The 72,089-nt window shown below is 43.5% G+C and overlaps 3 protein-coding genes and 1 long non-coding RNA gene across 8 annotated transcripts in view; 1 reads left to right on the forward strand and 3 right to left on the reverse strand.

Annotated features, from left to right (window-relative positions):
* Positions 1-2,353: 2,353 nt before the first annotated feature.
* Positions 2,354-5,391, reverse strand: LOC120528917 (zona pellucida sperm-binding protein 4-like). Its single transcript, XM_039752993.1, has 13 exons — positions 5,191-5,391; positions 4,989-5,110; positions 4,835-4,907; positions 4,604-4,762; positions 4,347-4,534; positions 3,969-4,066; positions 3,854-3,894; positions 3,767-3,799; positions 3,412-3,601; positions 3,189-3,336; positions 2,945-3,020; positions 2,598-2,720; positions 2,354-2,494 (listed from the first exon to the last, which is right to left on the reverse strand). The coding sequence occupies exons 1-13, from the start codon at positions 5,345-5,347 to the stop codon at positions 2,373-2,375; spliced, it is 1,530 nt and encodes a 509-aa protein (XP_039608927.1). The 5' UTR covers positions 5,348-5,391; the 3' UTR covers positions 2,354-2,372.
* Positions 5,392-7,386: 1,995 nt separating this feature from the next.
* On the reverse strand, positions 7,387-9,010 carry LOC120528314. Its single transcript, XR_005633482.1, has 4 exons — positions 8,465-9,010; positions 8,294-8,363; positions 8,015-8,183; positions 7,387-7,695 (listed from the first exon to the last, which is right to left on the reverse strand). It is a non-coding gene; the product is annotated as an uncharacterized LOC120528314 (long non-coding RNA).
* A 10,603-nt stretch (positions 9,011-19,613) lies between these two features.
* Positions 19,614-38,503, reverse strand: LOC120528297 (zinc finger protein 473-like). Of its 5 annotated transcripts, none has more exons than XM_039752444.1 (3): positions 38,424-38,503; positions 32,503-32,973; positions 19,614-21,257 (listed from the first exon to the last, which is right to left on the reverse strand). In XM_039752444.1, the coding sequence occupies exons 2-3, from the start codon at positions 32,858-32,860 to the stop codon at positions 20,650-20,652; spliced, it is 966 nt and encodes a 321-aa protein (XP_039608378.1). In that variant the 5' UTR covers positions 32,861-32,973; positions 38,424-38,503; the 3' UTR covers positions 19,614-20,649. The 5 variants fall into 5 exon arrangements, with proteins under 5 accessions (XP_039608378.1, XP_039608376.1, XP_039608379.1 ...); XM_039752442.1 differs by lacking the exon at positions 38,424-38,503 and adding an exon at positions 38,281-38,392; XM_039752445.1 differs by lacking the exon at positions 38,424-38,503 and adding an exon at positions 37,100-37,245.
* Positions 38,504-40,125: 1,622 nt separating this feature from the next.
* LOC120528918 (zinc finger protein 184-like) overlaps positions 40,126-72,089 on the forward strand; it is a 45,027-nt gene continuing 13,063 nt past the window's right edge. Inside the window, exons 1-3 of the mRNA XM_039752994.1 lie at positions 40,126-40,245; positions 51,224-51,767; positions 59,923-61,147. Of these exons, the coding sequence (XP_039608928.1) occupies positions 51,359-51,767; positions 59,923-61,147 (1,634 nt within the window). The 5' untranslated portion in view covers positions 40,126-40,245; positions 51,224-51,358. The remainder of the gene's footprint in view (positions 40,246-51,223; positions 51,768-59,922; positions 61,148-72,089) is intronic.

Raw genomic sequence — 72,089 nt, forward strand, 5'->3', positions numbered from 1 at the left:
CCGCAGGAGAAATACTAGCACAGGCTTCCAGTATCCATAGTTTCAGGTGCTGCACATCTCGTATCTTCACAGCATAGACAATTGCCTTCAGATGACCCCAAAGATAAGTCTAAGGGGTCAGTCGGAGACCTTGGGGCCATTCAACTGGCCCACGACCAATCCACTTTCCAGGAAACTGTTCATCTAGGAATGCTCGGACCTGACACCCATAATGTGGAGGAGCACCATCTTGCTGGACAAACTCAGGGAACGTGCCAGCTTCAGTGCATAAAGAGGATAACACATCATCATGTAGCAATTTCGCATATCCAGTGGCCTTGAGGTTTCCATTGATGAAGAATGGCCCCACTATCTTTGTACCCCATATACCACACCATCAATTTTGTTGTTCCAACAGTCTTGGAGGGATCTATCCAATGTGGGTTAGTGTCAGACCAATAGCGGTGGTTTTGTTTGTTAACTTCACCATTCACATAAAAGTTTGCCTCATCACTGAACAAAATCTTCTGCGTAAACTGAGGGTCCTGTTCCACTTTTGTTTTGCCCATTCTGCAAATTCAGTGCGCCGATCTGAGTCATCACGTTGAGATGCTGCAGTAGCTGGAGTTTGTAAAGGGTGCCATTTGTGAGTAGCTAATATCCGCCGAAGGGATGTTCGACTAATGCCACTCTCCAGTGACGTGCGGCGAGTGCTACGCTGTGGGCTCTTGCTGAATGAAGCTAGGACAGCCACGGAGGTTTCTTCATTAGTGACAGTTTTCATGCGTCCCCATTTTGGCAAATGCAACACTGAACCAGTTTCACGAAACTTAGCAAGCAGTTTGCTAACTGTAGCATGGGAGATGGGTTGTCTCGTAGGGTGTCTTGCATTGAAATCTGCTGCAATGACCCGGTTACTGCGTTCACCAGACATAACACAATTTCTATCCGCTCCTCACGTGTTAACATCTGCGACATGTCAATGGCTGTGCACAAAGAGAAAAACTTGTAAATAACGAAAGAATAAAGTTACGTTAAAACCAAGCACACCATTGTTTTTCTTGTGAAATTCCCAATAAGTTTGGTGTCACATGACCCTCTTCCTATTGAGGAAACAAAAGTTGGATCCAAAATGGCCGACTTCAAAATGGCCACTACCCATCTTGAAGTTTCCCCCCTCACATATACTAATGTGCCACAAACAGGAAGTTAATATCACCAACCATTCCCATTTTATTAGTGTGTATCCATATAAATAGCCCACCCTGTATAAACATTGTAACACTGGTTTAGCAGGAGCGTCCGCTGAAAGATGAAGTATATACCTGGCCTTACAATTCTTCAAAGAGTGTAAGCCGGTTTTTGCGACTCTGTCTATTAGCCATTGACAATCAAGAATTTAATAAGGTATTCAATGCTGATAGAAACCAAACATAAGAGGTGTGACACCAACCAACTGAGGAGGGCACAACACTAAATGCCAATTTCATTTGCACTCAGCAGCAGAGAGTTGCAGTATTCCAGATGTGACAAGAGCACAGCTTGGACCAGATGTTGGGCTGCACAGTCAGCTACGATCTCACCTTACTGATATATGCTACAAAGTGAATCAAGAATAAGGAAATGTTTCAACATAGTCATGGAAGGACAGGTAGTCACTCCAACACCATCCCCAAGGATGAACTGGCAGATGTTGGCAACAAAGAGCAAAGATGGAGAGAGATGGTGTGCTTAAAAACCACACACCCAAAGTTCACTTGTTGGTTATATGCAATGAGCAGGAATGTACCACATGTAGCAGACGGCACGACTTTAAATCAATTACAGGTACTTTTGCACCATAGCACTAAGAAACCCACAGGATGGGATGGTAGTGCCTAGTGACATGAGGCACAACGGGCCGGACCCTGATCATTGAGCCAATCAAGCCACGCCAACCTTTAAAGCAGCCATACTGGTGCATTTGGTTAGCCAACATCACCAATATGAAAATGAAAGTTGCCCATTGTAGAAACAAAGGATCCCAGAAAAAGTAGATGAATGTCAGCTCAAAGCCTCCATGCGATACCATGAGCTGCTCAGGGTATAGAGGGTAGCTCAGACACATCCCAGAGTTTAATAGAAAGCAATCCTGTACAAACAGACAGTTCCCTGGTCGTCCAACAATCCATTAAAAGCACTCCTTGAGTAGACTTGGCAAAGATGGGATATGATAAGTAAAGGAGGCCAGCAATAAATGCAACAAGAGTTCAAGTGTGGGTTTACGGCTGAAATGTAGGTCACCAATTTCATAAATCAAAAATCGACAGCTAGAGCTTTAGACACAAGACCCACAGGTGTCACTCCATTTAAAAATTGCACAAGATTCCAACCATTCATGAAGAGCCTTTTATTTAAAATTTCAGATTCACTTTCTGCTTGTTCAACCTTCTCAAAGCAACTATAGCTAAAACCAGGATCACCATCAACATGGCAGCTGCAGCTCCCAGTACCAGGTATCCACTGGGAAGAGAGGCTGTGGGAGGAAGACAAAGGACATTTACTCTACAAGCCATACAGTAAAGGATGAAGACATCAAGCAGAAATCTGGACTGCTACAGGAGGATCAAGATGATTACCTTTCTGCTCCAGTCTGGAGGTTTGCATACCGTCAGCCACAAAGACCACAGGACCACTGTGAAGGAGCATATTCTTCCTGGAGGAAACAATTTGTGCCACCTTGTCTGCAGCTCTGCCAGATCCTGGGCAGGGGAAAAAAAAAAAAAAAATTGGGTTTAGCTTCACACCCCGAGCCCCCTTTACCAGGCAGTCAACCAGATTTCACACCCCATGTCTACAATGCAAGCAGTCTCCATGCCACTCTGTTTTGTAGAACATGGTGTCACTGTTACTCCAGTAACAGTGCCTTGTAATTACAGCTTTGAACAGACACCACAGCCAAAACCAACTGCCATGGGCTACTTACTTCTTACAGGGCAGCTCTGAGTACAAGGGTCTGTGGCAGAGGGATAGCAGGCAGCAGCAACACAGTAGATGAAGATCTACAGAGAAAAGTCAGGAACACAATCGTGAAACCACACAGCAGAAAAACTACGGACCACACTGGTGTGGATCCATACACCCATCTCCAAACAAACCAAACCAGAGTATTTCAACCAAGACCACAGAAACAACAAGGCAGAATTATCCTTTGCCACAAAAACACCCACCTTTTCAGCCAAGGCTTGCCGAGCTACAGGATCCACAAAAGCAAACATCTCAAACACAAATCTCTTGTAATGACTTGGGTAGGCCACTCCAGATGTGTTGTCCACAGTCACCAAGCTGGTCAAATAGTTGTCCCCCATGTATGGGCACCTGGGACAACAGACCCCCAGTTAGCACTGACCAGCCACCCTCTTCACCTCACCCTCCTACAAGGTGGTCACCTACCCATTCACCAGAAGGCTCCACTGGGGCTGGCTGGAAGCAGAAGGTCCTGGAGTGACCCAGCAGTCCCCAAGAGTCAGCACAAGGTTAGGGTCAGTCCTGTTCACGATGTGCACTTCCACAGCCACAGGATCCCTCAGAGTTCTGGTCACTGGGTAGTCAGCATCCACATAGTAAGAGCCATAGGAGGAATCTGACCATGGAAAAGAGCAGAAATTACTGGAAATATCCCACCCTAACCACAGGATTCTCGGAACTACAAATCTACAAGACTTTATTGTACCTTCACACCATTCTGTGAAAGGAATAGAAATAAAAAAAACAAAAAAAAAAACCCATGGACCCCACCCAACAATACCTGTTGCAATGACCAATTCCAGGTCAAACGGCCCTTGCTCTACTACTGGAAGAGGTGGCGCCACAGTATACACCTCAGCCTCCACTTGCACATCCTGGCTTCCCGAGTAGGTGCACTGGAAGAATAACCTGAGGAGAGAAACACCACATCATAGCAGGTAGAGCACATTTAGGGTCAGAGGAAGCAGGTTCAGAAGCCTTACTTGTAGACACTGTCCCTGGTGATGGAGCCCTCTGGACCACTCCTCACAGTGATGGCAGCAGACATGGTGTTCTGGTAAGTCACATTGCCACCAGAAAGCTGAAACAGGGACATTAGAAATGGAAACCCCCTGCAATGACTTCATAGATGGCAGTAATTCTCTCACATCAGCAAGACATTACTAAGGTCTGTATGGTCCAACAACTTTAGAACAAACCTCATCCCCTTTACTAGGGCAGAAACACTACAGAATGAGGACTAAAATATTAGATCCACCACAAGCCATCAGGTCTAATACAGAGATCAGATTACTCAGCTCTCCAACTTCCTATGGTTGACAGAGTGCTTGCTACTGCACATCACCAAGATGGAGTCTCACCTGAACTGTGCTGCCACAGGCACTGACTGGAAACTGGTACAGGACAAAGCTGGACAGGCTGGTCACAGGGCTGCAGTTGGGGGAACTGCTGTCCACCAACTGGATTGACCCGAGATCCAGGGAAGGAAGGGTCACTTTCTCAGACACCACCACCACAAACTGGCCATCCAGGGTGCACTGCACAGTCACTGGACAAAGCAAACAAGCATGAATATCCAGTAGCTGCCACCTTTGCTCACTCACCCAAAACCACTCACCATCATTGGCATAATAGCATGGACTGGTGCTGCTGCTCAAATCATAGCAGCAGTTGTTGGCTTCACAGTCTGCTTGAGTGATGGATGAAGACCCTCCACAAGGGAGCTTCTCACTGGCTGCAACTGCACATCTCTCAGCAACACTCCCAGATCGGCGAGCTGCGATGGTCATAAAGCCCATTTAGAAAATGGGAGAGACACTCAGGGTGGCAACCCAGAAGAGAAGCATACCTGGTTTAGGGCATGTGAAGGTTTTCACATTTGTTCGAGATCCAACGGCAATGGTTACGACGTACTGGGAGCCCTAAAGTGAACAGGAGAGGCTCAGACCACAATACAAGATACAGCTTAATTTAAAAACGACTAAAGCGTCGGCGCTACTCACCGGTTCAGTCACGTGAGCGAACGATGAAGAAAAGGGGACCGTTAGTGTGGTGCGACCAGAGATTAAATGGAGAACGACTCCTGGGAGATCTTTGGTCACCTTTACGAGCCCGCCTCTCGTCTCTGAAAAATTAAAAAAAGTGAGGTGACATTTACTTGAAGACTCAGACAAGTCGCACTGGTCGAGAACAAACCGCACTCACTCTGGAGAAAAACTGCCGGAAAACCATCAAACGACACCGTCATCGCCTTGTCCTCATCGCATTTCTTAGTCACAGCCCCAAACGCTGCAGAAACAAAATGAGCGCCCAACACCCACACTGCAAACCGGAAAAAACACCAGCAACCCAAACGCGCCATGCTGTGAATGCGCCAAACAGGAATATGACATGAACTCAGGAGAGCGCGCGCGCGGGTTTAAATGATCGCCGCCTGCGGCTCAGGTGACTCGTTAGTTGAGAAGACGCGGGAAATCGGCGGCACTCCTTGTGTTCGTGCGGATTTATTGAGCAATCAGAACGTCACGGGATCGGACTGATACGTCCATTCGAAGACCGTGTAGAGTGACCGCTCTGCGGGTCGACGTGTCTGTTAATTTACTGAGGGAAATCAGTAAACATCAAGGAAGAAAAGGAGAAGAGAAACTTCACAACTACGAGTATTTCTTAAAGAGGGTGTTTGTAAAAAAAAAAAAATTGGTTTGGGAATGACCCGTTATGTAAGTAGTGGCTTGTTCGCTTAGCTCATTTTGTCACGTAATAACTTATGGTGTTGGGATGCTGAGCCTTTGATTACATTTTTTTGTTCGATCTTTTGTCTGGATATGAATTTGTTCAAAGGACATCCCTCCCTTTTTGGCTGAACTTCTCGACCTTAACGCTGTTCCCCTCGGCATTTTTCCTTCATCCGTCTTTACAAGCAGCTTTTTATTCTTTCGGAACTTGTTACATTCCTCTTTATAAAATGTCAACACCCCTAGAGCTGTTTTATTGTTGTGGATTCTACTAATCTTTCATTTTCATTCCTGTCTCTCTTGGTTTTACCTGCAGCTCTGTCTGAAACGCTTCATTTGAACTGGTGCTGATTTAGACCTTCTTTGTTGTACCCAAAATTATATATTGTTGGCAAAGATAAGGTTTTATATAGATGTACAGTCACCTTTAAAAAGATATATTTTTTGCCTTATTAGTGTGTTGATAATAAAAAGATTATAATAATAAGCTTTATTTAAACGCTAAAATTCCCTCTGAGGACAAGTAAAGATCTATCTATCTATCTATTGTGATAGACAGCGACGTTTCAGTTCGGCCTGGACGTCCCTCGAGTATGAAAAACAGTCTTTCTAGGGCATTACATCCCCCGGAACGCTGGAAGCTCGCTAGGATGGAAATGGTTCCTCAGATTCCCGCAGGGCATCATGGGACACGGAGTCCGTATCCTCAGCCCTGTTGGGAGCTGTGGGTGCCACCAGGAGGAGATCACCAAGAACCAGGGGGATATTATTAGAACGTTAACCTGTATGGACACCAGGGGGATGTGCCAGCTCCCCAACCCCGACACAGACAGACGTGGACACAAGTTGAGGACACACTTTCTATTTATTTTACCTTTTTTTGTGGGAAACGCTTTCCCTCGTTTCCCACCAAAACAGCACAGTTTTAAGCACAGTTACCACAGACCGAGCACACAGCACTTTCCTCTTCTTCACTCTGCTCCTGCTGGTAAGCTTCATCCTCTTCCTCCTCCTTGCTGGCTTGTTAGTGAGATCCACAGGTACTCCCAGGTGTCTCGGGGAAGCCCAACAAAATAGAGCTCTTTAGCTCCCCCTGGCAGGACCCAACAGGGCTGTCCCGAACTTCAAGTCCTATGTGGCCCAGTGAAAATCCTACACTGTAAAATTTTTCGGTGTAATTTTACAGTAAAATACTGGCAGCAGAGTTGCCAGCCACTTACTGTACTTTTACAGTGATGCTGCTGTAATTAACATTTACAGTATTACACTGTAATTTCATAATACAGTATGATACTGTAATATTATTGTACAATACTGTATTATGAATTACAGTGTAATACTGTAAAAGTCAATTACAGTAGCATCTCTGTATTTCTACAGTAAGTGGCTGGCAACTCTGCTGCCAGTATTTTACTGTAAAATTACAAGAAAAAGGTTTGTATTTTTACAGTGGTCATACTGTGATTACCATTTTGTATGGTGTTTTTTCTAGTAGCATAGATTGTCACTACAGCATTGATATTAACATTATATTGCAATTTTTACTGACTAAAATGGATGTAAATGAAAACAAATAATGCTTCTTTCATTTGAAACATTTCAATGAACATTTATTTTAAATTTGCATTATTTCAGATAAACAAATCATTGCAACAAAAGTGGGAAACTCACTCAATAAACAAGTGTATTGTTCAGTGGTAAATTTAAAAGTGAACCAATCTTGAGTTTTACATTAGAACAGATTATGAACACCATATTGGATAAATACTGAAACTGTCAAAATTAACATTGAGAAAGTGGTCTTGGATGAACTCAGACAAAATTCCATTCAAAGTCCATTATCTTACGAAGTAGAGAGGAAACATGAGGGTTTACTGAGCTTTTCTTTTTTTGGACTACTCGGCCAGTCTTCTTAGATACAAGTTTTCCTTGCTTGGCCTTGGACCCTCGTTCAGGATTGATGTCAAGAAATCGTCTAAATAACAAAGAAAAAAAACACATTTACTTGTTTATATAAAAAATAATGATAACTCACTTTGTCATGACTGCAATTTGCATTCTTTAAAACAAATGTACATGACTGCCTGTACCAATTTTATCTAATTTAATTTAGAGAAAGAACATCATGGTGTATGTCAGGGTGGTTAAAGGTGAAATGTTTGATAGAGCATGAGAGAAAGAGATTAAGCTCAGTAGTGTATAAACGTTTTACAGGCAGTGTGTAATAAAGTCTAATGGAACTGTATGTCAGTTTTCAAAACAATATATGGATAGAAAATAAGCCAATGCCTTACCTTTGAACAAACTCAAGGGTGCATGCAGCCTCTTCTTGATACTGGAGGTTGAAATTGTAATATGAAGCAAATACAGCTGCAAGTCCAGAGACAAAGCTGGGTTGTGTTCCTTCACATACAACGTGACCTTCAATGCTCACCATCCACCGCTGGTTACTTAGATTTTGACCTGAAAACAAAGATTACAAAAATATACCCATGACTCTGTACTGAGTCCTCTGAAACCTGAGTAACTTTTATCTAGTAAAATGAGATTTCCACACTATTATGTTTACGTACCAAGAATTATCAGTCAAGGACTGCCAAGCAAGTTGAGTGTTCCGTGGATGTCTGCTGATGTGGCAAATGCCTGAAGTAAAATAAATAAATAAACAGACGCAGCATGCAAACAATTAGAAATAAGTCATACATACAGTCATAAATATAATTTTTTGAAAATATTTAACTCACATCTGTTTGAAGGATGAGCCCATCCATTTTCTCCTCAAAATGTGCAAGGAGTAGCTGCAAGACACAGGCAGCCACATCCTCTTCACCCCTGGTTAGGACATTCTGAACAATGGTATTAGTTGGCTTGGCTTTAAAATACTCAGTAATGAGTTTCCCACATTCTTTAAATGACATTTCCAAATGGCTGAGGACATTTCTGTCAGTGAGTAGTTCAAAATGACTATTCATATACCTCTGCATGAAGAGGTATGGCCATTTTGTTTTCAAATTGGCAATGGTAGGAGACGGGATGGCATTTATCATTCGACGCTGGTAGCAATATGTTTCCTCCATCAACTTACGAACTTCTCCTCTGTCTGCTCCAGTGCTTCCCTCATGAAGAAATATCTCCTCCATTCTTTGACGCTTCACTTCAAGGCTGTCATAACTTTCACCAGCTGGAAGTTCAGGCTCCCATCGTGTGCAACCATAGGAGTCTGTGGTGCTTCTCTTTTTAATGGTTCCACTCTCATTACTCTGGATCCGATGACTTAGTGTGTTGCTCCGGTTCAGATGCTCTATGCACTTTGAGCTGTGACAGAAGAGAAGCATATCCACCTGCAATCTGCTTGTCACCAATCATGTCTGCAAAACTCTTTGGATACTGCTTGACTATTTGGCGAACAACTATAAGGCATTGTGATCTGGTGGGATTTGATTCATGTTTTCTTATTTCATCAGCAAGGACCCTTATCATTTGTCTTCGGTCAGCAGGTGAAGGTCTCTGGCAATTTGCAATAGCCATTTGTATACCAGTTGGCATTGAGTCCCAGGGTACTTGGAAGGTTTCAGGCCAGGTAACAAACACAGGAGACACACTGGTAGAAGATGCAGAATATCCCATGCTACTTACAGAGGAGCCTGAGGAGCTTGTTTGTGGTGAATGTTGAGGAGAGCTAGCTTGAACAAATTGCTGAGCCAAAATGCTGCTTTTTTGTTCTAAAAAATGAATTAAGAAATTAAATATTGACTCAAGAATGATACCATAAACAATGCAGCACAACATAATTAGCTTATTGGCTAATCACTTACCGTGATGTTTCCAGGCATTGAGCAGTTTTCGGCACTGGATAGGTTGTATGAACTCTAAGATGTCCTCTTCTTTCACATACACTAAATCTTCAAAACTCTCTACTCCTAGGCCTATAAGTTTCTCAACTAACTGATTGAGTCGCTCCTCAGGAAGGCCTGGTATTACTGACAATACAGTTTGTTTAATTTCTTCTTGTAACTCAGACATCATTCTAGTAATGGAAAAGAATGATGAAGAACTATTACAGACAGACCACACAAGGAGTATTCAGGCAAAGGATAGTAATCAGGTAGGTTATTTTGATTAATGCATAAGTCACCCAAATTTTGTGATGTCAAACAGTGAATTCCCTGGTCCACAAGGCAAAAGACTGATATTTCTTTGTGACAAAATGTACATTGGAATTGCCATGAATGAGAATCAACTCAATTTTCCCAAATACAAGACCCTCATCATTTCTGTCCAGAACAACATGCATGTTCTTTTTGTAAAGTGTTCCTTTTATAGTCACTTCATTTGTTGCTATCGTGTCTCCTGGCTGAAAATTTAGGTAAGCAACTGACCCTCTAATGTCATCATTGTAGTCATTTATATGAAAATCTGTCCCTCTCTCCACTACACAACTTTCAGGATAGAAATTCCCTGCATTTAAGTATGCTTGCAGAAGCTGATGTCTTTCTGCTAATGTAGCACTCAGGTTCTTGAAATTGTGCAATTTTCTTGCACACTGCTTAAAGTACGAGTGCTTACTCTCAAAACGGAGCGTCCACAACCGAATGAGAGGACCAAACCAATTAGTGAGCTCAGGATAATGACACATGTAGTGATGTTTTGGTTTAAGAGGGTGACACGGAAAAGTCTTTGCTCGAGTGTCTATATATTCATCTATCATGACTGATAAACATGCTATCTGACCAGTGTTAATGGCAGGAGCACAAATAAGCTCTACTATTTGTCTGAGTTGTAGTATTAATTGCCAAACCTCATTTTCAGATGAACTGGCAATCTTTTCCCCCACCAAAACAGGTAAAAGCCTGAGCAAGCACCAGTTCTGTGCTGCATGACCACGTAATTTCTCACCACCTGGGTGTACTTCACATGGCTTATCATGTGCATCATTGCCAAGGTACCTGAATTGATTAATGCGCCGATTTAATTCGAGGTATGTGAACTGCTTCTCTTGAATCACAAGATGATCAATGAACAATGCAAGGTCATTGGACACAACACCCTCAAAAAGATCATGTCCAAGACAGGGAGGTAATCCTGGCTGACAAACATGAAAATACTTCAACTCATTAAAAACAGAATTGAATTTGACACCAACAACACTGTCAGCTCTGGCAGCATCTAAATCTTTAACATTCTGTTCATAAGACTTCACTGTTCTTGTTAAAGCCTTTGTCAGGGGTGCTGACTGGAATGTTTGTCGGTCAATCTCACAATATCTGCAAAAGTTGCTACTCCTACTAAAATTTTCGACAAATCCACCAATGTAATGTGAGCCGAGATTGTCTCCTGCTATGGCACACAATGTACCTTTGTGCAATTTTCCATCGGCTAACGTAATACCATTCTCCTCAAGGTCTTTAAGGTCTTTAATCAGAGGACTGAAGACAACGTCCTGACCAAAGTATTTAAAATCCTGCTCCCTGCACAATAAAACTAACTGCATGTGGTCAATGCTTGCCCTACAGAAAGGCAAGAGGTTTGCAAGTGTGACATAAACAGCAAGAATCTTGTGTTTTTTCTTTCCTGATCCAAGTGGATTAGCAACTTCAAAGGCATCCTGATATAAGATTAAACCTAAAGATTCTGAATCAGTTTTAAACAGGCTGTTTTCATAAATGTTTCTGCCATCCCAAACATCACTGAGAATGTATTCTGTTCTGATTTCAGCTTTTGTTTTCTTATATTGTTTCCTGACTGATTCACAACAAAACAGTGCTTCTAACGTTTGTTTAATTGGAATGTACTGAGCAAAGATTTCCTTGCCTGATTCATTTATTCCAAGGCAGATGGGAACATGATCCACATATTTAAAATACTCTTTATAAAAAGACTTTCCTCCTCAAATCCGTTTTAGTGCATGGGTATTGCAAATCCGGAAAAGATCCTCAGCTTTCATGACATCAAGAACACTCCTTCTATCATTTTCTGAAATTCCAAGAGTAGTCAATTTTTCATTTAGTTTGTGCAACACATGTGACTGGCTAATGTCATGTATGTCCTGCAACCCTTCAATTACCGTTTGAATTACTGAAGATGGTAGAACCAACTTTGCCTGCAATTTTAAGTAAAACAATGCCAAATTCTTCAAAATAGACACTCATCTGCAATATCTGGTACTAGGCCTATATCTGACTCCTTGGCACCATCAACAGAGTCTATCACAACCTCACACTGCATACTCAAGTGTTCATCCACATCACTATGAGATGTGCACATCTGCCCTGGAACATTTGCCTCCAGAATGTTGTGACCGAGCCTTTCCACTGAACAATTTCGATGATTTCTGGATAAATGAGAGGAAAATGTGGATATCACAGAAAATCTTTTATTACATCTAAATGGGCAAGATACTACGGTTCCTTCTTTAATGTGAGACTTCAAGTGAGCAAAGAAGCTTTTTAAATCACTAAATTTTGCTTGGCACAAAGAAATGTAACAGACTAAGTTTAAAGCATCAAGTCCTAGGTCTGTCTGTGTTACATCCCGCTTTGCAGCCCCCCTGTTATGGTCTCTGTATATATGGGACTTGAAAGCTGCAAACTTTTTGAAGGACCTACAGCAATCTGGAATGCCACATTTAAAAGCAGTATTAGGAACATGACTATGGATTTTCATATGCTGACAAAATAACAATATTGATTGAAAAGCACGATCACAGAACTGACACTGCAGCATTTTTGGATCAGTTATATAATCTAACAAGTCGAGATAAAAAAAAAAAAAAAAACACTCGCTGCTTTTATTATGTTGCTTTCCTGACAACTTGCAACTAACGGCTAAGTTTCCACTACTGCTTTGACAAACTTTAAAGTTTCCTGAGTTAAATTAGTTTCAAACTCGTGTACTGGATGCCTTACATGTAAAATGACGTTGAATTATAACATCTACGTTATTTTACAATGCCTAAATGTCCCATTTTACTTTAAAATAAATTTATTTGGTCTCATGACCTACTGGCCCAAAACGTATAGACACAGCACTTTGTGCCAAGTTAAAAATAAAGATAGTGTTTAAATATTAACTGGACAAGAGGGCTTTCCACTTTACGAGCAGGGAGAAATGGTTGTGCGGGCTCTAAAAGCTATACGATACCTTGCTAAGTACAAACTAACTGCACATGTACAAACAAGATGGCCGACAGCGTGAAACAATTGTAAAACGAATAACTAACCAACTCGCTAACGAAGACAAAAAGAAAAAAAGAAAAAAAAAAGGGAAAAAAAATATAAAGCAAAAGAGAAAGAGGCTCACCAAGTCAAAACCGCAACAAATTGTTTCTGGATCTTTCTATTCTGTCGCCGACACGTTCTCCCGCTTCACAAACATCAAACACCAAATGCAGTTCAACAATGTAAAGTGCAAAAAAATACTATCAAAAATAAATTAACTGAATAGGCTGGGTGATAAATGATAAGCTATAACCTAATTAGCAGTACGTAAGAGTACTCTTAAAAGTTCTAATGTTACTGATCTTAAATCTCAGCTGAGTGTACACCTCCTCCTCACAAACCAATCCCAGAATGCTTTGCTTGTCCAGTATGCTACTGTATTTTCAGTATGTTACAGTATGTTACTGTATTTAGGGAGAAAAGCATTGAAAACAGTTATCTGCTGTAAATATACAGTAATACTTTAAAACATTACAGTATGTTACTGTGTAAAGAAAATACAGGAAAATACTGTAGGAAACTGACTGTAAATTTACAGCAATATTTTACAGTGTAGGCACCACTGCTATGCAGGTGGACTGCCATCTAGAGGCCCGAGGGAGGTACTGTCCTGTGTTTGTTCTCTCCCCCTGGTCCTTCTGGTTCACAGGCTGTCCCAACTGGGTGAGGGCCCCAGTCGTCCGCAACAACCACCATGTTGGTACCAGGTTTTCACGAAACTTGTCTTCTGGTACTGTGGCCAAGAAACTCATCATTGCCTCATCTATTCCTGTAGTCTTGCCCTGATGTTTCTCCAGACACACATCCCATGTAGATCTCTTGTTCCAATAGTAGACGCATGATCTTTGACATTGACAGTGGTAAGAGCTACCCGGATGGTCCCTTGATGAAATTCTGCACTTCCTGAAGACTTCTCACTTCATCTTGTATTGTTATTGTTGGGATGGCCTAACCAGGGCAAGCTGGTAGATGTTTGAAGTCCTCTCTTCTTGTGGGTGGTGGTCTGGATTCTGGAATGGTGGATTTTTCAATTGTTTGCCAGACTGTTCTTTGTTTTTTTTATTGAAGTCCTAGGAGACCTCTGTAGATCTCGGCATGGTGACCACGCCCAGTGTGACAGACAACTCCCGTCATTTGCCTTTTCCTGAGAATGGACTACTTGCACAAGAGGGTGTGAACCTTTTAGCTCCCATTCATTCTAGATATAATCAAGTGGAACCCCAGACAGGTGACCTCCATTGGACTCATGGTGGGATTTGTAAAACCAATTTGGCCTGGGCTGCCCAATAGCACAGCGCCTCCTCAGGATGCTGGGTATTGAAGTCCGTATCGAGTGGCATTGCTACAATCTGATGTTTACAGTAATAACTGTAGCTTCATTAAGACCACCATACTGACTCAGCTCAAGTTGGCCCCTCCAGATTCTGCGCCATTTTTTTATTACATTTAATCCGTTGAACTCATGGTGGGATTTCTAAAACCAATGGGCCTGGGCTGCCCAATAGCGTGGCGCCTCCTCAGGATGCTGGGTATTGAAGTCCATATTGAGTGGCATTGCTACAGCCTGTAACTTCATTAAGACCACCATACTGACTCACCACAAGCTGGCCCCTCCATATTCAGCACCATTTTTTATTACAATTAATCTGTTGAACTCATGGTGGGATTTCTAAAACAAATGGGCCACATCAGTCATGTCATGTTTCATACTAATAGGGGTGAAGACTTATGAGATCAGCTGATTGGGAGTCCTTCGTGGTTTTTTTTTCTCCTTCTAGCAACATCCATAGTGAAGCCTTGGCTGCCCAATAGCACTGCACCTCCTCAGGATGCTGGGTAATGAAGTCCGTATTGAGTGGCGTTGCTACAATCTGAGGTTTACAGTAATAACTGTAAATTCATTAAGACCACCATACTGACTCACCACAAGCTGGCCCCTCCAGATTCAGCGCCATTTTTTATTACATCATCAATCATTTGGAGTTTTCTACTTAAATTTAATTTTGGCCACCATACTCACCACAAGCTGCACCTGCTGATACAATCAATCAAAACCCCAGACCGGTGGGCTGCACCAACAATATGTCATATTAAAGGGGGGTGAATACTTACGAGATCAATGATGTGCTGTTTTGTTTCTAATTGTATTTAAATGACTCCCCCATGTTGACTCAACCCAAGGTGGACCTTCTGATACAATCAAGTGAAACCTCAGACAGGTGACCTCCATGGAGCTCATGATGGGACTTCTCAAGCTGGGCTGACTGCTGCTGCTTCACATTAACTGGGGTGAATACTCACATGATGGATGATTTGGTGCTTTAGGATTTATTTTAATTTAGACCACCATAGTGACTCACAACCAGATGCGATAAACTGTAACCCCAGACAGGTGATCAGCACTGAGCTCATGATGGGACTTCCAAAACCAATTGGTGGACCAGTGATATGTCACACTGAAGACTTATGAGATCAACGATTTGGTGTTTTATTGGTAATTGTATTTAAATGAGACCACCATGCTGAGTCACCACAGGCTGGACCCTCCCCCTGGGGGGGCTTACTAAAGACTGCAGCTTAACTAACACCCCAGACAGGTGGTCTCCACTGAACTTCTAAACCCAATGGGCTGCTCGTGTCCCTCATGCAATTACATTTCTTACGACTTATTACTTCTGGACAGGAAGAGATGGGACAAGATGATCCACACAGGAGACTCCCAACGGAAGAAGATATAATGATGTCTTCTGTAATCCAAATTGTTTTTTATATTTTCACATGTAATTTTCTGTGTGATTCAGTATTGAATAACAAGAAAATGTCAGCAGGGGGCTGAAGCCTTTTTTTATTTTGCATGTGTCAGTAAGTCCACTTGGGCAGGCAGACCTTAAAAACCGAAGATGGCGAGCGGGTGAGGCCACCAATAGACATACAAGAACTCTGAAAGAGTCCCAAGCTACAGTGAGCGACACTGGAGAGACGACAACCGTCAGGCTGGACCGTGTGTGGTCACTCCTGGATGTACTCGCTGCCAAGAGTTTATTAGCATTTCCTTGTAACCGCCTTCTCCTGACTGGCTGCCACAGTTGTACTTTGGTTCATTTGTTGGACAGTCAAGAATGCCCATGCCCTGTCTTGGCTCATCCCTCATGATGCCACCCTCCAGACGCCCAAAGAGAATTCCAATTAAAACCTAAGGTTAGCGTATCGTCACCTGCTAAATCCATACAGGATGTCCAATCAGGAACACATCCACCCAGTTTGTAAACCTCATTTATCCTGAGGTGGGTGGGAGGGAAGCTGGAGCCAATCCCACCAAGCAAATGGTGCAAGGCAGGAAAACACCATCAAAAGTGAAAGAAAAAAAAAAACAATACGAGATCAGACTACATAATGGGTGGTCTGGAACTGAACATGGCCCCCCGTGAGCATATCCTCTGTCACACACGTGTACACCATAAAGGCACTGGCGGTGGTAGTTCCTCACCATTCCAGCAGGTGGCGCTGTATACCAACACCTCGACAGACCACATGATTGACAACCTCACCGCCTCTGACGTCACTTCTGGCGTCCTTCCACCTGGCCCCGCCCACTCCCAGCTGGCTTGGCACACAATAGGAAGCGTTAGTCAAGTCCAGGGGTTCCCCCACGTCTGAGGTCCAGGAGGGCCGTCGTGGCTGCAGGTTTTCTTAATTAATGACTTTAGAATTTATTTTGACTTTTTTTTTTTTTTTTTTTTTTAAGATTTTTCCCTCCCCGATTTTTTTGTTGTTCCTCTGAAGTGCTCCGTTTCTTGTCCTTAAACAGAAATGAAAGGTGAAGTGAGTGAGCCGATAGAAGACCACTTAAGTTAGGGCCTCAAACTCCAACCAGGTGGTTAAGAGTTAATGTCTGGGCAGCAGCCAGTCCATAGAAGAGTGTGGGTGGTCATCGAAAAAACCTCATTCTGTTCTGTATGAATACTCAAAACTCTAAGAGCTGGGGGTCCGCAACTCGGCCCCTGTGGCTGCAGGTTTTCATTCTAACCCTTTTCTTAATCCGTGACCTGTTTTGCTGCTAATTAACTCCTTTTCCTTTCTTTTTAATGGACTTGTGTTTTAAGATTTGCACCCTTGGACTACATCATCATTCCTCTGAATTGCTTCATTTCTTTCCCTAAACAGAAGTGAAGTGAGTGGGCCGACAGCAGACCAGCTGAGTCAGGGTCTCAAACTCCAACCAGTTGTTTAAGACCAGTGTGGGTGGTCCGTGAAAAAGCGTATTCTGTTCTGTATGGATACTCAAAACTCTAAGAGCAGGGGGTTCGCAACTCGGCCCCTGTGGCTGCAGGTTTTCATTCTAACCCTTTTCTTAATCAGTGACCCGCTTTTGCTGCTTATTAACTCCTTTTCCTTTCTTTTTAATGGACTTGTGTTTAAAGATTTGCTCCCTTGGACTACTTTGTCATTCCTCTGAATTGCTTCGTTTCGTCCCTTAACTGACTTGGTCTTGAAGACTCAGACTCCTTAATTGTTTCTTTGTCCTTAATCAGCTGCCAAACAATAACGAGATACAAAATGAGCCAAAACCGGACCAGCAAACTGTGTGTCCATCATTCAATACCTGAAAATAAAAAGGGTGGAGGGCTCAGGACCACAGAATATTTTCACAGCACTCTCAGAAGAGAGAAAATCCACGGTTTTGGACGTGTCTGCTATTACACAATAAGAGCAGCGACAAGCCATGGAATTAAAGAACGGGTGTAATGAACGACAAGACTCGACGCCTAATGAAGCAACTGGCTGGAGTTTGAGGCCCTGACTTAGCTGGTCTTCTGTCAGCTCCCTCACCTCACATTTCATTTCTGTTTGGGTGCCGTTTAAGGAAAGAAATGAAGCAATTCAGAGGAATGATGACGAAATTCAAGAACAACAAATCTTTAAAAAAAAGTCAATTAAAATTAAAGGAAAAGGAGTTAATTAGCAGCAAAAACAGGTCACTGATTAAGAAACGGTTAGAATGAAAACCTGCAGCCACTGCGGCCCTGCAGGACTGGAGTTGGAGACCCCTGGCCTACGCCGTATGGTTTGATGGTGCCGGTCATGCTGGTTTCATTGATTTTCACAGATTACAGAGAATGAAGTGTTTCCCACGACATGTACTGAGTGGCAGTTCTGTTAATGAGAGGAGGTTGTCGTCGTTTGTAAAGCGTGTAATGACATTTCTATCACTGAACACAACCAAAGGGTAAGCACTTCTTGTCGTAGGTCCACCTGCTCCCTCCAGGCAGCCAGTCAGTCCTTGGCCTACAACTCAAGCTATGGTGGGTGTCTTAGAGCCCACAACCTGCCCATTCGAATATCCGGCCACATGACAACTCAACGTCTTGACAGTTTTCAACACCAATAATGTGCGTAGGTTTGGTAACAAATACAATCTGTTAACTTTGCAATGTGTGATTCCTGAAACCAGAGCTCCCTGTTTAGCGTTTAATCATTTAATCACCAGTCGCTGGCCTACAACTCAAGCTATGGCGGGTGCCTTAGGGCCCACAGCCTGCCCATTTGAATATATTACCACATGAACATCTTGACAGTTTCACATGCCAAGGATGGTTGGGGTTTAGTTAGTTCAACAAATTTGTGAACTTTGCAATGTGCGATTCCTGAAACCAGAGCTCCCCGTTTAGCGTTTAATCATTTAATTACCAGTCATTGGCCTACAACTCAAGCTATGGTGGGTGTCTTAGACCCCACAGCCTGCCCATTTGAATATCCAGCCACATGACAACTCAATATTTTGACAGTTCTAGGCAAGTATCTGACTATAGTGGAGACTAAATGTAGATTGTGGTCCGCAGCACAGGAGCGCCGCAGGGGACTGGACTTTCTCCGGTCCTGTTCAGCCAACATACATCAGACTTCCAATACGACTCGGAGTCCTGAAACGTGCAAAAGTTCGCGGACGACACTGCTATTGTGGGCTGCATCAGGAGAGGGCAGGAGGAGAAGTATAGGAACCTAATCATGGACTTTGTTAAATGGTGCGACTCAAACCACTTACACCTGAACACCAGCAAGACCAAGGAGCTGGTGGTGGATTTTAGGAGGCCCAGGACCCTCATGGACCCCATGATCATTGGAGGTGACTGTGTGCAGAGGATGCAGACCTATAAATACCTGGGAGTGCAGCTGGATGATAAACTGGACTGGACTGCCAATACCAATGCTGTGTAAGAGAGGACAGAGCAGACTATACTTCATTAGAAGGCTGGCGTCCTTCAACATCTCCAATAAGATGCTGCAGATGTTCTACCAGACGGTTGTGGCGAGCACCCTTCTACTATGCAGTGGTGTGCTGGGGAGGCACCATAAAGAAGAAGGACGCCTCACACCTGAACAAACTGGTGAGGAAGGCAGGCTCTATTGTAGGCACGGAGCTGGACAGTTTGACATCCGTGGCAGAGCAGCGGGCGCTGAGCAGACTCCTGTCAATCATGGAGAATCTACTGAACAGGATCATCTCCAGACAGAGGAGCAGCTTCAGAGACAGACAGACTGCTGTCACCGTCCTGCTCCACTGACAGACTGAGACCCCCCCACACCATGCGACTCTTCAATTCCACCCCAGGGGGGTAAACGTTAACATTAAACAAAGTTATTGTCTGTTATAGCTTCATTGTTATCACTCTTTAATTTAATATTGTTCTTTATCAGTATGCTGCTGCTGGAGTATGGGAATGTCCCCTTGGGATTAATAATGTATCTATCTAGATATTAAACACTAAGAAGGAGGGTGTGTGTGTGTGTGTGTTGGGGGGGCTGGTTCAGTGAGGGGGGAGACAAATTAAAGTTGTGAAGTTTGTGTTATTCCTGAAATTGCGCCCCTATTGGGCACCACCAAGCCCACCACAGTCAAAGTCTCCTACCATCACAAAGCCCACCCGTTCCAAGATCTTCCTAACCACGCTAACCTGCTGCGACTTGAATTGAAAGGCATCCACTGCGACCAGCAAACCAAAGGGGGTTTTGCTTACAGTCTTTATTGGGGTTCATTTTTTTTTTTTTTTTTTTCAGATTCAACCCCACCCGCCCTGGCTGTGCTTACTATTAAAAGACGGCGGTGAAACGCTCTCTTCAGTCATTTCAGTTGCGCTGCGCTTTCGCCCTTCCCGTTCCTTAAAAAAGGGGAATCTTGAGCTTTGTGGACTGCAGTTTTGTGCACGTGCCTCGGTAGGTAAAAGCAGCAGCGAGAACAGAAGACATCGGAGAACCGAGAGGAGTCCGTTCAGTCCGTCGGTCGCTGGTGTGTTCAGCGAAGTGCTAAAGCTGTCCCAGCGTCTCCTTCCTAAAGGCCCTCACGGGGTCTCGGTAGTTTGTTTCAGATTCCCACAACGCTCCATGTAAAGAAGTTCTTCCGGTACGCTCAAATATGCAATCCACTGTTAAATTACAAGAATGCAGCTGGATCTACTTACTTAATGTCTTTACAGATTATGAAAACCTGGATTAGGATGTGGCATTACCTGACCTCCTGGTTATCTTCAAGTGGCCACTGGACTCGTTATGTCGTACGGTTCATTCTGTGCACGAGGTACATTTGTTTGACAGTCTCCTCCATTGTGAATCACTGTGCTCTGGTGTGAAGTCTGCAAAGCCCTCTCCAGACGGTGTGAAAATCGTTTGCCACATTCCGATCAGAAATACGCTCTCTCTCCCCCCAGTACTTACTCCTATGTGGCGGTGAAGGTCACCGACGTCTTAAAATCCTTAACTACACCCTGGGCAGCACGAGGGCTCTCCCCAATGTGAATTTTTGAGTGTCTCTGCAGATGGCCTAACTGCGAGAATCGTTTACCACATCGGGTACAACCGTGAGGCCTCTCTCCCGTATGGATTCTTGTGTGTTTCTGCAGATGGCTGATTTGCGAGAATCGTTTGAAACATCGAGTACAACGATGAGGTCTCTCCCCAGTGTGAATTCTTTGGTGGTTCTGAAAGTTGCCTTTATGGGAGAATCGTTTGCCACACTCCGCGCAGCAATATGGCTTCTGTCGCTCTTGGTTCCACTGGTTATTCTCATCATCGGTTTTGTGTTTAGAAACGTTCCCCCCTTCCTGGGAGATGCACAAAAGCACGGGGCTTGCGCCGTACACCTGTTGAGCACTCACGGCATCTATCCTCGTTAACTTCATAACAGGCAGAAAACTATACTGCAAAGAGACCGGGACCAAACGCGCCGACCCTGATGTCAATCCCTTCATTTTGTCATCGTGTATTCTCTGTTGGAAGGAGGGCAGAGACAAGGAAGATGTCAGGAAGATGCCCCTTTCTTGTAAGGCTGCAGGAAGAGAGAAAGCAAACCGTTTAGTGGACTTTACCTTAAAAGAAATTGGCAAACAGTACTTGAACTCTAACAAGTGGTGCTCACGTAGCATGCTGTGGTTCACATTTCATCAGTCGGAGCCGTTTTGAAGCCATCAAAGTGAATACAATAATTGGCTGTTGTCCAAGTCTAAGATATTAGCTAATATCTTATATATCCAACAGATGGTGCAGGCTCCCAGGGAATGTGCCCTTTTACGATTGCAGTCATACTTGTTCAAATATAACCACAGCAGAGGTATGATGGCACCAAAGTAGCACTGGGAGACTCTACTGGCAGAGAATGGGCTTAAAATGGGATGTACAGACGGTGCCATACACATTGGTGATCAAACTCAAATACCCTGTGGGGCTTGTCTGCTCCGACCCAAGCAGTACGAGTCAAAGCTGAACGGCTGAAATGGCGCCAAGTCAATGCCAAACCACCTTAAGGTGAAGATAGGCCACAAAGATGCCCACCCCTCTGTATGGTGCAGAATGTTGGCAGGAGTGGACGAGACAGAACAGGTCCCTTCCCACCATGGAAATGTAGAACGGGTCAGGCCGAGGGTTCACGACCTGAGCGACGATCACAGACATCCCACCGATCAGCGAGAAGATACAGGAGTGACAGGAAATGAAGAGAACCCTAACACCTCAGGCCACATGGGAGAGAAAAACGTCAAATACATAGAAGACCTTCAACAAAATAGTCGACTTCAGACTGGGACGATGGTTCAGGGATTCAAACACAACACTGGTTAAACCCTTCATTCCTGTTTTGGGGGTCATCTCATTGTTGCCCCTCTAGTGCATCTGTTGTTAATTTCATTAACACCACAGCAGCTGAAACTGATTAACAACCCCCTCTGCTACTTAACTGACCAGATTAATATCCCATAAGTTTCATTGACTTTATGCTATACTCTGATTCAAAAGTGTTCCTTTAATTCTTTTAAACAGTATATATCGTGACACAGACTGATGTATGCCCTGATATAAACTTGCATGAGAATCGTGTAAAATGTGTAGCGCCCTCCTAGTTGCGTAGAATAGTAAACGTAAAAGTAAGCCTCAATGACACAACTTATTTTCTTTCCTTTGGGGAAACCAGGAACAAAGATGTGATTGGTGCCGTTTACTGCCAATCAAGGTATGGCGCGCCCTTACTACTCCAATGATCTTTGTTTTTCTTGGGGAGGTGAGAGGAAGAGCGTGCAGAGGCAGAGTGAGGTGGGGGAAGAGTGCTGAATGAATGTGTAAGGAAAAGAGAAAGATGGTACTGAGGTTAAGGACAGAGAGCAAAACAAAAAGACGAAAAATAACTTTTGGTGGTCAGTGTTGAACGCGAGAGGCATTGAGCGAGTTTGGCTCATTGGAAGGCGGATGAAAAGGGGAGCTCAGCTTTGAAATGAAGGACAAACACAGAGTTGGATGCCTCCTTTAAGGAAATTTACTGTCTAAAGGAAACACGAAAAAGGGAACGCAATTAAATCACGCAACAAGACGAAGCTACCGGCGTCTTCCCAGATGGGGTTGAGAGATTCCTGTGTTTCAACACGGAGGTAAATGTGAAGTGCGGCGAAAGTTCTGGAAGGACACAGAGTACCTGTGAGCCTGCATATGAGCTCCAACTAAGTGCACTAACAAATAAATAATAGAATATAATAATATAATATAAAATATAAGAGAAGGTCTGTGATACGGTTTGCATATTTGCAGCTGGAGATCCACAAAGGAAGAAAATGAATCACGTATCAAAAGTAGTTTTTTATTCCTGAGCTGTCAACCCCTACCAGGGGTCTTCATCAGAGGATGATGCTTAGACTTACAAGAATTAAATGCAATAAATAGCAATAATTTACGGGGGACGGGGGGTTATTGGGTGTAAAGTCTTGTTAATTAAGAATAAGTTCTTCTTACGTTTGCGTATGCTGGATTTATGTCCAAGTGTCTGTTGATGGTGTTCTCATTTGATAACCACATACAGTGCATCTGGAAAGTATTAACAGCACATCACTTTTTCCACATTTTGTTATGTCGCAGCCTTATTCCAAAATGGATTCAATTCGTTTTTTTCCCTCAGAATTCTACACACAACACCCCATAATGACAACGTGAAAAAAGTTTACTTGAGGTTTTTACGAATTTATTAAAAATATAAAAACTGAGAAATCCCATGTCCATAAGTATTCACAGCCTTTGCTCAATACTTTGTCGATGCCCCTTTGGCAGCAATTCCAGCCTCAAGTCTTTTTGAATATGATGCCACAAGCTTGGCACACCTATCCTTGGCCAGTTTCACCCATTCCTCTTTGCAGCACCTCTCAAGCTCCATCAGGTTGGATGAGAAGCGTCGGTGCACAGCCATGTTAAGATCTCTCCAGAGATGTTCAATCAGATTCAAGTCTGGGCCACTCAAGGACATTCACAGAGTTGTCCTAAACCACTCCTTTGATATCTTGGCTGTGTGCTTAGGGTCGTTGTCCTGCTGAAAGATGAACCATCGCCCCAGTCTGAGGTCAAGAGTGCTCTGGAGCAGGTTTTCATCCAGGATGTCTCTGTCCATTGCTGCAGTCATCTTTCCCTTTATCCTGACTAGTCTCCCAGTTCCATCACAACAGCATGATGCTGCCACCACCATGCTTCACTGTAGGGATGGTATTGGTCTGCTGATGAGCGGTGCCTGGTTTCCTCCAAATGTGACGCCTGGCATTCACACCAAAGAGTTCAATCTTTGTCTCATCAGACCAGAGAATTTTGTCTCTCATGGTCTGAGAGTCCTTCAGGTGCCTTTTGACAAACTCCAGGCGGGCTGCCATGTGCCTTTTACTATGAAGTGGCTTCCGTCTGGCCACTCTACCATACAGGCCTGATTGGTGGATTGTTGCAGAGATGGTTGTCCTTCTGGAAGGTTCTCCTCTCTCCACAGAGGACCTCTGGAGCTCTGACAGAGTGACCATTGGGTTCTTGGTCATCTCCCTGACTAAGGCCCTTCTCCCCCAATCGCTCAGTTTAGATGGCCGGCCAGCTCTAGGAAGAGTCCTGGTGGTTTCAAACTTCTTCCACTTACGGATGATGGAGGCCACTGTGCTCATTGGGACCTTCAAAGCAGCAGACATGTTTCTGTAACCTTCCCCAGATTTGTGCCTCCAGACAATCCTGTCTCGGAGGTCTACAGACAATTCCTTTGACTTCATGCTTGGTTTGTGCTCTGACATGAACTGTCAACTGTGGGACCTTCTATAGACAGGTGTGTGCCTTTCCAAATCATGTCCAATCAACTGAATTTACCACAGGTGGACTCCAATGAAGCTGCAGAAACATCTCAAGGATGATCAGGGGAAACAGGATGGACCTGAGCTCAATTTGGAGCTTCGTGGCAAAGGCTGTGAATACTTATGGACATGGGATTTCTCAGTGTTTTTATTTTTAATAAATTTGCAAAAACCTCAAGTAAACTTTTTTCATGTTGTCATTTTGGGGTGTTGTGTGTAGAATTCTGAGGAAAAAAATGAATTTAATCCATTTTGGAATAAGGCTGTGACATAACAAAATGTGGAGAAAGTGATGCGCTGGGAATACTTTCTGGATGCACTGTAATCGAGTTACGTTAAACTGCGAGAATATCCCTTGAGCGGTGTGTTTAAATAAATGTGTTTTATTAGTATTGTTATTACTGTTGTGTCCTATCCATGATTGTGCAGAGTGCTTACATGGTGGTTGCATTCAAATGTATACTAATAAAAGGCAAAGCCCTCACTCCCTCACTCATCACTAATTCTCCAACTTCCCGTGTAGGTAGAAGGCTGACATTTCGCAGGCTCATTCCTTACAGCTTCCTTACAAAAGTTGGGCAGGTTTCATTTCGAAATTCTACACTCAACGGTCGATAACGTTCGCCATGTTGAACTTCTTTATTTATGGCCCCATCTTCACGAAATTTGGTAGGCAGCATCCCTGCGCTAACCAAAACCGATGTACTGCACGTACTGATTTCAGTGGTATAACACCACTGTCGGCCGCCATATTGAACCTTCCAACGTCACTAATTCTCCAACTTCCTGTGTAGGTAGAAGGCTGAAATTTGGCAGGCCCATTCCTTACCGCTTACTTACAAAAGTTAGGCAGGCTTCATTTTGAAATTCTACACACAACGGTCATAACTGGAAATCTACTTGTGTACATATATACATACGGCCATAGCCTGCAGCTCGGTCGACGTGTGAGGTGGAGTTGCGTCTCTCATCGTCACACCTCCCAAGTAATCGAGTGCCTGCTCATATAAGGCCGCCCGTCAGCATTACACAATTGAGAAGGCAGCAAAAGGAAATCAAGCGAGTGACGCATATTCATAAGTGCAGGTACTGCGGAAACAAAGCACACGGTGTAATCCTGAAGTTTAAATCAAGTTCATAGACAGGCTGCCGCTGCAGTTTGTCATGCCTATGATGAATAGGATATTTGCGAGATGGAGGACGCAGGGTATAAACGAGACTTTTGTTCACTTTGTAACGGAGTTAAAATTGCTGGTGAAGGGCTGTGCTTATGCAAACGAAGACGAGACGGTCAGGCTGGTGTTTGGCACAAACTCAGCGAACGAGAAAATTCATAACTGGAAATCGAACATTAAATGAAGCCGAGGACATCGCAAGATCGCACAAGCACAGCTGAGAACCTTCAATGGTCGGCGTGTGACGTGAACTGACTGTCATCGTCACAGACAACAAGCAGGAGCTGCATATAAGGCGCTGAGCAAATTACACAATTGAGAAGGCAGCAAAAGAATATGAAGCGAGTGACGCATACACGCATATTCAAACGAGCAGCTACTGCGGAAACAAAGCACACGGTGTAATCCTGAAGTTTAAATCAAGTTCATAGACAGGCTGCTGCTGGCGTTTGTCATGCCTGTGACGAATAGGATATTCGCAAGATGGAGGACGCAGGGTATAAACGAGACTTTTGTTCACTTTGTAATGGAGTTAAAATTGCTGGTGAAGGACTGTGCTTATGCAAACAAAGACGAGACGGTCAGGGTGGTGTTTGGCACAAACTCAGCGAAACTTAAGTTTCTCTCTAAGTGCCGGGTCTGAGCGAACATTAAATGAAGCCGTGGACATCGTAAGATCGCACAAGCACAGCTGAGAACCTTCAATGTACTCCGAGCGGCTCACGTGAACTGACTGTGAACGCAGTGCGCAGACAACAAGCAGGAGCTGCAAAGAGCGCTGAGCAAAAAACGCATTACACAAATGAGAAGGCAGCAAAAGAATATGAAGCGAGTGACGCATACACACATATTTAACTGTACAGACTGCATCTCTGTTGTTAGCCATTAGCACTATAACATAAGTAACATGATAATTATATTTGAATACTAACCCTCACCTATTCTGTTTCTTTTCTCGGTACCCAAATGTGCCAATTGGTGCCACGGCCCACCTGCCAAGTTGTTTGCCTGCCTATGGTAAAGTCATCCCTGATGGAGGATCACAGGAATCATGAGAAAGAGGGGTCCTTTCATCGGAGCAACGTTTCAGCCGTGGCTTGGCCAAATGATGAGGCAGCTAGATGGATGAGGTCTCAAGGACTCTAAAAATATCCAAACCTAATTATGTCATATCATCTACTGTTAAATCGTAATTCTAAAATTTTTATTATTATGCTGTCTTAAGGAATTGTTCTGTTCTGTGTATTGTATTGTATTGACCCCCTACTTTTGACACCCACTGCACGCCAACCTACCTGGAAAGGGGTCTCTTTGAACTGCCTTTCCCAAGGTTTCTTCCATTTTTCCCTACAAGGTTTTTTTGGGAGTTTTTCCTTGTCTTCTCAGAGAGTCAAGGCTGGGGGGCTGTCAAAAGGCAGGGCCTGTTAAAGCCCATTGCAGCACTTCCTGTGTGATTTTGGGCTATACAACAATAAACTGTATTGTAATGTAATGTAATATATTCATAAGTGCAGCTACTGCAGAAACAAAGCACACGGTGGAAAAAGTGAATGTCCAGCTAAAGGAAGGCAGTGTGAAAAATGTGGTAAATTGAACCACTTTGCTAAAGTTTGCAGGACTGGGAAAGGTAAACCCGTACATGCAGTGTGTGATGTCTCAGATGAAGAGGAAGACGAGCTGCTTATTGATGCAGTAAGAAGGGAAACAACCCTCTGAAGCTGAACAAGCCTTTTCAGACATATCAATAGGAGAGCAAGGTGTAAAGCTAAAGTTTAAATTACGTTCATAGACACGCTGCCGCTAAATATTTACAGGCAAATCCACAACTTGATACCGGGAATGCCTGTTAAACATCTTAGATTTAGGAGTACTGATTTGGGTGGTGAACACTTCGATGAATGGAACCCGTTATCTTTACAACGGTTGACAAACACGGAATGTAACTTCATAACAACACGTCCTCCAAATACGAACCTGATTGAAAGAAAAAATGAGAATCAAATCCTTGATGACAGCAACACTCCTAACATTCACAAAACAATTACATTGACAATCAGGTGACGTTATTTTCAAGATGTTTCCTTTTCTTTTTCATAACTTCTTCAACACACTACTTTTCCACTGCGAAGCACGGGTATTCTGCTAGAAATTAATAAAAGGAGCGCGAGTTTACAAATCGGGACTTTGAACTATTGTAACAGCAGGGATAAATAGAATTGTTTCATTGGACCCATCGGTCATTACAACTTATTAGGAGGTGTTTAATGTCGATCCCACCAGGGAAATTTCATCCTGCGTCATAGGTAACGGTGGGAGGGCTACATACGCTAAAGCAATGAATCGATAAAAGGTATACGCCAAGCTCTCTTTTTAGATAAGGGTCAGGAATATTTAACTAAGAAACCAGAAAACTGGAAACTGATTTGATTGAAAACTCACACAAGTCAGGAAAAACGAGGGTAGCAAGACAAACAGATCCCTGGCGAGGCGTTCTGGGCACGTCTAACCGGGAGGAGGCCGCCCCGGGGAAGACCCCAGGACACGCTGGAGGGACTGTGTCTCCCGGCTGGCCTGGGAACGCCTTGGGGTTCTCCCGGAAGAGCTGGAAGAAGTGGCCGGGGAGAGGGAAGTCTGGGCATCTCTGCTCAAGCTGCTGCCCCCCGCGACCCGACCTCGGATAAGCGGAAGAGGATGGATGGATGGATGGAAGACAAACAGACACATCGGTGGCTACAGAAGGGGCAATAAGGGAGTCCGGGAAAGCGGTGAACGAGCGGCTTCCGAGCGAGATCGGGAAGGTAAGAGATGGTTATGCAGTGAACCCTCGTTTATCACGGTTAATCCGTTCCAGACTCTACCGTGATAAATGAATTTTCGCGAAGTAGGATTCTTTATTTATAAATCGAGTATTTTCGCAGTTTGAGTATAGAAAACTTGTTTCCGACCTTCTAAATACGTTTAACATTATTAGAGCCCTCTGGACATGAAATAACACCCTTTAGTCACCATTACACTCGTATTACCCAATATATTAGACATAATAAGAGAAAATAAGACATATTAGACGTTACAAATATCATATTACTAGGCTCACCCGCCTTTTAAGGCGACCGACTTTTATCCTCAATTTTTGTGCACTCCATGTGTACATCAGGTATGTAAGTGTAGAGAATGAGAACATCAAAGGGCACATTTGTAACATCTCCCGAAAACCTACGTTTTGTTTTTTTTTTATCCCCTCGAGTGCCTGTCCAAAGTCGTACAATGTCAGCCCGAATCTGTACCGCTAAAGACGGAGTTTCATGCACTAAATAAGCTATAGATGAGAATAAGCAAGCACCATCTCCCCTGATATTTACTAGCGGTGAGGCGTTTGTACTCCATCAACATTAATTATTTCCAGAGACATCATTTTGTCTATTTTTTCCAGCGCATCGCGCACAAAAGCAAGGGAACGAAGGGAGCACCAGAACTCTGCTCACATCATGTCGCCTGCCGCAAGCTGCAAGTAGTAAGTCTGTGATAAGCGGAATACCGCTATGCTTTGCACTCACGGGATGGAAGGACAATCCCGACTGCTTTTATATAGAAATAAAGAAAGAAGATATCACACAGTCTGGAGTAGAAAATCATCTGCTACCTGGAAAAACGAAACTACAGATCCCATCATGCATTGCAAAATGGACGGGGCGTGTGTGAAACTCCGCGCCTGCGTAGCACACGCGGGACGAAGGACAATCCCGACCGATTTTATACAGTAAGAAAGAAGAAGAAGATATCGCACAGTCTGGAGTAGAAAATCATCTGCTCCCTGGAAAAACGAAACTACAGATCCCATCATGCATTGCAAAATGGACGGGGCATGTGTGAAACTCCGCGCCTGCGTAGCACTCACGGGACGGAAGGACAATCCTGACCGCTTTTATCTAGCAGATTATTGTACTGTACATTTAATTGCACACAACCACTAACATATGAAGGCACGACCTCCAGTAGGAGAGTCTTCAGAGGTGGTGCAGTATCTTCAGGTGGTGCGTTGTTGCCTTCAGTGAAGGAGTACTTGGAGTAGGCAGTGGGTGTCTGGGTGCTCGGGTGAAGAACATCTCGATAGGCAGTTGCTGGCGCTGCCTTTTCATACGCGTGAGGAGGCTTTGTAGGGTTTTGCCATCTTTAATCATATCCAAGAGTTTCTCCTGGATGGTAAGCATCTTCCTCCGGCACTTAGTTTTATTGTGAGAAGGCTTAGAAGCCATCGTAGGGCTTAGATAAAAGTTCGCAGAAAGCGTATGCGTAGTGATGTAAGCGTGTATGAGAAAAAAAAAAATCGTGATAGAGTGAAGCCGCGAAAGTCGAAGTGTGATATAGCGAGGGATCACTGCTGTGACACACGTGTGGCTTGTTCGGGGCTCAGCTCAGTTTGGCCAAAGTGGGTTGAGTCCGTGTCACCGTTTAATTGCAGTAAACCCCCCGACTCCTACAGCCTTCTGTCAAGGTGAGAATCTCTGGTGCAGGGGTCACCAAGTCCAGTCCTGGAGGACCACCGTTGGCTGCAGGTTTTCATTCTAACCCTCTCTTTTAATCGAATGCCCCGTTTGTGCTGCTAATTAACTTCCTGTGAATTCATTTTAATTGACTTCTCTTTTACGGTTTGTTTCCCTGAATTTCTTCATTTCTTTCCTTAAATGGCTCCAAAACAAACGACATGTGAAGTGAGTGAGAAGACCAACAAAGTGAGGACCTCAAACTCCAACCTAGTTGCTTCATTAGGCGCAGAGTCTTATTAATATTGGTATTAATTACACCAGTTCTTTAATTCTATGGCTTGCTGCTTCTCTCGTTGTTGATTAGCAGACATGTCCAAAATTCTGGATTTCCTCTTTTCCAAGAACTCTGCTACAATGTTTGGTGGACCGGAGTAGATCAGCATTCCTGAGAACCTTCATCTTTCTTTATTTTCAAAAAACGTGTGATGGACACCAGTTGTTTGGGCTCATTTTGTATCTCATTCTTGTCTGGCTGCTAATTTAGGAAAAAGAAACAATGAAGGGGTCTGAGTCTGCAACAGCAAATCAAGTCAAATGAATGGAAAAGGAGTTAATTAGCAGCAAATACAGGTCACTCATTAAGGAAAGGGTTAGAATGAAAACCTGCAGCTATAGCAGCCGAGTTGCAGACCCCCAGCTCTTAAGAGTTTTGAGTATCCATACAGAACAGAATGAGGTTTTTTTACGGACCACCTAAACTGTTCTATGGGCTGGCTGCTGACCAGACATTAACTCTTAAATATCTGGTTTGAAGTCCTGACTTAGAAGTTGAAATGAGGGAGCCGACAGAAGACCACCTGTTTGGGTGCCATTTAATGAAAAGCAATAAAGCAATTCAGAGGAACGATCAGGGGAACAAAGCTTAAATAAAAAAAAAACCCAAGTCAATTAAAATGAATGAAAATGGAGTTAACAGTAAAAACTGGTCACCAGTTAAGAAAAGGGTTAGAATGAAAACCTGCAGCTATAGCAGCCGAGTTGAAGACCCCCAGCTCTTAAGAGTTTTGAGTATCCATACAGAACAGAATGAGGTTTTTCACGGACCACCTACATTGTTCTATGGTCTGGCTGCTGACCAGACATTAACTCTTAAATACCTGGTTTGAACTTTGAGGTCCTGACTTGGGTGGTCTTCTGTCGGCACCCTCACTTCACACCTCACTTCTGTTTGGGTGCCATTTAAGGAAAAGAAATGAAGCAATTCAGAGGAAAATCTTAAATGAAAAACAAGTCAATGAAAATGAATAGAAAAGGAGTTAATTGGCAGCAAACACAGGTCACTGATTAAGAAAAGGGTTAGAATGAAAACCTGCAGCCACAGTGGTCCTCCAGGACTGGACTTGGCGACCCCCAATATACGTATACTGTAACACGCGTGTGGCTTGTTCGGGGCTCAGCTCAGTTTGGCCTAAGTGCCATTGTTTAATTGCAATAAAGCTAATTACTCCATTTGCCTACCCTCCCGACTCCTAGAACCTTCTTTCAAGGTGAGAAACTCGCACCACAACAGTCACACGTGGAAGAAAAGAGGAGGAAGCCAATCCAATCAGTCTTTATTTAGGCACAGGCGAGTACGTAGGAATTCATGCGTTGCGAGGCAGAAGAGCGCAGATATTATATATATATATATATATATATATTCTTCCTCCCTCCTTCCCCTTACTTCTCAAAAAGCATATAATCGTTTACCTAAGCAATTCTTCTTGTATTGCACAAATCGGCCCACCGTTTGTTTTATGTACGTGTGAGAAGGGGGGCCTAAATGAAGGAAAGGTCATCTCTTCCGTGTCTAACGGATGCGTCCCTCAAGAGGAAGATGTCCTCGGTTGACTTACTGCACCCTGGCTCATGATAGAGGCCTGCCGTTTGAGCAAAAACGGCTTTTAACCCGCAGTTCACACACACAGAAGACCCCTGTCCCGAACAAAGGGTCAGAATACTTGTTTTAATTCTTCTCTTGCTTTGTCGTTTTGAGGTGCCGAGTGTTGCATGAGAAGAGCAAAAAAAAAAAAAAAAAAAGTGTGTAAGCGATTTTAGCACAAGATTTCAACGTGGGTAATAAAGTGGGCAAAAACGGAAGAGGGTGTGGAAACCTCCTACGTGCCAGCCCTTAAGACGTGGACTGCAGCTGCTCAACTCTCCTCCCTCATCCAAAAACTAACCGACTCATTTCTCTCTCTCCCCTGACCCCCATTTCCAGTTTAATCAATCAAAGAGAGTCTTACGTGTTTCCAGCTGCTGCTCCTTCGCTTCTGTCCCGTCACACATCGCCTGGGGGACGTCTTCCAGCTTTGGAACTTCGAGACATGGCAGGCTAAGAGGAAGCCGTCCTGCTTGTAAACTGGATTCAGCAGGACGGCTGGGCTGTGGAAGGCTAACGGGGATGTGCTCACGATCCTCCTGTTTAATGCCAACCGGCTCCACTTTAAACCCTTCCTCTTTGAAAGGGGAGATGCTCACCTCGTCGTCTTCCCCCTTCAGACAGGGACTGGCTGCCGTGAGGTGGGCTAAGCCGCATTCACAGGACTCCTCCTTGAGGTGGACGAGTCTTTGCTCCCGGGGTTCTTCTTTGGGCGACTCCATGCTTGGTTGCACTCCTTGTGTCTGCGACTCTCTCAGAAGGTCCCCGCTAGCAGACTTGACACCATTATAGTTCTCTGTGCAGGATCATAACTTGAAAATCAGCTCCTCTTCTCCTAAGCAAGCAAACAAACACATGAAGTTATTTCATTAATGGAAACGTCTAACACTTTGAAATTTGACCTCCCACACAAGCTTTACGCAGCAGTCTGCGATACCCTGACCACCCCGCCTTGTTCAGCTCAAGAGGCAGCACAGCAGACTAGCTGGCAGGTTTAGGGGATCATTAGGGTTACGACGGCTCATCTCTAACAACAAGAACTGATAGGCGACGTCCAATCAAAAAGGCCAAACCAACACCCGGCCGTGAGATCATGAGAGATGCACAGCGAGCAGACCACACAGGAACCTGCTGTTCATCAAAACTCCAGCCCTGTTGTGGCGGACAATCAGAGGCAGGCCTGGAATTTCACAGGCGACACGGAGGAGGACTTCTGGCCGGTGTAAACGACAAAGGGTGACGGATTTCCAAGTAAAACTTAATGAAGAACAAGAGGCTCGTCCTGGGCACTTAAACTTTCAGAATATCTGTATTTTTTTTTCATTCAGAACAGAAGGAAAAGGAGGAAGGAGAAAGAAAAAGAATGAAAAGGAGGAATGAGAAAGAAAGTAGAAAAAGAAAGAAAGAAGAAAGAAAAAGACAGACAGAAAAAGACAAAGAGACAGAAAGAAAAAAGAAAAGAGGAAGGAGAAAGAAAGTAGAAAAAGAAAGAAAGAAGAAAGAAAAAGAGACAGACAGAAAGGAGAAAGAAAGAAAAAGAGAGACAGAAAGGAGAAAGAAAAAGAAAGGAGGAAGGAGAAAGACAGAAAGAAAGAATGAAAGACAGAAAGAAAGGAGACAAAGACAGAAAGAAAGGAGAAAGAAAAAGAAAAGCTTTGCCCAGAGGGAGTGGGGCGCACTTCAAGCACCACCAACCTGCTGCATCCTCCCGGATGTTTCCATGCCAGCCATTTTGCCCCCTTATGCTCTCCCCAGCCCCGTTATCAGGTGCTGAAGGGGCGAGGGAGGTACGGTGTTCTCCATAACATTTAGGGCGGAGTGGCGTCTCTCAGGCTAGGGATCTGCAGTGGCAATCAGAAGGCTGCCGGTTCAAATCCCATAAATGCCGACTTGAGCGTTAATCTTCATCCAGCCCTGCAAGTGGGCCCTCCAACCTGCAAGGAAACCTAGGGGTTGATGGCAGAATTGGCACTCCAGCCACCATAATTAACACACACACACACAAAAAAAACCACACACCTCCCGCTGTTGCATGGCTGCACTTGGGTCCTAATCTGTGATCCTGAGGTGGTCTCATCATGTGGTGGGTGTGGCAATGCGCCGTCGTATCAGCGCCTGCTCCTAACCCCTCTCATAAGGTTTGGGACAAAGGCAACACTTGTCCTCGATATCCCCCTTTGACGCAATTAAACTGCACACTGCAGACCTTCCTTTAAGGTGATTTGCAGACATTTCACAGACACCATAATGAAGCTGATAAACAAGAACCAAACCATTGGAGACATCTGGGAAAACCTCAGGATGACCAAAATCAACTGTCAAGAATATCATGAAGAAGAAAGGACACACTTGGTGGGCTCAGAAATCACAAAGGGGCTGGTAGGACAAGGAGGACCTGCACGGATGATAACAGAAGAATCCTCACTATGGTCAAGAAAAAGCCCCAAAACGCCTGGGCAGCCGATCAGAAACAGTTTTCAAGGGGACGATGTGTGTGTGTGTCAGACAGGACTATCAGCAGAAGACTGAAACACAGAGGACGACACACTGCAAGATGGAGACCACAAACAAGATGGCAGGAAGGAGGACTTCAAAGAGCCTGCAGAATTCTGGGTGAAGGTCTTGTGGACAGACGAGACAAAGATGAGCCTCACAGTGAGAGCAAAGTGTGGAGATGAGAAGAACTGCCCGAGATCTGAAGCAAACCACCTCATCTGTTAAACATAATGCTAGGGGACCTTACACCTTGGGCATGTATGGCCACCCCAGGTCCTGAATGACACGCTTCACTTCATCGATGATGGAACTGCCGTCGGCACAATCAATTCTAAGGTGTGTAGAAACATCTGATCTGCTCAGGGTCCAGTAGATACCTCCAAACTCGTCAGATGGTACATCACCCTACCACAGGATGATGAGCCAGACTGCTGAGGCCACACACCAGTTTATCAAAGCTAGAAAATGGAAAATTCTGGAATGGCCAAACCAGTCACCCGAGTTCAACCGAACTGAGCGGGCCTTCAACATGCTGAACAGAACACTGAAGGGGACAAAAGGGGAAACAAGAGAGAGCTGAAGAGGAGAGGCTTGGCAGGGCATCAGCAGAGAAGCCCCTCAGCACCTTCAAGCAGTCCTTACATGTGACAAAGAACCAAATATGTCGGTGGCGTTAATGTACCTGCCTTTACTGTGTCCCAAATATTATGAATTGGGGGGGAGAATACGGGGACGGACCGTACAAATCCCCTTCAATGCCAACTGAATTGCTCGAATTGGCGAATTCCGGGTCAGATTAGCCGACTACTGCATCTCATCACCCGATTTTAACCAAACTTGGCCAGCTGATTGGGTCACACAAGTCACCCACGGAGCTGAAATTGCACCCGTCTTGGATCAAAATTAATTGGCACATTATGACTGGCTGGCTGGATCGATCTAGTTGCACACAACTGGTTCCCATATTAAACAATTTTATTTCACTCCTCTGTATGTACAGGTCAAACTTTGCAACTGATTTTAATCCCACTGCTGCAGAAGGGGTTTTCATATTTTGCATACGTGTTCGGTATCGATGACAATACAATAACCCGTCAAAACCGATGCAATTACGGAACTGATTTCGCCGTAATCAATGGTGAGGCGATTCCACGTAACACGCACACACAACAATGACGGAGAAAGAACAGGGAGAGATACCGGAGCATAAAAGGGAGAGACGCATCGGAGTGGAGTCTAAATAGGCGGGCCGACTTGACGGGTTTATTCTTGCGAAGGAGTAGTCGCGATGATCGCGGTGAGGAAGTCGTGGAAAGCTTGCCCTTCTGTCAACCCGAGCGCTAATCCCATCAGAGCCTAAACAGAAAAATAGAAACCAAAATATCACTCTTTTTAGTCTTCAAATAATTCTGCAAAGAAGATATTATGCAATACTTTTAAAGAAGCTTTCCGCTCATGAAGAACGATTAAAGACAAAGCATTTGCAAAATACTCAAATTGAAAAGTAAATAAAAATAATTTACTTTAGTTATAAATACCCATAAAAGCAACAAAGTACATTTTTCTTCTTGTAGAGAGCTGAAAACTACTAACTAAACGGCAGCCTCAGGTCACCTGCTTGCCAAAAGCAGTAAGGACTTGCATGGATATCATTTGGCCGACGTCCTTCACTCCGGAAACAGAGGCAAGTCACAAATACAAGTCGGAACCGATTTATAATGGATGTTGACATACGCCGACATCAGGCATGTTTTGGAAAAAAAAAATTACTTCCATGATTATTTCACATTAGTTTGGGATTTTTTTTTTAATATTGAATGGGGCGTTACCACCGCGTCCCGCATTACAAAGCGCCACTAACCGACCCCCATAACTTTGGTTTCTTCTTCTATGCCTTCATTTACTTGACAGCATTTCCAGATATTAGAAACAAGTTTATCAACAAGCGATGCCCCCGAACGTTTTTAGAGTTAGCCCAAATAAGTCACGGAAGTACAGATCTCGGCGGGAGCATTTTCCTATAAGATACCAAGGACCTCCTTCTTTACCTATTGGAGTAACCCAGACTGGCTGCGCTGTTTTCCGGCAGGGCACAAAAAAATGCGACACGCGTGAGCACATCGATAGCATCAGGCGCAAGGCGGGACACCCCGAGCACGGCCATCTTGAGTGTGCTAATTAACTTAAATATATTTTTTTTTCTATTTTCCAAATCGGTTTAAAAATTCAAATGAAATCGTAACTCCTCTTTGAAAACCAATTGGGACATGTGGCTTTCTGAAAGAAATATTTCTGACCATTATCAAAAGCGGATTCATTAAAAATAAATGTTCTTTAATCATAATGGAAACTTTCAAACACTTAATAAATGTCACTATCTTTATATGGAATGTCAATATTAAGATTTTTTTTTTTTGACATATATGTTTAGAACTTGACGATACCTTTTTATTTTATATCTTTACCTATTGGAGTAACCCAGACTGGCTGTGCTGTTTTCCGGCAGGGCACAAAAAATGCGACACGCGTGAGCACATCAATAGCATCAGGCGCAAGGCGGGACACCCCGAGCACGGCCATCTTGAGTGTGCTAATTAACTTCAAATTTTTAAGCTGTAGCCACTGTAAGGTGTTGAGCTCCACAGTAAGCGGAAACACGTGACCGCCACAGTAGACAGAAAACGCCCCTCCCCTACTATCTTAAGCTTAGGCGTGCTATTCCCCAGTGTTTAAGGTCAGGATTGTTGATTGGGTAGGTCTTATATTTGTTAGTCTTTTTAACTTTATCCTGCCTTGTACGTCCGGTTGTTCGGGTTGGCTTCATTTAGTTAAAAGAAACCGTTTTCACCGTACTCTTTTCTGGAAAAGTGTTCATCTATGTGTCTTTTTAGAAGGATTTTTTAGTTTGCGGAAGAAATAGCTTTTTAAGTTGGATCCTGTCCTGCCTCGTGTTACTTGTTGTCCGGGATGGACATTTCCGCGAACGGTTATTTTATATGCTAAAGAAGGAATATGCCCCTGTCCCACTATCTTAAGCATGCCAGTTGATGTTGCTTCCTTCCCCAGTGTTTTTAAGGTTAGGGCTGGTGATTGGGTAGGTCCTATAAGTCGCCTACAGTGGAGGTAACGCGTTTCTGCTTACTGCAGCCAGACCCTTCTCATTTTTTTTGCCCCCCGAAAATAACCCTTTTATTAAATGCTTTGCACATTCAAAAATAACATTGATAGTTTTACATTTCTAAACACAGAAGAAAAACAAAGGAAGTAATGAATGCAAAAAAAATAATAAAATAAATGGAGCTGAAAAGCCTTAAAGCACTACACTAACAACTTTTTTTTTGTCGTGAACGTAAGCTTATTAATGTCGTGGAACAATTCAATAAACCAACGCGTCCACACTTAAAGCTTCTTTCAATTACAGCAGGAAAACAGGCGCGTGCGCAAACGGGGAAAACGTGCAAACTCCACACGGACAGACACCCAGTGAAGGATTCGAGTCCAGAACCGTAAGGAAGCAGTGGAACTAACCGACCCGAAACGTTAACGAGGTGCGTCGTTTACTACCCGATCGAATGAACCACAGAGAGAACTTAGCGAGGCTCCTTGCTCCGTCTATCCACCACTCCCCCGGGATAGCAGACCTCACCGTAATTCCTGCTCGCCACCGTCCTTTTACTCTTTTCTGGCTACTTCTGTCGTTCGAAATAAGTAAGCGCCTTCCGAACACGCCGGAGACGGCCGCTCGGCGAATCACATGATACGTCATCGTAGCGCGCGCAAGTCACCTACCGCATTATGAAATCTCACCAATAGGCGAGCAAGCTGCGATCTTGCGCCTGCGCAGATGCAAACCCTGGAGATTGAACTTCATTTTCCAGAAAAGGGTGGAGTGCCCTCTCAGGGTTGGAGGCGAGATCCTGCTCCAAGTATCTCGGGGTCTTGTTCATGAGTGAGGGAAAAATCGAGCGTGAGATCGACAGGCGGATCGGTGCGCCATCCGCATCGGTCCGTCGTGGTGAAAAAGGAGCTGAGCCGTAAGGCAAAGCTCTCAATTTACCAGTCGATCTACGTTCCTACCCTCACCTATGGTCATGAGCTATAGGTAGTGACCGAAAGAACGAGATCGCGAATACAAGCGGCTGAAATGAGTTTCCTCCGCAGGGTGTCTGGGCTTTCCCTTACAGATAGGGTGAGAAGCTCAGTCATCCGGGAGGGGCTCAGAGTAGAGCCGCTGCTCCTCCGCATCGAGAGGAGTCAGATGAGGTGGCTCGGGCATCTGATCAGGATGCCTCCTGGACGCCTCCCTGGCAAGGTGTTCCGGGCACGGAGGAGGCCCCGGGGAAGAACCAGGACACGCTGGAGGGACGATGTCTCCTGGCTGGACTGGGAACGCCTTGGGATTCTCCCGGAAGAGCTAGAAGAAGTAGCCGAGGAGAGGGAAGTCTGGGCATCTCTGCTCAAGCTGCTGCCCCCGCGACCCGACCCCGGATAAGCGGAAGAAGATGGATGGATGGGTTCATTCCCAGGCGACATTGCCAACGCATGTCTTTCATTAATTCAGGTAGTACTAAAAGCAGAACTTAAAGACGCACAACATGAAAACAAGAATATCAAAAACATTTCATTTTAAAGTTGTATTTTTAAATCATGCAGAATACATGCACAAGGAGCAAGCAAATCATAATAATTTCAAATATACGATACATAAAATATTACCATTTAAAAGTTAGTTACCAAATGAACAAATATATATTTTTTTTTATTTTCCAAATCGGTTTAAAAATTCAAATGAAATCGTAACTCCTCTTTGAAAACCAATTGGGACATGCGGCTTTCTGAAAGAAATATTTCTGACCATTACCAAAAGCGGATTCATTTAAAATAAATGTTCTTTTTTCATAGTGGAAACTTTCAAACACTTAATAAATGTCACTATCTTTAAATGGAATGTCAATATTAAGATTTTTTTTAACATATATGTTTAGAACTTGACGATACTTTTTTATTGTATATCTTTTTTTTCATATATTCAAAGAAATCCATTTAAAGGCTTTGCTGTTTAGATTGTACTCTCTAACCGTTAATAACGGACTGCAGCCATTTGGAAAATTAACTCACGAAGTTTAACTGCGTAGCCCAGCCTACTCTTGCAAATTACCAGGATAAAGAAAGGGGAAATGACACCTTTTATTAACTATCTAAATAGATTACAAATTCAAGCTTTCAAGGAAGCTAAGGCCCCCCTTCATCAGGCAAGGTGTAACCAGATACTAGTGCGCAAATCAGCGAAGCGATGTTCACGGATGTTTTCAGCAGGCGTGTGGTGCGGAATATTTACGGGGCGGGCTTAATAAAGACAGACCAATAAGAGGATAGATTTCTCAGGATTGGGCGGGATTTTCAGTGTGATTAGGTTGTACAGTGTCTGTTAAGACCTGCAGATCCCGCCCATCGAGTCGCGTTTTGATGACGTATACTAGTTGGCGCTTGGTGGTGTTTGATTTCGTTACAAGACGGCTTCGGCAATCTCACGAGGGACGAGTTTGCGCTTTCGGAGATAAAACCAGAAAGAGACGATGACAGGAAGAGTGGGCAAGGAGGACGACTGTCGGTAAGCAGTGGGTTGGCATTACCGGGTGGGAAAGGAACAGGGCTCGAATAACCATTAAGCAAAATAAGCGCATGCTTAGGGTATTAATGGAATGGAATGGATATGTGTGTATATATATATATATATATATATATATATATATATATATATATATATATATATATATATATATATATATATATATATATATATATATATATATATATATATATATATATATATATATATATATATATATATGTATATATATATATATATATATGTATATATATATATATATATATATATATATATATATATATATATATATATATATATATATATATATATATATATATATATATATATATATATATATATATATATATATGTATATATATATATATATATATATATATATATATATATATATATATATATATATATATGTATATATATATGTATATATATATGTGTATATATATATATGTATATATATATATATATATATATATGTATATATATATATATATATATATATATATATATATGTATGTATGTATGTATGTATATATATATGTATGTAGGCACTTTTTCTCTAGTGTCGTTTTTTGTGACTGAAGACAGAGAGATACAATTAAAGTTAGTACAAAATCTTTTATTAATACACACCAGGCAGAGGTAAAATGACAGAGAAGCACAGTCCTAGGACACCTGCCCTTCATCTGCCTCGAGGGGTCTGTGTCCCAAATCTTTTATAGGGCCTTTGTCTTATGACTTTAGTTGCACACGAATTTCAAACCATTACATCTTACAACATTTTGCTTGGATCAGCATTTACCACATCCTTTAAGTTCATCAGTTGGTCACTTGTGGTTTTTTGTTCGTTAGGAGAAACAAGAAGTTGCACTTGTCATGTGCACTATGGACAAGACAGGGTCTGCATAGCTCTTGTCACATACACCAGATTGATCAAACAGTTTATTATTTTTCCACACTCCCCAGTGCCAGCAGCACTCATGCCACCCCAAACCATGACACTCCCACCACCACGCTGGACTGTAGGCGAGACACACTTGTCTGTGTACTCCTCACCTGGTTGCCCCCACACACACTTGACACCATCTGATCCACAGTTGCTCTCGGTCTCATCAGTTCCAGTACTCCATGTCCTTCATCTGCTTGTCTTTCTTGTGCATCATCTTTAGAAGATCTGGGACGACAGCCATGCAGACCAATTTGATGCCATGTGCGGCGGGCGTGTGGTCTGAGCACTGCCAGGCTGACCCCAAGTGTTTTCAAATGACCCCCTCTGGATATGACGCCGAGCACGGGCACTCAATGGCGAGGCCTGTTTTGAGTGGAGCCTGTCCTGTTAAACCTGTCACTGTGTGGTCTCGGCCACCGTGCTGCAGCTCAGTTTCAGGGTGTTGCCAATCTTCTTATCGCCTCGGCCATCTTTATGGAGAGCAGCAACTCTTGTTTTCAGATCCTCGGAGAGTTCTTTGCCATGAGGTGCCATGTTGAACTTCCAGAGAGTGTGAGAGAGAGAACAGCAGATGTAACACACCTGAGACCTTGTAACATGAACGAGTCACATGACCCCGGGCAGGGAAAATGGCGAATCGGGCACACTTTGGACATTTTTCACTTGGGGGTCTACTCTTTTTTTGTGAGATACTGTACATAGAAGGCCTTATCAGCTTCAGGCAGGACATTTTCCTGTGTATCCGCGGTATTATAAATTAAACTTGGAGAACTGGCACATACCTACGTCCTTTCCGGTGCTCGTCAGCAGGGGGTGTGGGATGGTGTCAACGGCCACTGGATGGCGTGTCTTGGGGGGATTTTGGATGGCGTTGGTGGGCGCCTCTATCGGCGGGCTTTCTGGGAGCGGAGTTGGCGGCCACGGGAGATGCTTGCTTGCGGCCTGGGGGGCTTGGAGGCAACAAGATAGGGCACGGCAACGGTTCTGGATTTGTTTTTGGGGGTGGTTCTTATTTTGTTGCTTTTGTTGTTCGCTGAGGAGGAGCAGTGCGGGTGTCGGGAGATGTGCGTGAGCGCGATCTAGCGCCATCTGGTGATCAGGTGAGAGTGTGCACGTGGACGGATAGCTCCCAGTTTTAAAGGTGCACGAGACGCACGACAGGGGGCTGGATGTCCAGGTCTCTTATTAGCTGACTGCCTTTCGGGGAAGTGGAATAGGGGAATAAGCTGGGTGAGCGGGAGGGCATACACTGCTGCTTTAGAACTGGAGTAGGTTAATAAAATGAATTTATATTTGAGAGAAGGACCCTGAGGGAACAATTGGGTGGGTGTAATTTTTGCAGGATATATATATTTTTTTTTTTTTTGCAATGCACCACTTTTGTGACTGTTTGCACCATTTACTGCGCAATAAATCCGTCCATCCATCCCGCTATATCCTAACTACAGGGTCACGTGGATCTACTGGAGCCAATCCCCAGCCAACACAGGGCGCAAGGCAGGAAACAAACCCCAGGCAGGGCGCCAGCCCACCGCAGGACACACACACACCCACACACCAAGCACACAGATGGCACAATTTAGAATCGCCAATGCGCCTCACCTGCATGTCTTTGGACTGTGGGCAGACACGGGGAGAACATGCAAACTCCACGCAGGGAGGACCCGGGAAGCGAACCACGGGTCTCCTAACTGCGAGGCAGCAGCGCTACCCACCGTGCCGCCCTGCACAATAAATTGCCCCCCATATTTTTCTTTTTTCAAATTACATTTCTGTGTTGGCATCTCTTACTGTTCCACTGACCTCGGCCCCCTCTATCAAGGACTTGCCAGTTTTATCTGTTAAGGACCCGAGTGGTGTGACAATTCCACAATAGCAAAACAAAAACAAAGCAGTTGTTGTTGTCAATGTTTGCACAAAAAAAAAAATAAATAAATAATCAAGACCATTATAATTGTGAAAAGGCAAATAAGAAAAATCAAAATAAAAACAGAATGCGTCAAGCAGCACAAAGGCGGTCCTGCTTTACCCTGATGTTTGCTCAGTCACTTTCAGTTCAGGTAAGGGTATCGACAGCCTTAAAATGAAACCAAACTGCACTCGGCTTCAGCCCGTGTCATTAATACCATTCCTCGAACAAATAATAATAATAATTAATTAATAAAAAAAAAAATCTCGGGAGCTTCTTTTGGATCTCCGGCGCCTCGAGCCGCTCCTTAACAGCAACCAACTGCTCAGCCACCAGGCACCTCTCACTCCCTAATTCTTCCTGTCAGATCTCTCCTATCGATTGTCAAAACTCTCCCTTCTCATGGCCACATTTATGAAGACGTCTCGATTCCCTTGGTCAGTTTGCCTACACGCTGGGAGAGTCCCACACCTTGAACAAAAATCAAAAAATATCCGGCAGCAAAATAAACATATTTTAAGCACTAAATAACAAAAGGTCTGAGGTTACTGAGGAGGCAACAAAAGGATACGATCAGAGTGGAGCAGATGAGATTATTGATCTGGACTTTCAGAAAGCATTTGATAAGGTGCCACACGAGAGGGTGGGCATCAAATTAAAAGAAGTGGGAGGTCAGGGTGATGAATTTAGGTTGGTGCAGACACAGGAAGCAGAGGGTGATGTTGTGAGGAACCTCATCAGAACTGGCCGATGTTAAGAGTGGTGACCAGCAGGGGGCAGTGCTGTGGCCGTTGCTATTTTTAATATCTATAAATGATTTAGATAGGAATATAAGGAACAAGCTGGTTAAGTTTGCAGATGATACCAAGATAGGTGGATTAGCAGATAATTTGGAATCCATCATATCATCACAGAAGGACTTGGACAGCAGACAGGCTTGGGCAGATGAAATTTAATGTCAGTAAATGTAAAGAATTACACATAGGAAGGAAATATGTGAGATTTGAATACACAATGGGCGGTCAGAAAATCGAGAGCCCACCTCATGAGAAGGATTTAGGAGTCATAGTGGACTCTAAGCTATCGACTTCCCGACAGTGTTCAGAAGCCATTAAGAAGGCTAACAGAATGTCAGGTTATATAGCGCCTTGGTGTATGGAGTACAAGTCACAGGAGGTTCTGCTCAAGCTTTATAACACACTGGTGAGGCCTCATCTGGAGTCCTGTGTGCAGTTTTGGTCTCCAGGCTACAAAAAGGACATAACAGCACAAGAAAAGGTCCAGAGAAGAGCGACTAGGCTGATTGAGGGCTACAGGGGATGAACAAAGAGGAATGACAGAAGGAGCTGAAAAGGAGACCTGACTGACGTGTTTAAAATTATGAAGGGAAATTAGTCCAGTGGATCGAGACTTGTATTTTAAAATGAGTTCATCAAGAACACGGGGACACAGTTGGAAACTTGTGAAGGGTAAATTTCGTACAAACATTAGGAGGTTTTTCTTTACAAAGAACGTTAGACACTTGGAATAAGCGACCAAGTAGTGTGGTAGGCAGTAAGACTTTAGGGACTTTCAATTCTCGACTCAATGTTTTTTTTTTTTTGGAAGAAATAAGTGGACAGGACTGGCGAGCTTTGTTGGGCTGAATGGCCTGTTCTCGTCTGAGTCTTCTAATGTTACTCAGACAAAAAGTAAACATTTCGGTGCACATGCACTATTAAACCAAAATGGACTCCCCTGTAGCTGTCTTTCTGCTTTCCCTGATACCTGCGACTACTACTTCTTCTTTCAGCTGCTCCAATTAGGGTTTGCCACAGCGGATCATCTTCTTCCATATCTTCCCTTCCTCATCATCTTGCTCTGTCACACCCATCATCTTCAAATCCCCTCTCTCAGCACATCCATAAACCTCCTCTTAGGCCTTCCTCTTTTCCTCTTCCCTGTCAGCTCTATCCTTAACATCCTTCTCCCAATATACCCAGTATCTCTCCTCTCCACATGTCCAAACCAACACAATCTCACCTCTCTGACTTTGTCTCCCAATCGTCCCAACTGAGCTGACCCTCTAACGTCCTCATTTCTGATCCTGTCCATCCTCGTCACCCCCAATGCAAATCTCAGCACTGTTATACCCGTGACTGCCAGATTTAAAACACCGGACCGGTAAACATGGAAAATTACGTGTGAGGCTCGTAGCTGGAATAAATACCGGAATATCTGAAAAAAAAATAAGACAAGAAAGAAAGTCAAAAAATTTGTTAAATATTTGTTTTTCTCGATGTAAACCCATTGACATATTCCTAATGGCGGCTCGCATACAACGCTCTCTGTGCATCTTACTGTTCGGTATCTGTCTGCTCTGTGCTGTGTTAGCGTCCCAGTGAGGCTATAGCGCAGGTTATTTTGTGCCCTGGGCCAGCCGACTGTTTGATAGCCAACACATACGGCTGGGTACCCGCCCTTATGATCTGCGCCCTCAGCGAATGCCTAATTTGCCTCAAAGGTTGGTGCCTGCCCATATTTTAATCTTTCATTGGGCTTCTTGTTGCCAACTTTGTTGCAGAAGCCAAAGGATGTGATGTTACGGATGCCCACTGCACTGTTTACTGTCTAATGCTGGCCACTTTGCCCTTTTTATTCAGACAGTCCCCTCCTCTTGTGGACACCGGATGACATTACACCCCGGGGAAAGAGCTCCGACGCTGGATGGTTGGACGTTTTATCCATTGTGGAAAGCGTACCCCCAGACACAGACAGACCGACAGCAGGATGTCCAAAACACACTTCTTTTATGGAGTTCTTAAGCACCACAATGCCTTCAATCACCAACTCTCTTCCTTTCTCTTTCTTGACCTCCTTCATCCTCCTCACAACCTTCGTCTCCTTCCTCCCAACTCTGGCTCGTCTACTGGAGGGAGGCTTCTCCTTTTGTTATGACCCGGATGAGCCCCAGGTGCTCCCCTTTGACGTCACTTCCTGGTGTGGCGGAAGTGTCAGGAAAGCACCTGGAAGTACTCCGGGTGTCCTCGGAATTACTTCCGGCAGCACTTCCTGGTGTGGCGGAAGTGCTGCCTTCCAGGCTTCTCTAACTGTCCGGGCGCCCCCTGGCGGTGGCCACATCCTCTCATAAAGAGCGTCCCAGCTCCATCCCTGTGGCCCCCAAATAGCCCTGGGCAGCTGCCCTCTCGTGGCCTAGAAGTAACATTGTCCAAGTCGGGGACTATCCAGGCGTCCCAGGCCGGGCAGTGTCCCCGTACATCTGTGACACCATCCATCCATCCATTATCCAACCCGCTATATCTTAACCACAGGCTCACGGGGAGGTCTGCTGGAGCCAATCCCAGCCAACACAGGGTGCAAGGCAGGAAACAAACCCCAGGCAGGGACAATTTAGAATCGCCAATGCACCTAACATACATGTCTTTACACTGTGAGAGGAAACACAGATGTTTTATCGCTTTGTAAATTTGCAGATACCCCGCTTTACATTGCTCAGGGTCTCTCACATTCTCAGATGTTGTGGACACGAGGCAGCACTCCCCCTGTGATATCTCTTAAGTTGGCAGCTTTTGTGCCTTTTCAAGCTACAATTGTCTCCCACTCTGTCTGATGAAACCCATCCAGCATTACAATCGTAGCGGCAGAAATAAGAGGTCTTAAGCCAGTTCACCCCAGTAGCTAAACTCATCATGACATGTAATTGTTTGTCCAACTTACTTAAATGTGATTGAACATCCCTCATTGGATAGAGACAGGCCAGTTGTGAGTCCTTCCCACTTTACTGTTATCCTCGCCCTTCCCATCCTCTGATGAGATCTGAGAGTGCTCTTTAGGAGCTAGTTCTTGTAGTCCTATGTAATTCCAATCCCCGTTTTATTTCCCTCAGAGTCTCGTACATTCTCAGATGTTGTTGTAGATGTGAGGCAGCACCTACCCTGGGATATCTCTCAAGTTCACACCTTGTATGCCTTTTCAGACTACAACTGTTTCCCACTCTGATGAAACCTGTCCAGCATTAAACTCATAGCGGCTGTAATAGGAGGTTTAAGCCAGTTTTCTACAGAACCCAAAAGGCCACATTAGCTGAACTCACCATGAGTTGCAACCGCTTATCTAACTTATTGAAAATTGATTGAACATTCCTTATTTAATGGGGAGTGGTTTGGGCAGGACAGTTGTTAATCCTTTCCAATTTACTGTTATCCTCACCCTTCCCATCCTCTGTATGAGCTGCTCCTCTAATGAGATGTGAGAGCCCTCCTTAGGAGCTAGTTATTGCAATCCTATGTGATATCCCCCTGCTTTATTTCCCTCAGGGTCCCTTACATTCTTAGATGTTGTACACATGAGGTGGGCATCCCCTACACTCGCCTTGTGACATCTCTCAAGTTCACACCTTGTATGCCTTTTCAGACTACAGCTGTTTCCCACTCTGATGAAACCTGTCCAGCATTAAACTCGTAGCGGCTGTAATAAGAGGTCTAAGCCTGTTTTCCACAGAACCCAAAAGGCCACAGTAGCTGAACTCACCATGAGATGTAACCACTTATCCAACTTATTTAAAATTGATTGAACATTCCTTATTAGATGGGGGGTAGGTCAGTTGTAAATCCTTCCTACTTAACTGTTATCCTCGCCCGTCCCGTCCTCTGAATGAGATGTGAGAGCGCTCCTTAGGAGCTAGTTATTGCAATCCTATGTGATATCCCCTTGTTTTATTTCCCTCGGGGTCCCTTACATTCTTAGATGTTGTAGACATGAGGTGGGCATCCCCTACACTCGCCTTGTGACATCTCTCAAGTTCCCACCTTGTGTGCCATTTCAGACTCCTGTTTTCCACTCCAGTTCTCCACAGAACCCAAAAGGCCACAGTAGTTGAACTCCCCATGAGATGTAACCACTTATCCAATTTATTTAAAAGTGATTGAACATTCCTTATTAGATGGGGGGTGGTGGGGACAGGCCAGTTGTGAATCCTTTTCACTTTACTGTTCTCCTCGCCCTTCCCGTCCTCTGATGAGATCTGAGAGAGCTCCTCAGGAGCTAGTTCTTGTAGTCCTATGTAATCCCAACCCCTGTTTTTTGTCCCTCAGAGTCTCATACATTCTCAGATGTTGTAGACATGAGGCAGTGCTCACCCTGTGATATCTCCCAAGTTCCCACCTGGTGTGCCATTTCAGACTACAACTGTTTTCCACTCCAGTTCTCCACAGAACCCAAAAGGCCACATTAGCTGAACTCAACATGAGTTGTAACCACTTATCAAACTTATTTAAAAGTGATTGAACATTCCTTATTAGATGTTGGGTAGGCCAGTTGTAAATCCTTCCCACTTTACTGTTATCCTCGCCCTTCCCATCCTTAGATGCTGGTTCTTGCAGTCCTGTGTGATATCCCCCCGCTTTATGTCCCTCAGAGTCTCGTACATTCTCAGATGTTGTAGATGTAAGGCAGCGCTCACCCTGTCATATCTCTCAAGTTTACACCTTGTGTGCCGTTTCAAACTACAATTATTTTACACTCTGTCTGATGAAACCCCTCCAGCTTTAAACTCGCAGCGGCTGAAGTAAAAGGTCTCCACAGAGCCCAAAATGCAGGAGCTGCTCCTCTGATGAGATGTGAGAGCGCTCCTTAGGAGCTAGTTCTTGCAGTCTAATGTGATATCCTCCCGCTTTATGTCCCTCAGAGTCTCATACATTCTTGACGTAGCCGTCCTCTACATTCACTCTCTGGCCTCCCTCAAGTTTGAAGCTTGTGTGTACTAAACGATTTGATATTTGTTAGTCTTTATTTTTATATAATATGCTTACACATATTATGAACATGACACATACTGTATATACAGTGGTGTGAAAAACTATTTGTCCCCTTCCTGATTTCTTATTCTTTTGCATGTTTGTCACACAAAATGTTTCTGATCATCAAACACATTTAACCATTAGTCAAATATAACACAAGAAAACACATAATGCAGTTTTTAAACGATGGTTTTTATTATTTAGGGAGAAAAAAAATCCAAACCTACATGGCCCTGTGTGAAAAGTAATTGCCCCCTTGTTCAAAAATCACCTAACTGTGGTGTATCACACCTGAGTTCAATTTCCGTAGCCACCCCCAGGCCTGATTACTGCCACACCTGTTTCAATCAAGAAATCACTTAAATAGGAGCTGCCTGACACAGAGAAGTAGACCAAAAGCACCTCAAAAGCTAGACATCATGCCAAGATCCAAAGAAATTCAGGAACAAATGAGAACAGAAGTAATTGAGATCTATCAGTCTGGTAAAGGTTATAAAGCCATTTCTAAAGCTTTGGGACTCCAGCGAACCACAGTGAGAGCCATTATCCACAAATGGCAAAAACATGGAACAGTGGTGAACCTTCCCAGGAGTAGCCGGCCGACCAAAATTACCCCAAGAGCGCAGAGACGACTCATCCGAGAGGTCACAAAAGACCCCAGGACAACGTCTAAAGAACTGCAGGCCTCACTTGCCTCAATTAAGGTCAGTGTTCACGACTCCACCATAAGAAAGAGACTGGGCAAAACGGCCTGCATGGCAGATTTCCAAGACGCAAACCACTGTTAAGCAAAAAGAACATTAGGGCTCGTCTCAATTTTGCTAAGAAACATCTCAATGATTGCCAAGACTTTTGGGAAAATACCTTGTGGACTGATGAGACAAAAGTTGAACTTTTGGAAGGCAAATGTCCCGTTACATCTGGCATAAAAGGAACACAGCATTTCAGAAAAAGAACATCATACCAACAGTAAAATATGGTGGTGGTAGTGTGATGGTCTGGGGTTGTTTTGCTGCTTCAGGACCTGGAAGGCTTGCTGTGATAGATGGAACCATGAATTCTACTGTCTAAAAAATCCTGAAGGAGAATGTCCGCCATCTGTTCGTCAACTCAAGCTGAAGCGATCTTGGGTGCTGCAACAGGACAAGGACCCAAAACACACCAGCAAATCCACCTCTGAATGGCTGAAGAAAACAAAAAGACGACTTTGGAGTGGCCTAGTCAAAGTCCTGACCTGAATCCAATTGAGATGCTATGGCATGACCTTAAAAAGGCGCTTCATGCTAGAAAACCCTCAAATAAAGCTGAATTACAACAATTCTGCAAAGATGAGTGGGCCAAAATTCCTCCAGAGCGCTGTAAAAGACTCATTGCAAGTTATCGCAAACGCTTGATTGCAGTTATTGCTGCTAAGGGTGGCCCAACCAGTTATTAGGTTCAGGGGGCAATTACTTTTTCACACAGGGCCATGTAGGTTTGGATTTTTTCTCCCTAAATAATAAAAAACCATCATTTAAAAACTGCATTTTGTGTTTACTTGTGTTATATTTGACTAATGGTTAAATGTGTTTGATGATCAGAAACATTTTGTGTGACAAACATGCAAAAGAATAAGAAATCAGGAAGGGGGCAAATAGTTTTTCACACCACTGTAAAAAATGACACGGGGCCTTTTTTCTAATGCATATTTGTGCTGTTAATTTAAAGCTCTGCATTGTTTGCTGAGCCCCCTCCTCGGTGAGATCTTAAGGACAGAAGCTCACCATAGTTGATTCTAAAAGGGTTTGGCGGGTGGTATTTCGTATTCTCCGTGACTTTACTCTAAACATCTCCGTGCGTCTTACTGTTTGAAGTTGTCTTGGTAGTCCTCGTCACAAGGGAGGAGTCGGCCCCAAAAGTGAGCGCCTGTCCTTCTCGGGGGTTCACTCACATGGGGTCAGTTTGGAGTCACCATTTAGTCTAACCTGTCTGTCATGAGGATGTGGGAGGAGAAGCCACATGGCGAATAACACGTGAAGGAGAAACCAACAGCCAGAGTTTGCTGGTGCCTTTGGGCCTGCCATGATTAACCCTGCGTTGTCCGTGTGAAAGGGGTCAAAGTGAAGAAAACTTGGACTTTGAACCTTTTTCCCATTTCGTTGTCCTAGGCTTGGTCTCAAGTAGGTTTTTAGGAGATCTTCACAGCATTTCAAATCTCTCCACCAAAAGTTACTTAATAGTTTTCTGTTGGGTAAAATCTGGTAATAAACTCTGAAATGTGCCCATGTTGTTTTTAGAATTAAGTCAGCGTTTTTATTTTCGCAGGGAGCCACCTTCCTTGGCACAATGCAGTGATGTTTCTAATGACCTCCAGGTCAGGACTATCCAAGTGAGGAAGGAATCGTAGAGGAGAAGAGAGGACCAGACACGGTGGGGGAGGTAAGAGTTTTACACGGAAAGATGGCCTCAGCCAAACAGGAGGACCCGGAGGAAACACTGGAACACGTTAAACAAGAGGACTGTGAGTGGGGTGCCCCAGGGGATTTGTGGGTGAAGTCAGAGTATCGTGAGGGAGACGTTTTGGTTTTCGAAGAGGAGGAGCCCAAGAAGGAGATTGTTGAGGTTAAAGTTGAGGAGTCGGAAGATTTCTCAGTTAGTTTTGGACTGAAAAGCCACGAAACGGGGAAACCTTTCAAGGAGGATGTTTGTGAAAAGTCTCACTCCAGTGTGCAGCCCTGGTTCACCGGCACTGGACAACTGGCTGCTCGGCAGACATCGATGGGGCTGAAATCTGAGTCTGAAGAGAAAATCGGTGAAAGAAATGAGAGGAAAGCAGATGAGCAGGAGGCGTGTGGGAGTTTGGGAATGAGTAAGTAATGGGATTGAATGTAAAAGAAAGCGAAACGGAACATTCACAAGTTCTGATGGTGCATCATTAGTCAGTAGAACAACAACATGTATTTCTAGATCACGGTTTCATACAAATGATGTAGCTCAAATTGCTTTACAAGATGAAGAAAGAAATATGAAAAATATAAAATAAGATTAGGCAATACTAAATATCAAAGGATAAAGCAAAGTCTGATCGCCAGGGAGGACAGAAAAAACAAATTAAAAAAACTCCAGAGGACTAGAGATAAAAAAAATCTGTTAGGGTCCCAAGGCCACAAAACCACCCGGCCAGCCCCCACTGGGCATCCTACCTACCATCAGTGATCTCAATAAGTCCTCATGGTTTTCAGGCTTCATGTGGAAGAATTAGATGATGACGGTCATGAGGAGCTCTGCCTTTCAATCCCTCATTGTAGAAAGAAGAGAGCGATCCGCGTTTGACTGAAGTTAAATAGCAGCTGCTTGGGTGAATGATGGCTAACAGTGTGGTGGAGAAATCTTCAGGAAAAACGAGCAGAGAGTCTTCAGAAAGGCAGTCAGAATTTAAGACTATTGCAGAGCACATGAAACCTGTCTCAGTTCATGAAGTGAGCCTGGTGGTTTGGGCGTGGCACCTTTTTATTTCGGTTCTAATCACAAAACATCCCCGTTTTGTACGTAATTTTCATCATTCTCTTTACAAGTTATCTTCGTGATAATAATGAACTCGTGCTGTAACTGTTTTCATAACAAATACCTCACCTTATAAACATCTTTCCCCTAGTAATGCTCAACCTTTTTATAACAATCATTAGGACTCAATGGTCATGCTTTCCAACTGCTCCAGAGACGACCATAATCTGATCACATTTTAAATTCCTGACATTCCTAATCTTGAGCTAATAAATAATGATGAAGTCTGATCAATTAAGAGGCCACCAATTAAGTTAGAACCAGGGTGACCCGCATATGAGAAACTGAACTGTTCAATTAATAATTGCTTGTTGCTCTAGCAACCAGTTAGGCAAAAATCGGAGGCAGCAGTGCTGGTAAGCGCAGCACACAACTTCACTGATAAGAGCTGAGCTGCTGGAGCTGGAAACAGGCGGCTGATTTGATAGTCAACTCTTCAAACTCCTGTGCAGCTCAATCTTAGCTGACACAATGCAGCTTGCTTTAACTTGGTCAGCTAGCATTTTCATAAGCCTTAAGATATAAAATTAGATACAAATTAAAAAATGTTTATATGTTTAAAGTATTTCTGTGCAAGCGTGCAAGTTTACTTCATTGTCTTTAAGTTTAAGGGCCTTGAAGGTTTGCGGAAACCTGTTTAGACTTTGTTGAGTCAAAAGGCCTAGTAGAGCTGCCATGTCCCAAAACAAAAACATGGTTACGCAGTTCCCTCAAAAAAACACAACGTCATAGAAAACAAGGCAAGTGAAGAACAAGCAGTCCACAGTAGAAACAAAAGGAGTGACCTGAGAATCCTGCCCACTATACTAAAATGAAACTCTGTCTTTTATATAGCTCCTTTCCTATCTATCTATCTATCTATCTATCTATCTATCTATCTATCTATCTATCTATCTATCTATATAGTGCCTTCTATCTATCTATCCATCTATCTATCTATCTATATAGTGCCTTCTATCTATCTATCTATCTATCTATCTATCTATCTATCTATCTATCTATCTATCTATCTATCTATCTATCTATCTATCTATCATATCTATCTATTATATAGTGCCTTTCTATCTATCTATCTATCTATCTATCTATTATATAGTGCCTATCTATCTATCTATCTATCTATCTATCTATCTATCTATCTATCTATCTTATATAGTGCCTTTCTATCTATCTATCTATCTATCTATCTATCTATCTATCTATCTATCTATCTATCTATCTATCTATCTATCTATCTATTATATAGTGCCTTCTATCTATCTATCTATCTATCTATCTATCTATCTATCTATCTATCTATATCTATCTATCTATCTATCTATCTATCTATCTATCTATCTATCTATCTATCTATCTATCTATCTATCTATCTATAGTGCCTTTCTATCTATCTATCTATCTATCTATCTATCTATCTATCTATATATAGTACCTTTCTATCTATCTCTCTATCTATCTATTATATAATGCCTTTCACTCTATCTGTCTATCTAATCGTGTTTTTCATTGGTATCTATCTGTCTCTATCTATCATATTGTGTCTTTCATTGCTTTCTAGCCATCCATCCCTTCCTTCCTTCCTTATTATTTCACTTTTGGCCTCATCCAAGGTGACTTACAACATTTGAAATGTGACTGGTGACATTTCTTTTACCACAGTGTGACTTGCTTATAATTCCACACTGTTGTTAGTTGTGCGATTTGAACAGATATCCTTAGTGTTTAAATCTGCAGTGTACTGTTCATGTTATTATTATCTCTTATATATATTTCTCTTGTGGTTCATCCTGCTTCCTCTTCAAACCTGGTCCCCCCCACACGCCACTTTCTCGATTCCTATTCCTTCTTCGGACTACCACGTTCCCCATTCCTCTCTCATGACCCCATTGGTGTCACGTCACCGCCCGATATCTAGCCTGACCGCGTGACCTTTCACTTCGGCCATGTGTGCGCCTGGCAGTCTTTTCCGTAGCCTACTACAGGAAGGTACTCTTTCGACCATTGGCATTGGTTTCGCTCCTTGCTATTTTCGTTATACTGCGACGGTTGTTTCCTAAGCCTTTGTTATAAAATGAACGACAGTATCTTGTCTGTCGACGGGTTTTTGTAGAACGTCATCTCTATTCCGCGATTCGGCAACTGCCTGTTCCTATCAGTGGGTTATTTCTTGGCACAAACGGTTGACGAAGGCAATGCACTCTCACTACGACATAGGGCAGTAGATTTCGTTGCATCACATTGGGAACAGATTTGGAGACGTTCTTCCTGTTGTTCTTTCCAACACAAGTCGAGTTATCACAACTAGTCAGGAGTACTGTCAGTACAGTTTATGGTGGTGAAGCTGAAATTCAAGCTCTTTCCAAGATTCTCCATACTACCATTGTTATCTACTTCAAACGCGACCCCAACATCCTGCCTTGCATTACGTTTGCACAAACCTGCATTAATCTACAACAACCAGTCTTGAGCCCCGGTCAGTTGTGTGGCTTTTTAAAGGGTTCGATCTTTCGACTCCTTATCTGTCGTCTCCACCAAAACACCCGTTCACAGCTGCGTCTTTCAAGAACTATTTCTTTCTTCTTGATTTCTGAATTCCTTTCTCACCTTTTTCCGTTCCTATTCTTACACGGCGGCGTCGGCTATTATTATATGTATCATTATTGTACTCTCTACACGTCTGACTTTGTACTTTTAATGTTTTGCACGTTTAACAGTACAAAGATGAATTTTAATTAAAATGTCGTTTCTCAAGCCAAACAAATGCAATGCTTTTTACGTGTTTTTTTTTTTGTGTATAAAAGTGCAATGCTAAGGGGTTTAAAGATGGCCTCTCTGTGAGAATCTCTTCCCAGATTCAGAACGGCACCTCATCCTAATGCATCGCTAAAATCAAAGGTTACTCGTTTTCAGCACCACCACCGTCACCCCTCTCTTTGACTGAATGTCGTTAGATCATGGCGGACGACTTGTATGCTATTTTTAAGTCTCACGGCCCAACCCCTCCACCTTTCATTGATCCAACGTTCACATATCACAGCTCATGAGTTCTCTCGGAGGACCACTCGCCATCCACCCCTCACTTTTCAATGAAGTTGTATTGATTTGTGGCGGTCAAGGTTGGACCGGTCCACTTTTTGATCAAATGTTATTACTGTATATTTTAATGGCGGACGTCCTGCTCTTTGGTCGAATGTTACTGTAAGCACAGGCTTCTGAGGTCTCTTCAATGAAGCGTTTTCATATCGTGGCTGTTGAATTCTCACGCTAAACTACTCACGATGGTCCCTTCCACTTCTTGATGAAATGTTATTGGTTTCTGCGGCCTCTTTGGTGAACTGAAGTGCTCTTTGACTAAATGTTATTACGTCGTGGCACCTCAATTTGAATGGCCACTCTTTATTCAAATGTCTCGGGGGGGGTTTGGGGGGATGCATTCCCTCGCATCCCCTCGCATCCCCTCCCCTTTTCTTCGATCAAACAATAATGTATCACAATTCTCATCGAGGACCACTCGCCATGCTCTTCGGTCAGATGTTATCAGTTTGTGGTGCTCACGGTGGTCCACCATCCAACCTGATGAATACCCCAGACCCTCTGCCCAGGTTTCTTCAGTTAAATGCTAGTGTATTGCCCGTAATGTGGTTCCCCTTCAGACCCTGACAGTATGCACGTTAACCCTTTTATGTCATTCTGGATTCAGGACTTTGTTTTACGTCGTTCACAGATAGTCACAGGGGGCGGACATTTTTTTTTCAAAGTCCAGGGGGGCTCCGCGAGGTGCGTGTTCTGCCCCCACGACATTCCTTCCACTGTACGCAAGTGACCCGAGACAGAACAGCGACCGCCGCTCCACCATCGAGCGTGCTGACAGGACGCCTGTCTGGGGAGGAAGAAAGCCGTGAGTTCAACCAATCGAACTGGTTAGTAAGAAGCCGATGCCAGAAAGAGGCTGCGTGTTTACCTCTCAGATTGTTGGGGGTAGAAATAGTAAATGAACAGAAATATTTATAGAAAACAATCCTAACTCTTTTAGAGCTAATTTTTTTTTTTTGTTTGTTTGTTTCTTTTCTCCCAGGGCTGAAAATTTTTCCAAAAACTAACTTTTTTGAAAAAGAACACAAAGCAGTTGTTTAAAATATCAAGTCAACAAAAAATATTTATTATTGACAAGTGTAACTGTTTTGCATGTTGTATGAGCCTACATACTACAGGTGCCGGGCATAAAATTCGAATATCATGACAAAGTTGATTTATTACAAAAAGTGAAACTTGTATATTTGATTCATTTATTACACACAGACTGATTTATTTCTTTTAATTTTGATGATTATAACTGACAACTAATGAGTCCCAAATTCAGAATCTCAGAAAATTAGAATATCAATTAAGACCAATGTAACAAAAAGGATTTTTAGAAATGTTGGCCAACTGAAAGGTATGAACATGAAAAGTCTGAGCGTGTACAGCACTCAATATTTAGTTGGCCTGGATTACTGCAGCAATGCGGCGTGGCATGGAGTCGGTCAGTCTGTGGCACTGCTCAGGTGTTAGGAGAGCCCATGTTGCTCTGATGGTGGCCTTCAGCTCTTCTGAATTGTTGGCTCTGGCGTATTGCATCTTCCTCTTCACAATACCTCATAGATTTTCTATGGGGTTAAGGTCAGGCGAGTTTGCTGGCCAATCAAGAACAGGGATACCATGGTCCTCAAACCAGGTACTGGTATCTTTGGCACTGTGTGCAGGTGTCAGGTCCTGTTGGAAAATGAAATCTGCATCTCCATAAAGTTCGTCAGCAGCAGGAAGCATGAAGTGCTCTAAAACTTCCTGGTAGACGGCTGCGCTGACCTTGGACCTCAGAAAACACAATGGACCAACACCAGCAGATGACATGGCACCCCAAACCATCACTGACTGTGGAAACTTTACACTGGACCTCAAGCAACGTGGATTCTGTGCCTCTCCTCTCTTCCTCCAGACTCTGGGACCTTGATTTTCAAAGGAAATGCAAAATTTACTTTCATCAGAGAACATAACTTTGGACCACTCAGCAGCAGTCCAGTCGAGACGCTTCTGACGCTGTCTGTTGTTCAAGAGTGGCTTGACACAAGGAATATGACAGCTGAAGCCCATGTCTTGCATACGTCTGTGCGTGGAGGTTCATGAAGCACTGACTCCAGCTGCAGTCCACTCTTTGTGAATCTCCCCCACAGTTTTGTTTCACAATCCTCTCCAGGGTACAAGCGGTTATCCCTATTGCTTGTACACTTTTTTCTACCACATCTTGTCCTTCCCTTCGCCTCTCTATGAATGTGCTTGGACACAGAGCTCTGTGAACAGCCAGCCTCTTTAGCAATGACCTTCTGTGTCTTGCCCTCCTTGTGCGAGGTGTCAATGGTCGTCTTTTGGACAACTGTCAAGTCAGCAGTCTTCATCGTGATTGTGTAGCCTACAGAACTCGACTGAGAGACCATTTAAAGGCTTCTGCAGGTGTTTGGAGTTCATTAGCTGATTAGAGTGCAGCACCAGGTGTCTTCAATATTATTATTATTTATTTATTTATTTTTTTGTTGTTTTTTCTGTCCACCCTGGCCATCAGACCTTACTTATTCTATGTTAATTAATGCTAACTTATTTTTATTTTTTATTGTGTCTTCCATTTTTCTATTCTTCATTTTGTAAAGCTCTTTGAGCTACATATTTTTGTATGAAAATGTGCTATATAAATAAATGTTGATTGATTGATTGATTGAACCTTTTCACAATATTCTAATTTTCTGAGATTCTGAATTTGGGACTTTCATTAGTTGTCAGTTATAATCCTCAAAATTAAAAGAAATAAACATCTGAAATACATCAGTCTGTGTGTAATGAATGAATCAAATATACAAGTTTCACTTTTTGAATGGAATCACTGAAATAAATCAACTTTGTCGTGATATTCTCATTAACCGGCACCTGTAGATGACTTCACATATTATGATCTCACATACTGTACATGTTACAAAGCAAAGTCTGATGTCGCATGCATTGCCACGCTGCCCTGCTCACAATACGTGCTGCACTGGTGCCTCCTCTTCAATTGTCTGTTGCTGCACACGACACAGTCAGGTTTGTACTTTTTGTCCTCGTATGTTGCAGGAAAGTGGTGCTTAGTCAGCCTGTCTGGCACTGCCTGTTGTGGTGATTCATCCACAGACAAATCACGACCAGGCTGATAAATCTGTTTATATGTTGGTTCCACGATGTCAAGCAGGGGCTGAGTTTTATACGTGGGGTTAAAGCCCGGCTCTGCCCCTTGGGATTTGCTTCTGGTTATCACAGAAGTGAATAAAGCTTTGCAGCAGCACGTCATACCGATCATCACGCGGGCATAACCTGTCCAAAGCCACCAGGGGTTCAAAGCACGTTTGGACCAATGCTCCCTGAAGTTACATCACCAGTCCAGTCCCATCTCTATTTGTAATGCCACAAAGCCCTTTATCTCGTCTTTTGTTGTGGGTGTCCACTTTGGAAAACGAGAATGCTGTGCAAGCGTAGCCCGCGATTCAAAACATTTCTCTACATACCCGCTTGTCTCGTCTGACAGTGGCAGCCTCAGGAGAGAGAGCAGCCTGAAGCAGTCCATCGTGTCCAACAGCAAGCCATGCCGTCTTGTGAAGTCCGGTAGCCAGTTTGGCTCCCACAGATCAATGTCTGGGTTTTCCTCCCACGCGTATCTTGCCGTAGATGCGTCGGCTGTGAGAATGCGCTCAGCTGGGGCGGCATCAGTCCGACTCGGTGATAATGCGCAAAACATCGTCTGCTGAGTATTTTCTGTACTTGATTCACTCCCTCGTGAGATGCCGATGCCATCTTGCCTTTATTTACATTTCGTAACTCACGCACACACAAGGATTAGATGGCGAGTCGATGAGTCTAACAATCCTCCGAGCAGAGAGGGAATGCCTGCGACGTAACGGTGAGTTTTGTTGCCATTAACGGCTGATTGTCGCCCTCTATCCCAGGATATCGACTTTTGTCGACATTCGCCCTCAACCCCTCCTGTCGACAAAAGTCGACATCCGCCCTAAAAGAGCTAATTGGAATATCGATACAAAAAACATACTCTAGATTAGGTTAGATAAAATGTATAAATCCCATGCGGAAATTCCAAGTGCTGTTCTCCTCTGCAAACTCTCATTATTTATAGTGGACACGGACCTCATGCTGTCCTTTTATCACAATGTCGTCAGGGCACTCGTATCCACACTCTGTCACACCAGAAAGCGATTATCACAGCAGACATGTCTACGGGATATAAGGGGAAAATGCAGAAATCAAACCGAGAGCAGGAGAACAGTGGGAGACAGTGGCAGACTAGGAACGAATCTGAGGGGTGAGGCAGTAACCCCAACCAGCGTGCCACCCGTCTTGTTTTATTTATTCCAAATCTCTTTACTAGACTGTTTTTGCTATTTCAGATTTCCAAGAGAATGGCAGCATCTTCCCGCCTTCATTCGCTCAGACTTCTCTTCAGTGCAGACTTCAACACGAGCAGGACGATGAGAAGATGAAGAAATCAACAAGTGGATCGGAGAATATGTCAGCTGCCACTGTCCAGCGCAGTTCTCCTAGTACTGTCAAGCCAATCCAGACAGAAGCAGTCAGTGCTGGCCAACGTCAAGTTAACAGTACAGATCAAGAGTATCTCGGCACCATCCAAGACCGCAGAACAACTTTCAAAAGCAAAACGGACTGTAAAGGTAAGTCGATTCATATGAGACAGAAGACATATGCCTGTTCTGAATGTGTCAGAGTGTTTTCGTGCAGCAGCCATCTTCAGGCACACAAAACGATTCACTCTGGAGAAAAGCCCCATTGCTGTCCAGAATGTGGCAAACGATTCTCACAAGTAAGCAACCTCAAGAGTCATGTGAGAGTCCACACTGGGGAGAAACCTTACCGCTGTTCAGAGTGTGGCAGGCAGTTCTCCCATAGGTCTACGCTTCAGACGCATTTAAAGACTCACACTGGAGAGAGACCTCATTGCTGTGTAGAATGTGGGAAAAGATTCTTACAAATCAGCCAGCTTCAAAGCCATATCAGGCTTCACACTGGAGAGATACCTTATTGTTGTTCCGAGTGTGGGAAGAGATTCTTACAGGCAAGCCACCTTAAGTGCCACATGAGAACACACACCGGGGAGAAGCGTTATACTTGTCTTGAGTGTGGTAAGCGATTTTCAGACAGTGGCACCCTTCGCAGCCATGAAAGAATTCATACTGGCGAGAAACCTTATTGCTGTTCCGAATGTGGCAAACAATTCTCTTACAGTAGCAGTCTTAAGAAGCACACAAGAATCCACACTGGAGAAAAGCCATATGGTTGTTCAGAGTGCGGCAAGCAATTTTCCCATAGGGCCAACCTTCAACGACACGTACGACTTCATACTGGAGAAAAGCCGTATGGCTGTGCTGAATGTGGGAAACGATTCTCTGACTGTAGTGGTCTTCATAGTCACAGAAGAATCCACACCGGAGAAAAGCCATACTGCTGTTCCGAATGTGGCAAACAATTCTCATTCAATAGTAATCTACGGCTGCATGTACGAATTCATTCTGAGGAGAAGCTGTATGTCTGTTCTGAATGCGGTAAAGGGTTTTCCCATAAAGGAAGTCTTCAGAAACATGCAAAAATTCACACCAGGTAGAGACCTGTTTTTGCTGTTTGAATGGAGAGGGAAAAATTAATCTTCAGTGCTACATTAGAAATCAAAGTGAAGCAAAACTTTATGGATGCCAATAAAATGCTAAATGATTTTCCATCCACATTGGCCCTGGCAGCCGTAACTGCTGAGAATCCCCACTTGTGAATGTGGCAAACGATTCTCGCAGATCAGCTGTCTTAATATCCACATGAGAATTTACGCTGGAGAGGCAAAAAATAATAAAATATCAGGACATGCAAGTCGAGTTTTGTGAAATGTGGAGTAAAGCTGTGTGAGACATGTGGGGACTCATCTAGACATCCTGCCAATTACTGTTACGAAAGGAAGCTTCACAGGGGCCAATGCAAGTATGACATCAACCCTTTGCAACAACTTTAGAATAGCGAAACCACAAAATGTCATGACTATCAAGTGATGTTCCTGTCTTAGCTAGAAGTACAAAATAAGCCTTTAGCAGAAATGAGCCCCTAAGAGGAACCCCATTGCTGCTCAGAATGCAGCAAACGATTCTCACAAATACAACAACATTTATTTCTAGAGCACATTTTCATACAAATAATGGAGCTCAAAGTGCTTTACATGAGGAAGAAAAGACAAAGTGAGAATTAAAATAATACACCACTAATTAACATAGTATAAGAGTAAGGTCCGATGGCCAGGGAGGAGAGAAAAAAACAAAATCTGCAGAGGTTCAAAGGTCACAAGACCACCTGACCAGCCCCCCTCTAGGCGTTCTACCTAACACAAATGATCAGCCTTCATTGTATTTAGGGTTCTCATGGAAGGACTTGATGATGACGGTCATGTAGACTTCTGGCTTTTGGTCCATCAATGTAGGGACATCACGGTGCTTTGATTAGGTGGTGATGGCGCAGGTCGCCAGCACAGAAAACTGGGAAAAGAAACAGCAGAGAGAGTAGGGGTTAGTACAGATTTTAGAGCCACCATGAATAGTTATGATAATAAATTGAATATACAGAGCATCAGGATTAGACTAAAATGAAGCCGTGTTAAAGTAATGTGTTTTCAGTAGTTTCTTAAAGTGCTCTACTGTATCAGCCTGGTGAATTTCTACCGGCAGGCTATTCCAGATTTTAAGTGCCTAACAGCAGAAGGCCGCCCGCCTCACCACTTCTTTTAAGTTTAGCTATTGGAGTTCTGAGCAGACCCTCATTTGAAGATCTAAGGTTACGATTTGGAATATAAGGTGTCAGACACTCCGATATATAAGGTGGAGCAGATTATTGAAGGCTTTATAAACCGTCAGCAGTGTTTTAAAGTCAATTCTGAAAGACACTGGTAACCAGTGTAGTGACATTAAAACTGGAGAAATGTGTTCGGATTTTCTTTTCCTAGTTAGGATTCTAGCAGCTGCATTCTGCACTTGTTGCAAACGATTGATGTCTTTTTTGGGTGGTCCTGAGAGGAGTGCGTTACAGTAATCTAGACGACTGAAAACAAAAGCGTGAGCTCATTTCTCAGCATCTTTCAATGATATAAGAGGTCTAACGTGAAAGAATGCTGTCCTAGTGGTCTGATGAATATGCGATTTAAAATTCCGGTCACAGTCAACAGTTACCTCAGTCTTGACTTTAATAAGCAAAGAAACTACTTTGGTTGGGCGGCATGGTGGCGCAGTGGGTAACACTGCTGCCCGCAGTAAGGAGACCTGTGGATTCGCTTCCTGGGTCCTCCCTGTGTGGAGTTTGCATGTTCTCCCCGTGTCTGCGTGGGTTTCCTCCCACAGTCCAAAGACATGCAGGTTAGGTGCATTTGGCGATCCTAAATTGTCCCAAGTGTGTGCCCTGCAGTGGGCTGGCATCCTGCCCAGGGTTTGTTTCATGCCTTGCACCCTGTGTTGGCTGGGGATTGGCTCCAGCAGATCCCCGTGATCCTGTAGTTAGGATATAGTGCAGGGGTTCTCAACGTCCGTCCTGGAGACCCCCTGTCGCTGCAGGTTTTTGTTCCAACAAGCTTCTGTTTTTAACTCTTTGAGGGCTAAATATTTTTTCCAAAATAACTCTGCACTGATTTCACAGAGAAGTCAACATAAGACGTCTGTTGCTAAATGCTGTGGTTGCTGTTGGCGCCTGTTTGGCATCTCTGGCACATGCAGGGAATGGAGGTCAAATCGACAAATCTACGTAACTTTCTTTCAAGCAAACAGAGTTGAACTACAACATAAAGGGCAAGTTTTGTTGCAGTTTACAGCCGATTACCGTCCTCTACCCCTGAATTTCAACAAAAGTCAACCTCAGCCCTGAAAGAGTTAATTGAACTCCTGGGCTAATTAAGTGAACTGATATTTCTCAAGTTCTGTGTTTAAGGAACAATATATTAATTAGAAAACTAAGTTTGCTAAAAAAATCTCTCTATATATATATATCATGTCACACATGGGCGATTAGTAGGCAATCAAAGAGCCTAAAGGTGAGTAAAACATCGCGAGATAAGTGGTTGTCACGTGGTACTTACCTGAGCTCTTTTCTCTCATCAACAGAAAACTAGAAGGAAAATAATACTGCAACTTCCGGGTTCCAAAATGGCCACGATGACGTCATTTCCGGTCACCAGTGATGACGTCACTTCCGGCCCCCACAAAACCCCTCACTTCCGGATCCTGTTGCCACATCACCATATCGCCAACCATTTCCTGTCACATGCATTTTGCTTCCTAAATAACCGCCATTTTGAAATCCGTTCATTGTACTTTTTCACAAGGCTTTGAATCATTTCATTTTCTTATTGTCTGACGACAATATACGGGGACGGTCCCCAAATCTTTATTTTTTACATTGTGACATTTATTCGACCACTATATATATATATATATATATATATATATATATATATATATATATATATATATATATATATATATATATATATATATATATATAATATATATATATATATATAAATAAAATGTACCAAGTAGTTATATAGGAATAATGTATTTTTTTTCTTTTTAACAGTTTTTTTATCTTGATTTTCATTCTACTTTTCTAGGCGTTCTAATTGTTTAATTAATCCATTATTTACTGATTAGTTGGTCCGACTCTAAAGTAGCTGCAGTCTTTGATCATTCGGTGTTGTTTGTCTGCGTGTCTCCTCTGCTCGTTTTAAGTTGTCATTATTAAGATACAATGAAGGGGGAAAACTGCACAAAGAAAGGCCAAAGTATAATGAAATCAACAAAAGAGAGCCAAGCATTTAAATCTCTAGCAAAAGCAGAAATATTTCTAAATGTCTTATAAATGTTAAAATCACACTGCTGTGTTTTTCTGAATGTCGAATGAAAGAAAAAAAAATACCAGCTAATTAAATGAGATCAGTGCTATAAGGTGTTGTCACTGATTAGGAATCTGGTTGGAACAAAAACCTACAGCCACACGGGGGTCCCCAGCACCGAGTTTGAGGACCCCTGCTATAGCGGGTTGGATAATGGATGGATGGAACTACTTTGGTGAGAAACTCTTGTTGTCCAGCTGCTCCAAATTCCCAAAGCGTTATCCGAACAGTAGTCCGCTTTGGCAGCAGATGCAAATTCATCCACCTTGGGAACAGGACAAGTGTGTGTGTGTGTGTCTGTCTGTCTGTCTGTCCATTTGCTATGTCATTTGGAAAATCAGTTCTATTTTCTGTGGTGCGCCATCTGTTGGAACGAAAAATGCAACACATTTTATTTCTGCATCCATCCATCCATTATCTAACCCGCTATATCCTAACACAGGGTCATTGGGGTCTGCTGGAGCCAATCCCAGTCAGCACAGGGAGCAAAGCAGGAACAAATTCTGGGCAGGGTGCCAGTCCCACCACAGTTTATTTTGTACATGCCTCCTTGGGAAAAGGACAAGTGTGTGTGTGTCTGTCCGTTTGCTATGTCATTTGGTTTGGGAATTTGGAAAATCAGTTCTATTTTCTGTGGTGCACCATCTGTTGGAATGAAAAATGCAACACATTTTATTTCTGCATCCATCCATCCATTATCTAACCCGCTATATCCTAACACAGGGTCATTGGGGTCTGCTGGAGCCAATCCCAGCCAGTACAGGGCCCAAGGCAGGAACAAATTCTGGGCAGGGTGCCAGCCCCACCACAGTTTATTTTGTACATGCCTCCTTTAGAAAAGGACAAGTGTGTGTGTGTCTGTCCGTTTGCTATGTCATTTGGTTTGGGAATTTGGAAAATCAGTTCTATTTTCTGTGGTGCACCATCTGTTGGAATGAAAAATGCAACACATTTTATTTCTGCATCCATCCATCCATTAGCCAACCCGCTATATCCTAACACAGGGTCACGGGGGTGGCTGCTGGAGCCAATCCCAGTCAGCACAGGGCGCAAGGCAGAAACAAATCCCGGATAGGGCGCCAGTCCTACCGCAGTTTATTTCTACTTGCCTTTCAGAATACATACTGATAGAAAGTGCACTGCAAATGTTAACACTCACTCCGTCCAAAAGAGTGCAACTGCCAGACAGACAGAAATCAGCCTATTAAGAGTTCAACAAATCTTAGGCAGGTAGCACAGTTAATATTGAATAACTCCATACCAACTGCAAAAGGAAGCATTTTTAGGAATAATGCAGTTGCTCCACCAAGCCCTCACCCTAACGAATGAGAAATAAAACACCACAACTGGACCGTCATGGCAGAAGAGTGAGGCTGACTCCTATCTTGATAGTAAGCACACTAAGAAAATGTGGAGAATTTAACCCCCTCGGGATAAATGAAACAATCTGAGATATACTGAAGTGTGGAACATCGCCACAGAATTGGGGACAGTGGTGTTGGGATCCATTAGACAAGTACAAGGAACTTCAGACCCATTGGGATATCTTTTTCATTACCATCATTCTAGAAATACAACAAAAGGAAGCGTTTTTGGGAAAGAATGCAGTGGCTCCGCAGAGCCCTCGCTGCAAATGTAACGGAAAAGAGAACCCAGCAGGTCCGCACAACCATCACGACTAAATAGTGAGGTTCACTCCTGTGTTGATCGTGAGCGCCCCAAGAAGGTTTGGAGAAAAGAACTTTCTTTTTTTTCATAAAGAAGCAGAGGGCCAGAGAATCCTGAATGAGGGAATCGATTCTCACAGCCACACAAGAATTCACCAAGTCGTACAACACGAAGGAGCAGCCGCTCTTTAATAAAACTTTCTAAACGACACAAGACAGACTTTATTGTTACCTTAGCATGCACAGAGCATTAATAAAAATTGGAAGAGCGTCCTCGTTTTCAACCCAATGCAGTTTATTAAGGTGCAATACATTGTGTAAATAAATCAAAATTACAGCTCTGGTCATAATCCAAGTTGACGAGACACTTTCTAATAAATGTGCTATGCCAAAGATCTTCAAAGTGTTTGTGTTCTTTAATGTACAGGTGCTGGTCATAAAATTAGAATATCATGACAAAGTTGATTTATTTCAGTAATTCCGTTCAAAAAGTGAAACTTGTATATTAGATTAATTCATTACACACAGACTGATGTATTTCAAATGTTTATTTCTTTTAATTTTGATGATTTTAACTGACAACTAATGAAAGTCCCAAATTCAGTATCTCGAAAATTAGAATATTGTGAGAAGGTTCAATATTGAAGACACCTGGTGCCACACTCTAATCAGCTAATTAACTCAAAACACCTGCAAAGCCTTTAAATGGTCTCTCAGTCGAGTTCTGTAGGCTACACAATCATGGGGAAGACTGCTGACTTGACAGTTGTCCAAAAGACGACCATTGACACCTTGCACAAGGAGGGCAAGACACAAAGGTCATTGCTAAAGAGGCTGGCTGTTCACAGAGCTCTGTGTCCAAGCACATTAATAGAGAGGTGAAGGGAAGGACAAGATGTGGTAGAAAAAAGTGTACAAGCAATAGGGATAACCGCTTGTACCCTGGAGAGGATTGTGAAACAAAACTATGATGGAGATTCACAAAGAGTGGACTGCAGCTGGTGTCAGAGCTTCAAGAACCTCCACACACAGACGTATGCAAGACATGGGCTTCAGCTGTCACATTCCTTGTGTCAAGCCACTCTTGAACAAGAGACAGCGTCAGAAGCGTCTCGACTGGACTGCTGCCGAGTGGTCCAAAGTTATGTTCTCTGATGAAAGTAAATTTTGCATTTCCTTTGGAAATCAAGGTCCCAGAGTCTGGAGGAAGAGAGGAGAGGCACAGAATCCACGTTGCTTGAGGTCCAGTGTAAAGTTTCCACAGTCAGTGATGGTTTGGGGTGCCATGTCATCTGCTGGTGTTGGTCCATTGTGTTTTCTGAGGTCCAAGGTCAACGCAGTCATCTACCAGGAAGTTTTAGAGCACTTCATGCTTCCTGCTGCTGACGAACTTTATGGAGATGCAGATTTCATTTTCCAACAGGACCTGGCACCTGCACACAGTGCCAAAGCTACCAGTACCTGGTTTAAGGACCATGGTATCCCTGTTCTTGATTGGCCAGCAAACTCACCTGACCTTAACCCCATAGAAAATCTATGGGGTATTGTGAAGAGGAAGATGCAATACGCCAGACCCAACAATTCAGAAGAGCTGAAGGCCACTATCAGAGCAACATGGGCTCTCATAACACCTGAGCAGTGCCACAGACTGATCGACTCCATGCCACGCCGCATTGCTGCAGTAATCCAGGCCAACTAAATATTGAGTGCTGTACACGCTCAGACTTTTCATGTTCATACCTTTTAGTTGGCCAACATTTCTAAAAATCCTTTTTTACATTGGTCTTAATTGATATTCTAATTTACGAGATACTGAATTTGGGACTTTCATTAGTTGTCAGTTATAATCCTCAAAATTAACAGAAATAAACATTTGAAATACATGAGTCTGTGTGTAATGAATGAATCGAATATACAAGTTTCAATTTTTGAAATAAATCAACTTTGTCATGATATTCGAATTTAATGACCAGCACCTGTATTTTACCACCTACATTTATATTTCCAAAATCTGGTTTGTATTGGGTATTTTATCCTTATATAGTGTCCAATAAAATTTCAATCCCGGTGTTTCTGTATCCCAACTGTGACAATTCCTACAAGGTGGCACACAATTTCCAAAACTAATAATTAGGCTTCTCTGCAAGTTGATCCCGGTTTCTAACTGTTTTATAGTCCAAGTGGATCCTAAGGTCACTGAGAGCAAAGCTGCAACCAAACCCGAACACCACAGCCGTGTTTCCCAGACTCGATCCTGGAGGACCCCCTGTGGCTGCAGGTTTTTGTTCCAACCCGAGGTGATGATTGATAACAACTGATCTCATTTCAGTAGCTGGCCTCTTTTACTCTCCTCTCGTTCAGCATTTAGTAAAATATAACGGTATGTTTTTTTTTTGTTTTTTGTTTTTACATTAAGAAGACATTTAGAAATATTTCTATTTTTTTCCTAACGCTATAAATGCTTAAATCTCTTTTGTCATTCTATTGTTTTCCTTTTTTCCTGTGCAGTTTGCTCCCTTTATTTAACCCTAACAGTGGTAATTAACAGCCAGCACAGCAGACACCCAGGATGATGAAAGCAGCAACGACTTCAGTGTCTTCCTCTAATTAGTACATAATCAATTAAATAACCAGGACACCCGGAAAAGCAGAATGAAAATTAGGTTGAAAATAAAAGTAAAACAAAAAATCTACATCTTCTTGTTTCGGCTGCTCCTGTTATGGGTTATCACAGCAGATCATCTTCTTCCATATCTTCCTGTCCTCTCCATCTTGCTCTGTCACCCCCATCACCTGCATGTCCTCTCTCACCACATCCATAAACCTTCTCTTAAGCCTTCCTCTTTTCCTCTTCCCTGGCACACTCCTCCCAATATACCCCTCATCTCTCCACTCCACATGTCCAAACCAACACAATCTCGCCTCTCCGGCTTTGTCTCCCAACCGTCCCACCTGAGCTGACCCTCTAATGTCCTCATTTCTAATCCTGTCCATCCCCAATGCAAATCTTAGCATCTGCCACCTCCAGCTCTGTCTCTTGTGCCACCATCTCCAGCCCATATAACATAGGTGGTCTCACTACCGTCCTGTAGACCTTCCCTTTCACTCTTGCTGATACCCGTCTGTCACAAATCACTCCTGACATTCTTCTCCACCCACTCCACCCTGCCTGCACTCTCTTCACAATCCCCATTATTCTGTACTGTTGATCCCAAGTATTTAAACTCCACCACCTTCACCAACTCTACTCCCTCATCCTCACCATTCCACTGACCTTCCTCTCATTCACACACATGTATTCTGTCTTGGTGGTCCTACTGACCTTCATTCCTCTCCTCTCATATCTCCACCTCTCCAGGGTCTCCTCAACCTGCTCCCTACTCTCCCTACAGATCACAATGTCATCAGCAAACATCACAGTCCACGGGGACTCCTGTCAAATCTTGTCTGTCAGCCTGTCCATCACCATTGACAATAAGAAAGGACTCTGAGCCGATCCCTGATGTAATCCCACCTCCGTCACTCCTACCTCAGACCTCACCACTGTCACACGTCCCTCGTACATATCCTGTACAACTCTTACGTACTTCTCTGCCACTCCCGACTTCCTCATACAATATCACAACTCCTCTCACTCACCCTGTCATTTGCTTTCTCCAGGTCCACAAAGACACAATGCAACTCCTTCTAGCCTTCTCTAAACTTCTCCATCAACATCCTCAGAGCAAACATCTCATCTGTGTTGCTCTTTCTTGGCATGGTGGAGGCTGTGTGATGGCATGGGCGTGTATGGCTGCCAGTGGCACTGGGACACTCGTGTTTATTGATGATGTGACACAGGACAGAAGCAGCCGAATGAATTCCGAGGTGTTCAGACACAAAGGGGGTCGGCGTATCGATGATATCCAGGTCTACCAGAAAGAAAAGACTGCATGACAGTAAATACTGAGGGTGCACTGCAAGGTACAAGCCACTCATAAGCCTCAAGAACAGAAAGGCTAGATTGGACTTTGCTAAAGAACATCTAAAAAAGCCAACACAGTTCAGGAAAAACATTCTTAGGAGAGATGACACCAAGATCGACCTCTACTAGAATGATGAAGGCAAGAAAAAAGTATGGAGAAGGCGTGGAACAGCTCATTATCCAAAGCACAGCATGTCATCTGTAAAACACGGTGGAGTCAGGCAGTGTGATGGCTGCCAGTGGCACTGGGACACTCGTGTTTATTGATGATGTGACACAGGACAGAAGCAGCCGAATGAATTCTGAGGTGTTCAGAGACATCTTGTCTGCTCCAATCCAGCTAAATGACTGGGTGGCGTTTCATGATACAGATGGACAATGACCCAAAACAGACAGCCAAAGCAACCCAGGAGTTTTTTAAAGCAAAGAAGTGAAAAATTCTAGAATGGCCAAGTCAGTCACCTGATCTTAACCCAACTGAGCGTGCATTTCACTTGTTGAAGACTAAACTTCAGACAGAAAGGCCCACAAACAAACAGCAACTGAAAGTAAAGGCCTGGCAGAGCATTCAAAAGGAGGAAACCCAGCATCTGGTGATGTCCACGAGTGCAAGACTTCAGGCTGGCATTGGTTTTCAGCCAAGTTTTAGAAATGAACATTTGATTTCCAGTTATTTAATTTGTCCAATTACTTTTGAGCCCCTAAAATGTTAAAAAAATGCTTAAGTTGCCTCACATTTTTATACAATCGTTTTGACCAACCCACTGAATTAAAGCTGAAAGTCTGCACTTCAACTGCATCGGAGTTGTTTCATTTCAAATTCATTGTGGTAATGTAGAGAACCAAAATGAGAAAAAAGTGGTCTCTGTCCAAATATTTATGGACCTACATACAGGTACACACATTGACATTTATATATATATATATATAGAATGTGTGTGTAGATGTGTGTATGTATATCCATCCGTCTATTAAATAGTGCATTTCAGTCAATCAGTATTTCAATTTGGTAAGGATCAATGCACAACAAATCATGTATTTTTATTTCTAACTTACTTCCATAATAACGCAACTATCCACGATAGCAAAATACAATTTTTCGAGCTCAAAAAGAGCAACTGGGATTTCTCGACTAACTAAGTTAAAACCGCTCGGATTTCTAAAATGTTACTCGTGTTGGAAAGAAGCGAACGGACCTTCGGAACACACCGCAGATGAGAGAAACCTGAAAAAGCAATCCGGCCTCCGTGCAGCAGATGGCAGTGTTTAGGAGCTGCTCTCACTTTTCACCAGCGAGTTGCTCTTTCATGTCGCGTTTTCTTCCACTTGTTTGACGGCTGCGACTGCCATACGAGGCTTGCGTCTTCACTCGTTGTAGGTACAAAAGCGAACCGAAGAAGAGAAAAGCGGCGAGGAGAAGGAGGAGGAAAAGAAGGAGTGTCGGTGAGCATCGATCGGGGGTGAAAAGCGCAGCGGGACGGGGTCTGTCGGGAAGGCGGAAAGGTAACGTGGGGGCGGAGGTTACGCCGACAGAACGAGGAAGAAGATGGTGAGGAGTCGCGGCGGTCTGCAGAAGTCTTAACAGTTTTAGGGACGAGCGGCACTCCGGCCGCTACACACTTCCACTCTCCGTTTGTGTTCACGTTGAGTCCTTAGGCTGCCGTGTTAAGCCGCTCGTAACCCGTGATTGCCAATCAGCCCGAGTTTACTGCTTGACGGATTTGCCAAAAGTGCGGGGCATCTGCTTTGAAATTTCAGAAGGACGTTCTGCCAAGTAGCGTTTACACATCGGATGGAGTATCTGGAGGTCATCCCGTATAGACGCGGGGAATAGGGGCTGCATTCCGTCCATGATAATACGGGACTGTCTCGTATCCATCATAATAGAAAAATACGTGTCCGGTTACTGTGTCTCTGTCATTCCAAACTGATGATGCATCCCAAGCATTTTCATTTCTAATTCCCACAGATGGCACATCACAGACATTAACAGATAGA

Source organism: Polypterus senegalus, chromosome 4, assembly GCF_016835505.1.
Source record: "Polypterus senegalus isolate Bchr_013 chromosome 4, ASM1683550v1, whole genome shotgun sequence".
NCBI lineage: Eukaryota > Metazoa > Chordata > Cladistia > Polypteriformes > Polypteridae > Polypterus > Polypterus senegalus.

Excerpts from the sequence above, each read along its gene's own strand:
- LOC120528917 (XM_039752993.1), bottom strand. The coding sequence starts at position 5,347 with ATGGCGCGTTTGGGTTGCTGGTGTTTTTTCCGGTTTGCAGTGTGGGTG. Across the intron at positions 5,111-5,190 it reads TCCGGCAGTTTTTCTCCAGA|AGACGAGAGGCGGGCTCGTA; the intron begins GTGAGTGCGGTT and ends TTAATTTTTCAG. Across the intron at positions 3,602-3,766 it reads GGAATTGGTCATTGCAACAG|ATTCCTCCTATGGCTCTTAC; the intron begins GTATTGTTGGGT and ends TTCCATGGTCAG.
- LOC120528297 (XM_039752444.1), bottom strand. The coding sequence starts at position 32,860 with ATGGAGTCGCCCAAAGAAGAACCCCGGGAGCAAAGACTCGTCCACCTC. Across the intron at positions 21,258-32,502 it reads GGAGCAGCAGCTGGAAACAC|CCTTACAAGAAAGGGGCATC; the intron begins GTAAGACTCTCT and ends CTCTTCCTGCAG.